The sequence below is a fragment of the Pithys albifrons genome, chromosome 12 (genome assembly GCF_047495875.1).
Source record: "Pithys albifrons albifrons isolate INPA30051 chromosome 12, PitAlb_v1, whole genome shotgun sequence".
NCBI classification, from domain to species: Eukaryota; Metazoa; Chordata; class Aves; order Passeriformes; family Thamnophilidae; genus Pithys; species Pithys albifrons.
In genome coordinates, this window is record NC_092469.1 from 18,947,846 (window position 1) to 18,998,577 (window position 50,732).

The 50,732-nt window shown below is 47.3% G+C and overlaps 1 protein-coding gene and 1 long non-coding RNA gene across 2 annotated transcripts; both read left to right on the forward strand.

Annotated features, from left to right (window-relative positions):
- Positions 1-9,619: 9,619 nt before the first annotated feature.
- Positions 9,620-13,334, forward strand: LOC139677707 (uncharacterized). Its single transcript, XR_011698908.1, has 3 exons — positions 9,620-9,723; positions 10,185-10,286; positions 13,139-13,334. It is a non-coding gene; the product is annotated as an uncharacterized lncRNA (long non-coding RNA).
- Positions 13,335-23,505: 10,171 nt separating this feature from the next.
- LOC139677396 (hepatocyte nuclear factor 4-beta-like) lies at positions 23,506-49,424 on the forward strand. The gene is made up of 10 exons (XM_071567320.1): positions 23,506-23,683; positions 29,840-30,011; positions 31,842-31,936; positions 40,996-41,102; positions 42,039-42,194; positions 42,712-42,799; positions 43,597-43,749; positions 45,471-45,707; positions 46,563-46,676; positions 47,604-49,424. The coding sequence occupies exons 1-10, from the start codon at positions 23,569-23,571 to the stop codon at positions 47,738-47,740; spliced, it is 1,374 nt and encodes a 457-aa protein (XP_071423421.1). The 5' UTR covers positions 23,506-23,568; the 3' UTR covers positions 47,741-49,424.
- The last annotated feature ends 1,308 nt before the right edge of the window (positions 49,425-50,732 follow it).

Consider the following 50,732-nt stretch of genomic DNA (forward strand, 5'->3'; position numbering starts at 1 on the left):
CTTTCATCCTTTGGTGACTTCCCAGACCACCCCAAGCAGAGGAGGTCCCTTCAGAGCAGCCTCTCGTGCAGCAGCCCAGCACCAGGGCAGGGAAATGCTGCCCCAGCTCCCATCCTTTGGTGACTTCCCAGGCCACCCCAGGCAGAGGAGGTCCCTTCAGAGCAGCCTCTCGTGCAGCAGCCCAGCACCAGGGCAGGGAAATGCTGCCCCAGCTCCCATCCTTTGGTGACTTCCCAGACCACCCCAAGCAGAGGAGGTCCCTTCAGAGCAGCCTCTTGTGCAGCAGCCCAGCACCAGGGCAGGGAAATGCTGCCCCAGCTCCCATCCTTTGGTGACTTCTCAGGCCACCCCAAGCAGAGGAGATCCCTTCAGAGCAGCCTCTCGTGCAGCAGCCCAGCACCAGGGCAGGGAAATGCTGCCCCAGCTCCCATCCTTTGGTGACTTCCCAGGCCACCCCAGGCAGAGGAGGTCCCTTCAGAGCAGCTTCTCGTGCAGCAGCCCAGCACCAGGGCAGGGAAATGCTGCCCCAGCTCCCATCCTTTGGTGACTTCCCAGGCCACTCCAGGCAGAGGAGGTCCCTTCAGAGCAGCCTCTTGTGCAGCAGCCCAGCACCAGGGCAGGGAAATGCTGCCCCAGCTCCCATCCTTTGGTGACTTCTCAGGCCACCCCAAGCAGAGGAGATCCCTTCAGAGCAGCCTCTCGTGCAGCAGCCCAGCACCAGGGCAGGGAAATGCTGCCCCAGCTCCCAGGGAAAAGGGCAGTAGCGACTCTCAGAAGGTTTCTTTGACCATGGCAGTTTGTTTTTACTGGGGATTGGGTTGCCTTCCCTCAGAGCAGTGATGTTTCTGGAACCCTCCCTGTTTCACCCGCAATAAATCACAGTTGTCTGAAGAAAATGAGCATTTTTGTCATTTTCCTTCGCTTTTCCTCCGTTGGCAAGAGAAGGAAGTGCCCCAAGAAGAGTAATTTGTTATGAACTTGCTTTTGACACTGTTGGCAAGTCCTTGGCGTGGTGGCTCCATAAATTACTGCCCAGCTCTCTCGTTCCTCACTGCAGGTTGGCAGGAGCTCTGCCATCAGGCAACACAGAGAACACAGAGCAGAAGAAGAAAGGCCCCCAGCTGGATCTCAGCTGGGGTGGCAGGGCTGGAGGGAGGAGACCCCAAGTCCTGGTAGGACTTCAAGCCATGATTTGTCCCAGCAGTTGGCAACGACCAGAGGGATGAAACTTTTCTTGCTGGTTTTGTGGCTTGCCACGAATCGCAGGGTTTGCTCCCCAGAGAGGGGCAGCAACAATGCCAAGCTGCACCCAGAGCTCTCCAGTGCCCTGTGAGGGGCTGGCACTGGGGCTGAGGCACAGCAGAGTGACCTCAGTGCCAAGGCTGACACTTCAGGCAGCTCTGAAATGGCTCTGACTCTTCTCCTCCCCTCCTTTTTTTTTTTTTTTTTTTTTTGATCAGCCTTTTCATTGAGCTTTGCTGCTCTGGGCTAAATTGCTTGGAAGGGTTTGGCTGATGGAACAGCTGGAACTGGTCATGTCCAGCATCCAGCAGGCTCTGCTGGGTTGTTGTTTTCCTTGGTTCTCCCCATGAAGTTCTGCAAAGCTTTTACAAAGAATAACTATTTCTTTTTTTTTTTTTTTTTTTTTTTTTTGCATAATGGTGAACTTGCCCAGCTGGAGCAGCTGAGCTTATGTAAGTGGGACAGGGTCAGGGAGGGCATCAGCAAAGAGCAACAGAGAGGGAGAGAATGGGGTGAAAAACATCACTTTAAGGGCAATTTCCTGGGTTATTTTTACAGTACTCATCTCTGGGGCCCTGCTCACTTCTTTGGAGTTTGAGACAGAAAAATGCTGGGAAGTGAGAGACAGAGCTCCAAATAAATAGCTGTGAGGTGGCAGAAATGGAGATGTTGCTCAGGAAAAACATCTTCAGCACTGACCATCATCAGTGTGGTGGAAATACCTTTGTTTGTGAGACAGGCTCTGATTTATCTGAAATATTCTGATTTGTTTGAAACACCCTGATTTATTTGAAACACCCTTATTTATCTGAAATATTCTGATTTATCTGAAATATTCTGATTTATTTGAAATATTCTGATTTATTTGAAATATCCTGATTTGTCTGAAATATTCTGATTTATTTGAAATATTCTGATTTATTTGAAACACCCTGATTTATTTGAAACATTCTGATTTATTTGAAATATTCTCATTTATTTGAAATATCCTGATTTATCTGAAATATTCTGATTTATTTCAAATATTCTGATTTATTTGAAACACCCTTATTTATCTGAAATATTCTGATTTATTTGAAACATTCTGATTTATTTGAAATATTCTCATTTATTTGAAATATTCTCATTTACTTGAAACACCCCTATTTATCTGAAATATTCTGATTTATTTGAAACACCCTGATTTATTTGAAACATTCTGATTTATTTGAAATATTCTGATTTATTTCAAATATTCTGATTTATTTGAAACACCCTTATTTATTTGAAATATTCTGATGTATTTGAAACATTCTGATTTATTTGAAACATTCTGATTTATTTGAAAAATTCTGATTTATTTGAAATATTCTGATGTATTTGAAACATTCTGATTTATTTGAAATATTCTCATTTATTTGAAACACCCTGATTTATTTGAAATATTCTGATTTATTTGAAAAATTCTGATTTATTTGAAATATCCTGATTTATTTGAAATATTCTGATTTATTTGAAATATTCTCATTTATTTGAAACACCCTTATTTATCTGAAATATTCTGATTTATTTGAAACACCCTTATTTATTTGAAAAATTCTGATTTATTTGAAATATCCTGATTTGTTTGAAATATTCTGATTTATTTGAAACACCCTTATTTATTTGAAATATTCTGATTTATTTGAAATATTCTGATTTATTTGAAATATTCTGATTTTTTTGAAATATTCTCATTTATTTGAAATACTCTGATTTATTTGAAACACCCTGATTTAATTGAGCTAAAAAAATTGCTGAGTGTTCCCTTCTTTCTGCTGGGTAGTTTTGTTTCAGTTTCCTCTGTTTGAGCCCAATATTATTAGATTTTTCTGAGCCTCCTGGTGTAAAGATGTTGTGCTTGGAATGTCATTTATCCACCGTTTATGAGAGAAATGTTTCTTCTGCTTTATCTGTATTAAGCTCTGAGTGCAGAGCTGACAATACACACTCAAGAAAATATAAAAAAAAAGGTAGAATTATTTTAGGTTTTACAAGGCAGGAAACAGGGGAAATTGTCTTTATTTTCAGTCTCCACCTCTCCTTAGTGGGGTTTAGGATTTCCAAGCACTTGGAGGGGGTGCAGCTCAACCAAAACCATTTCCCCAGATTAGGTGATGCTCATTCTGCTTGAAAAAAATATGAAAAGAAATCTCATCAGCTCATGAAACTGGGAATGTCAAATGAAAGTCTTGGACAAATGGAGCAGGTTTGGGGGATCTTGTCATGCTCAGAGGGCTCTTTGGCCCCCACTGCTTTTCCTCTGGATGGAGCCACAGCAGAACCACATTAGAACAGGATATTGTTCCAACACTTTCAGTACCAACAGTGCTACTTGGAGAGGAATAATCTATTCCAGATGGCTATTAAGAAATTCTGTCCTTTTTAGAAGGGATTTTTGTTTTGTTCAGTTGATTTATTCTTATAAAATTGGGATCATTTGGATTTCTGTCAGTCGGTAAACACAGAGATGTGAATCACAGAGGCTGTTTCCATTTAATTCAATTAGAGGGGCTTTCATATTGGCTTTATTTCTTTTATCTCCAGCATTGCAGCAATTTCTTCATGAAGGAGGAGGCAGAGCACAGTCACTGCACACATCCAAACTGCTGGGCTCATTCCAGGGCTTTTCCAAGACTCCAGTTACCTGCACAGGTGCAACAGCAGCCACTGAGAGAACAGAGATTTTGAGGAGCTTGGGGGAAAAAAAAATCTGTTTCTGATAAATATCACACCAACTTTTCTCCCCAGACCATGTGCAAGTCAGGCATCAAATTGCACCTGAACTGCTGGAAATGAAAGCAAAAAAAATACTATAAATTTGACAGGCTGTTGGACACAACTGAAGGGAGTTTAGATGTTGTCAGGTCAAGCTAAAGGTGTGCACAGGCTCTGAACCACCAGGTGTCTGTTCTCCTCCTTTGGCCTGGCCCTCTGATGGCACCCATGGTCTGTGTGACACTGGTGAGGACACACTGGTGAGGACACACTGAGATCTCCTCTCCAGCACTGATGTCCTTCTGGATCAAATCTTACTGCACATGAGGAACAGCAGGAAAAACAAGGCTGAGACCATCCCTGGGCAACATTCAGGAGCAACACAAGGTGAGACCATCCCTGGGCAACATTCAGGAGCAACACAAGGTGAGACCATCCCTGGGGAGGGTTCAGGAGCAACACAAGGTGAGACCATCCCTGGGCAACATTCATGAGCAACACAAGGTGAGACCATCCCTGGGCAACATTTAGGAGCAACACAAGGTGAGACAATCCCTGGGCAGTGTTGAAGGAGCAACACAAGGCTGAGACCATCCCTGGGGAGGGTTCAGGAGCAACACAAGGTGAGACCATCCCTGGGGAGGGTTCAGGAGCAACACAAGGTGAGACCATCCCTGGGCAACATTCATGAGCAACACAAGGTGAGACCATCCCTGGGCAACATTCATGAGCAACACAAGGTGAGACCATCCCTGGGTAGTGTTGAAGACCAACACAAGGCTGAGACCATTCCTGGGGAGGGTTCAGGAGCAACACAAGGCGAGACCATCCCTGGGCAATGTCCAGGAGCAATACAAGGTGAGACCATCCCTGGGGAGGGTTCAGGAGCAACACAGCAGGTAAAATATTCTCTGAGCAGCCTTGCATGGGGCAGTCTTTGAAGCTCACTCTGTCCCTCTGGTTTGGCAGGGACTCCACTCATGTTTTCATGCCTGTCCCCAGGCACAGCAGTGGGAACAAAGGCTGTGTTGATGTGCCTCAGCTTTTTATTGTCTGTCCTTCTTTCAACTTGCTGTGTCTGGGCTCTCTCCCAACTTCTTAGGCCATGGCTTAGGTCCTTTGGATCAGACATTCCCAGGCCCCCAGAGGGTCTGGGACACAGGAGACATGGGGGGGTGTCCCCAGATGGAAAGCCCTTGGTGACACCAGTGCTAAAGCTCAGCTCCCAGCCCTGCCCTCTGCCCTCCCAGCAGCACCCACCCAACTCTCCAGTCACTGGATTTTCCCTCTGAAGGCTTCACTTTGCTTTGGAGAGTTTCTCCAGCAGGCAGCAGTCAAGCCTGAAGGGCTTTGGAAGATGTTCCCTGGAGCTGAGGACTGCTGACCATGGAGCAGTGGAGGAGCTTGAGGAGCTTTGTTAGTCCTGGAGGAGCAGAGTCCTGTTTCATATTTGGTTAACAAAATATTATGCTCAGAACAACCACCTGAGCCACCTCACCCAGCCAAAGGGGCTTAGCAGGGTTCCAGAAGAGCCAGGATTGAATCCAGAGACATCAACATTAGTGAAGGAGAGCTAAATTATCTCCAGCTGGTGCTGGCTCTGCCTGAGGCACAGAAATGAAAAGGAGGGAAGATGAAGGTTGTGTTAATGAGGACCATAACAAAGCTTGGGCCTCAGGTCACATTCTGCTTCCAGGCCTATCAAGTTCAGTCAGTGGCAATTCCTCACCTCCCATCACTTGCCCACCAGCCCCTCCAGCAAAGCCACATTCCTTTGGTGGGGAGGGAGACAATCAGTCCCTCTGTTGGGATGGTGGGGACATGAGCTGCTCCTGCCTCCAGGGGTGCCTTGGTGGAGGTGACAAGCAGAGACCCCTGGAAACTTCTGTTGTTCCTGATTAGAACTGTTAATTGCACGTTAAGCACGAGCAGAACTCACTGCCAATGATTCTCCTTGACCAGAATCATCGAGGGCAAGTCCTAAATATCTGGGGGAAATGCTGGATAAACCTGGACCATCACTCTGTGCTAAATGTGGCTCAGAACAGCACCACAGGAGCAAATTAAACACCAGCATTAACACAATGTGGGTGTTCAGAAACCTTCATCATGCCTTTCTGGTCAGCTCCTATGACAGAAGGGTTTTAAATGCAACAGGGATTTCAGACATGACCTATTTAGTGCTGGGCCATACAAGCTGTGCCATGTACCATCCTGATTCCACTCTTCTTTTTGGTGAACATCTCCAGATTCTCTGGGAAACTCTTCTTGCCACATGAATCTTCATATCTGAGCAAGCACATTGGAAATATCTGTGTTTACTGTTACCAATTTACTGTCATTTCACTTAGGATTAGAGACCTTTGGTTTGGTTTTTTTTAACATTCCTGAGCCCAGAAGGTCCAGCCAGGGGGTTGCCTTGGGGGAAGAGTTGTGTGAGAGGCTTTACTTTTGAATGGTGGAATGAACACATGAAGAAAGGCAGGAAAACTTCCCGACTGTATTGAGAAGTGCAGAATGGTTTGGGTTGGAAGGGACCTTAAAGTCATGTTGTTCCATCCCACTTTCCACTATCCCAGGTTGCTCCAAGCCCTGTCCAACCTGGCATGAACTCTTCCAGGGATGGGGCAGCCACAGTTTCTCTGGGAAAGAAAGATAAAGGTATTTCTAGAAGTGTTGCACTTGTGCAGCCCTTTGGGGCCCACTGTTGAGCAGAGATGGGCATAATGAGGCATGGAAAGCAGAAATCCGGTTGGCTGGGCCCAGGGGTGAGTAATTACCTCATGGGAAAGCAGCAGGTGGATCAGCTCCTGGGCTGCATCTCCAAGAAGCAATTAAAGGCAAACATCTGTTTCTCATCAGCCAGTTCTCCTTTTCCAGGATACTCTTCCAGTTTGTCTCCCTGATGTTGCAGCCTGGAGACGAGTCATTGCTCGGATGGGGCTGTGCAAACATCCTGTGTTCCTCTGTGGAAAGGAGAGGAGGTGCCAGGAGCAACAGGGCACAACGAGGCACATCCTGAGCCATCTCCTGCCTCTCCTGCTTTATTTTCTCCTCTGCCTCCTTCCAGTCCCAAACGAAGCTGTTTCCAGGAGCTGAGACCAGTGGAGGTGCAGAAAATACACCCAGCTCTGCTCGGTGACTCATTGTATCTCTGCTGCCATCTTGAGTAAGAGGAAAGCCTGAGCATCACAGCGACCTTTTGCTGTCTGATGACTTGCTGGGAGTGGATTTAGTTCCATCAGCCCTGCCAAGCTGGTGTCTGGTGTGCAGTGTGGTGGAAAGGCTCTGTGTGCCCCGGGAAAGGTCACCATGCCCAGCACCAGCTGAGCTGAGCATCCCTGTGCTCCTCAAAACCCACAGCAAAGGAAATGAAGTGGGGTTTGTGTCTCCAGGATGGTGGTTTTGTGCTCTTGGTGGGTTTGTTGTCACCACGATAGTGTCTCTGTGCTCTTGGTGGGGTTTGTTGTCCCCAGGATGGTGTCTCTGTGCTCTTGGTGGGGTTTGTTGTCCCCAGGATGGTGTCTTCTTGCTCTGGGTGGGGTTTGTTGTCCCCAGGATGGTGTCTTCTTGCTCTGGGTGGGGTTTGTGTCCCCAGGATGGTGTCCCTATGCTTTGGATGGGTTTGTGTCACCAGGATGGTGTCTTTGTGCTCTGGGTGGGTTTGTTGTCACCAGGATGGTGTCTCTATGCCCTGGGTGGGGTTTGTTGTCCCCAGGATGGTGTCTTTATGCTCTTGGTGGGGTTTGTGTCCCCAGGATGGTGTCCTTGTGCTCTTGGTGTGGTTTGTGTCCCCAGGATGGTGTCTCTATGCCCTGGGTGGGGTTTGTTGTCCCCAGGATGGTGTCCTTGTGCTCTTGGTGTGGTTTGTGTCCCCAGGATGGTGTCTCTGTGCTCTGGTTGGGGTTTGTTGTCCCCAGGATGGTGTCTCTGTGCTCTGGGTGGGTTTGTGTCCCCAGGATGGTGTCCTTGTGCTCTTGGTGTGGTTTGTGTCCCCAGGATGGTGTCTCTATGCTCTGGTTGGGGTTTGTGTCCCCAGGATGGTGTCTTTGTGCTCTTGGTGAGGTTTGAGTCTCCAGGATGGTGTCTTGGTGGGGTTTGTTGTCCCCAGGATGGTGTCTTTGTGCTCTAGGTGGGTTTGTTGTCACCAGGATGGTGTCTCTGTGCTCTGGGTGGGTTTGTGTCCCCAGGATGGTGTCTGTATTTATTTAATATATTTAATATTCTTGATCACAATTGGCCATGCAGGGGGGACATTTAGTGTGCACGTGGCAAGTGGGGGGTGGTTTCTTCATATCTTGTTTTAAACTCATAAATACACAACTGGAATATGCATTTGGTGAAGAAAAGAATCCACTCTCTTCTAGAGTAACCAATCAAATGTTCCCTTCAATTTAAAATACAGTGAAATTGTTGCTTGCCATGAAGTGCTTAAACAAGATTAGAAACTTTGGCCTAATCTCTGTTTTATGGCTTGAAATGCAAACATTTCCAGTGCAACAAGGATTTATGAAAGCAGGTTATTGCCTGGGGAAATGTGCCTTTGGATGTGCTTCCAGCAACAACCCTGGATGAAAAATGAGTGTAATTAGTGTTGCATAATCTGCTAAGGAGAAAAGTGGGCCAGAAACAAAGTACAGAGAGAGAGGATTGCAACTGGGGGAGTATAAATTGGTTCTGGCTGGTTATTCCTGGAGGAAAATGCAAGTCTGAAATTCCTGAATGGAATCAAGCAGAGGGGCTGGGGATGTCCTGGAGAAGATGAGATGTCCTGTGGTATAAAACTGGGGAAACAGAGTCCTGGAGGGCCAGTTAATTTGCTTTATATACACCTTATATACCCATCAATGACATTCAGGCCAGGCTGGACTGGGGATGGTGTCTCAGTCTCTGGACAGTCTCTTGGTTCCTGAGATGGTGCTCAATAATTTGCATTAATTGTCACGTTCTGTGGATCAGCCCCTCTGGAAATGAACCCAGTTAAACTCTGGGCCACTCAGGGAGGTTGGATTTGGAGGAGGCTCAGGAGTGGCCTCATCACTCTACAACTGCCTGAAAGGAGGTTGTGGTGAGGTGGGGGCCAGTCTCTTCTGCTGTGCCTGCAATGAGAGGACAAGAGGAAATGGCCTTAAACTGAGACCAGGGAGATTCCTATTAGATATTAGAAAAGAAAAATCACTGTTAGGGTGGTCAGGCATTGGAATAGGTTTCCCAGGGAGGGGGTGGAGTCACCATCCCTGGAGGTATTTAGGAGGCATCTGGATCTGCTGCAGGGTGATGTGGTTTAGGGGTTACATTGGTAGTTCTGGGTTGATGGTTGGACTTGATGATCTAAAAGGTCTCTTCCAACCTTGATGATTCTATTCTATGATCTCCCACTGCAGTGATGGGATCCAGTGGGAAAATGTGCAGCTGGCACTGAGCAGATCTGCTTTTCCTCTTCCCTCTCCCTTCCCACCTCTTGTCTACTGCATTTCTCATCAGCAGGGATGTTTCTCAGAGCATTTCTGAGCAGCTTCTGGTCTGGAAACCTCCACCCCCCAAGTGCTGCTGAGCAGAAATAAAAGCAATGAAGAGCCTTTTCCCTCTGTTAATATTTATTTGATGTTTTTTATGCAGAATTCTGGCCTGGAGCAAAAGATAATTGGCAGCTTTGAACAGAGGAGGCCACAGTGACCTATTCCATGGAATAACAAACCCAAACAGAAACACAGCTTGGGTTTGAAGGCTCCTCCAGGATTTAAGGTTGGTTTCCCCACTCCTTCCCTGAAATATCAGGGGAAAAAAAACCCCAAACAAACAGGAGGGCAGAGATGAGGTTATTCCATAAGGCAGTGGAAAAATAGCTGTAGTTTGAGCACATTATCTCATATTGCACTTCAGCTCTGGCCCCCCAGATTGTCCCCATAGCACAGGGACTGCCCCTCCTCTCCCCAGAGGGAGAATTATTGGAGCTGGGAAAGACCTTCCCTTTGTCTTTCATTACTTTTTCCTCTGTTAAATCTTTATTTCACTCTTTCAAAACCTGATGGAACCTGAGGAGGAAGGACAGACCCATCCTAGATAGAAAATCCAGTAACTTCATGACAACCATATAAACAATATACATGCACGGTGTATATTATATAAAATATATACAAACATCCACATTGCTGTGAATTCCATTGGTTGTTTTTTTTTAATTTCCTTTTTTTCCTCCCTTTCAGGCTCACAGCAGGTAAAGCAGTGACTGTTCCTGTGAGACTGGTGGCATTTTTCCCATGGGATTAAATTTGCACAAGCAGAACTACCAACTAAAGAGTATCCAGGTAAGCAAGTCAAGCTTTTTAGGAAATTTTCCTTCAAGTGGGTGAGTGCAGGACCAAAGCTGGGGAGGGACAAAGAGGGAAAGCAGAAAAAATGGTGGGTTTTTTGTATCCTGCTGTTCCCTGTGTAGCAGCATCAACTGTGGCGTTGCCAGAGGCATTTCCAAGATATTGTTGGTGTTCAGAAATTGAAGTTGGACCTGAGACATGATTTTTAAATCCCCCTGATGCTCTTGGGCAAAGGCAGAGGATAATGCAGGGATTAACAGATTAAATTCTGCCCTGTGAGGGTGGGCAGGCCCTGGCACAGGTGCCCAGAGAAGCTGTGGCTGCCCCATCCCTGAAGGTGTCCAAGGCCACGTTGGACCAGGGCTTGGACCAACCTGGGCTGGTGGGAGGTGTTGGGGTTGGAACTGGATGAACTTTAAGGTCCCTTCCAACCCAAAGCATCCTGTGACTCTGTGGTTCAGATTGAGAATGGCTTTGGGCACTTGCAGGTGGTTATTTTTGAGCAGGAAGGTGCTGCAGGATGTTCCATATTTCACTCTTCATCACTGTGCTCACATTCACTGCCAGAATAAAGAGAAAAACCACCTTTCCAAAGAGGGCTGTGAAGAACAGAGACGAGTCCCTCCTTTGTTACCCCCTTCTCAAACTGCTTCCCAAAGCTCTGAGACCCCTGGATGGGCTCAGGTCTCTGGGTTTGGAAGGGTCTCAGATATCAGAGGGCTGAGATGTGAATGATGGAGGCACTTGGTTCATATCCCTGAGGTTATTCTGCTAAAATGAGTATTTCTGTTCAGCTGCCCAGCCAGATTTAGGCCAGATCCTAATCCTTTTGGAATCCATCTAATCTTCCTGAAGGAAAGGGGATCAGATTATGATCTGCAGAACCCTCCTGCTTTCAGGGCTGTTATTCCCTAAGAAAAGGGCTGTTTCCCCATGACCTCTGGTCATGGAAATTGGTCTATGGTGCAAAACTCAGGTGTGTCCCTGAGACTGTGCCATTTTCTGCACATTTGGGCTCAGCTGATTTGCTGCAAACTCTGCCCTGAGGGAATTTTGGTGCTGAGGCAACTCATGAATGAGAAAAAAAAACCCAAAAAAAACCAACAAAAAAGGAGTTTCTAATTTGCTGGTTAACTCCAATTCCATAATGACTCACTTGATGTCACGAACTCTTTCAGATATGACACAGTTCTAATTAAAGGCAGAAGTGCCAAATGCAGCCTATGGGATGGAGGGAGGAAAAATCCACTTTTCCATGCGAGAGGCAAAACCCACAGCCATGAACATCTCCCCAGTCTGGGAGCCTCAAAAATGCAGCCACAAATATTACTCATCTCAGTGGCCTGCAAGGATTTCTCAGGGCTTTGAGCTTCATGCAAACACCTCTGGAACCAGGAGGGTTGTGGGTCTGGCATTGGCAAACAGTCCCTTCTTTTCCATACCCTCTAAGAGGGCAGCAATTATGAGGAAAGAACTCTGGAAGAGGCTGGGGGGGTTCAAAGAGGGATATTATGAGGAAAATAGAGCTTGATGTTTGCAATAATTTCTCCATAAAAAGCATCTTTCCACATGTCAATGCCTCTGTTTGTTTTAATTTTATTTTTTTTTTTTGGTGGGAGAATCTTTCAGAAAGAAAAATCTGTCAGAATTTGCCCCAAATGCTTTAAAAATATCTCATCAATTTGGATGATGAAGGATGGTTTGGATTGGAAGGGACCTTAAAGATCATTTTGTTGTCCCACAGGCAGGGACACCTTCCACCATCCCAGGTTGCTCCAACCTGGCCTGGGACACTCCCAGGGATGGGGCAGCCACAGCTTCTCTGCCCAACCTGTGCCAGGGCCTGCCCACCCTCCCAGGGGAGAATTTCTCCCAAATATCTCATCCAAAGCTCCACTTGTGCAGTTGAAATCCATCATCCCTTCTCCATCCCCACATGCCCTTCCCAAGGGAGATGAGCACAGTGATCTGAGGCCCCAGGACTTGGGTGAGGCATCTTGTGGATGAACAACCACCCCTTGGTTTAGGGGCATTGTTGAATCTCTTGGTCATATCTGTGATTTCTTCTTGGCCACTGAGGCATTTTAACCCCCACTAGAAATAAGAAAAAATGGACTATTCCCCATGGATTGCAGGACTGAGAGCTTGTTAGGGCTGAGAATTCCACCTGAGTGTCCTGGAGACTCAAAGGCACAAACATGTCCCAACCAACCCCCACATTTCTCTCCCACACTCACACAGCCTTTAATGTTCCTCAGAGCTTTGGTGTGTGAGGGAACATCAGGAGAAGGGACTGAAGGGTAGTTCATGGATTAAATATTTGCAGATGACTCTCATTTGCACTGAGGTGGATATTTTTAATAATTACTTCTGGGTACAAAGCTGTAGAGAAGAGTCAAGCAGCAATTCCCAGAACTTCTGGGTTTCCTCATCTCCTGCTTTAGAACCAGCTAAACTGGGGGCTGCTCCTGTTCCTCAGCTCTCCAGACTGAACTACTGGGCTCAGTGGTCCTTGTGGGTCCTTTCCAGTTCAGGTTATTCTGTTATTCCATTATCCTCTGATTCTGTGACCTCTCCCTATTGATTTTCTCATTTTTCTTTCTGCTTTTTACTCCTTTGACGTTCTCCCGACTCACAGATATTTTCTCCAAAGCCTCCTCCATTTCAACAAAATAAACACTTCAGATAATCCATCATTGCAAGGGGAAAAAAAAAAATCAATATTTCTTTACGTTCGTGCCTCTTTCAGCTTTCCAACCCCCTGCAGAAAGGGAAGGTATTTTTTCAGAGCACTCAACACATTGGTGAAGATATTTCATTTTTTTTCTGTGTGTGTGTTTGTGTAGGAGCTTCAAGGTCAGACATTCAAATCACTGCAGCTAAAGTGGACTTGACCTGAGATATTTGAGATATTTTTTCCTCTCTGAACTTCTTGGTTGACTTAGAAGACAACACTGAAAGGAACAATTTGGAGGAACCCCTTCATTGCCCTGAAGTTTGGAGGAATTCCACATAAAGCTGTGTCCTAGTTCAGCAGGAGGGACCAGCTAACCCTGTGTGGGGGTGATCAAAGCTGTGTATTCTACCCCCTCTATCATTCCCCGAGGACAATGGACCATTAGCAGCAGCTGCCCAGGGAGCCATTATCACTTCACACCCAGCCTGAGGGGGCGGAGCTGCCAATGGGCCATCAACAGTTCAACACCCCCTGGCTCCCAGAGTTAATCACCCACTGTGTGAGTCCCCGCCCAGGGGGAGGGACTGAGTGCTCCCTGAGGGTACATAAGTGGTGGGTAAGACCTCAGGAACCTCTCGTTGGATCCAGAGGAGCAGCAGGACCTTGACAGGAGGAGATCCCCACTCTCGCCCAGACCACAGCCCTCGCCTGCACCAACAGGTTTTTCTTTTCCTTTTGCTCTGGACTCGGGGGAACCACAGGGGTCTCAGCACAAGGGCAAACAAACCCCCTTGGGTTTGTGCCCCAGGACACTGGGTTATACTGCTGGGGTTTTGTGAGTTGAAAGCAATTTCCTTTGTGTGTCAGTGTTGTTATTGTAATATTATTATTAAATTTTAGGTCTGACTTATAATCTCTCTCGTGGTGAGTTCATTTCCCCTGCTGGTTCGCCTTCAAACCAGCACAAGCTGGAAAATCTCAGGGGCCAAAACAGAAAGCAAAAGCACCCAACAAAATGCTGATTGTGTTCCTGGTGGCAACGTAGCCTTGAGCTTCTCAGTTTGCTGGAAAGCAGATGATGAGTTGTGTGATGACAGGCAAAGGTCAGCTCAGCCTTGGTGCTTCTCCAGAGCCGAGATCAAATCTGGTGGTTTATCTCATGTAATGAAAATGCAGTGTGAGGATCCAGAGCAGAAGGTCCTACAGAGAACTCACAGCCAGAAAAGGTGGGTTGAGGTGGCATTTGAATCTTCACAGGGGTAAAGCTGGAGCTGGGGTTCACCACAGAAATCTTTAAAATAAAAAAAACAAGCAAAAAACCCTCCCCAAACAAACAAACAAAAAAAAAAACAAAAAAACCCCCAGCAACAAAAACTGAACAAAAAAAACCCCAAAAAACCAACAAAACAAACAAACAAAAAAAAAAAAAACCCAAAAAACCCAACAACCAAAACTGAACCAAAAAAAACCAAAAAAAACAACAAAACAAACAAAAAACAAACAAAAAAACCTAAAAAAGAAAAACCCAAAAAACCCCAACAACCAAAACTGAACCAAAAAAACCCAAACAAACCAACAAAACAAACAAAAAAACAAACAAAAAACCCAAAAAAAGAAAAACCAAAAAAACCAACAAAACAAACAAAAAACCAAACAAAAACCCAAAAAACCCCAACAACCAAAACTGAACAAAAAAACACAAAAAAACCCCAACAAAACAAACAAAAAAACCCCCAAAAAACAAAAAAAATCCGAACACCCCAAAAAAACCCCAACAACCAAAACTGAACAAAAAAACACAAAAAAACCCCAACAAAACAAACAAAAAAACCCCCAAAAAACAAAAAAAATCCGAACACCCCAAAAAAACCCCAACAACCAAAACTGAACAAAAAAACACAAAAAAACCCCAACAAAACAAACAAAAAAAACCAAAAAAAACAAAAAAAATCCGAACACCCCAAAAAAAACCCAACAACCAAAACTGAACAAAAAAACACAAAAAAACCCCAACAAAACAAACAAAAAAACCCCCAAAAACCAAAAAAAAATCCGAACACCCCAAAAAAACCCCAACGACCAAAACTGAACAAAAAAAACACCAAAAAACCCAACAAAACAAACAAAAAAAAACCCAAAAAAACCAAAAAAAACCCCGAAAACCCCAAAAAAACACCAACGACCAAAACTGAACAAAAAAAACACCAAAAAACCCAACAAAACAAACAAAAAAAAACCCAAAAAAACCAAAAAAAACCCCGAAAACCCCAAAAAAACACCAACGACCAAAACTGAACAAAAAAAACACCAAAAAACCCAACAAAACAAACAAAAAAAAACCCAAAAAAACCAAAAAAAACCCCGAAAACCCCAAAAAAACACCAACGACCCAAACTGAACAAAAAAAAACACCAAAAAACCCAACAAAACAAACAAACAAAAACCAAACAAAAAAAAACACAAAAAACCCAAAAAAACCCAACCAAAACTGAACAAAAAAAACCACAAAAAAACCCAACAAAACAAACAAACAAAAAACCAAAAAAAACCCCAAAACAAAACAAAAAATCCCCAACCCAAATTAAAAAACACCCCCCCCAAAAAAACCCCCAAAACAACCAAGGAAAAAGGTCAAAGTTTTTAGACCCAGCACTGGGAATTTGTAAGAAATTTCTGATCTTTGTGGGTCTCTTCCAACTCAGAATATTCTTTTATTCTCTGAATTTAATTTCTAATTTCTGCGAATCTCATTTCTAATTTCTGTGAATCCGAATCTAAGTCCTGGCTGAGCTTTTTGGAGGTTACATTTCAAGGTAGATGAGCACTGATCTTTTAGAACCTCTTAAAAATGGTGCTTTATATGATAGCAAAGGACTTTTAAAATAACAAAGGCACCCCCTAAAACAGAAACATCAAACACTCGGTGCTTGCAGGGGGAGGTGTGGCCCTGGGGGGAGAGGCTGAGGGAGCTGGGGGTGCTCACCCTGGAGAAGAGGAGGCTCAGAGGTGACCTCAGCACTGTCTGGAACTGCCTGAAGGGAAGTTCTGGCCACCTGGGGATTGGTCTCCTCTCAGGCAACCAACAGCAGGACAAGAGGGCACAGTTTAAGCTTTGCCAGGGGAGGTTTAGGTTGGATATCAGGAAGAAATTCTTTACAGAGAGGGTGGTCAGGCATTGGAATGGGCTGCTCAGAGAGGGGGGATTCTCTGACCCTGGAGGTTTTTAAGGTGAAACTGGACGTGGCACTGAGTGCCATGATCTGGTGATCACAGTGGGGTTGGATTAAGGGTTGGACTTGATGATCTCAGAGGTCTCTTCCAACCCAACTGAGAAGAGCAACGAGGCTGGAGAAGGGACTGGAGCACAAGTGCTGTGGGGAGAGGCTGAGGGAGCTGAGGGTGCTCAGCCTGGAGAAGAGGAGGCTCAGAGGTTGGAGTTTTTCACCCTGTGAGGTTTTTCACTCAGATTTCCCCCTAAAAAAGGGGATTTTATTTCTAACAGAGATTTCTTTGCCAATCCAGTTGTTATTCCCAGCAGGAGCTTCTGTTTCTCAACAGATCAGGAAGTTCAGGCTGTTCAGGTTCAGAAATCAGGAGGAGCTTTTGGCGCTGCTGAAATTCTGAGCTGCAGCCAAGGACAAAAGTGAAGTGAACTCAGAAAGGAGGAGTCATCAGCCTGACCCTGGGTCATCCCAGGAATGGGAAACATCCCAGATTCCTTCCCCAAATCCAGCTCAGGTTTCCCTTGTGCTGAATAGTCGGGACATCAGTGGAAGTTCATGGATTTGCCAACCTGAAGTCTCGACTTGCAGTGGGCTCTTTGTGTGATCTGCAGAATTTATAAATTATTCATCATTCCAACCTGCTGGAAAAACTTTTCTTGGTGTTTTTGGTTTGGTTTGGTGTTGTTTTATTTATAATTATTTTTTTTTAATTTTGTTCGTTAGTTTGGGGTTTTTTTGCCTTTTTTTTATTTTAATTGTTACTTTTTAAATCAAGAATATTTTTTTTCAGCAACCGGATTTTCTTTAACTTTCTATTTACTCCAAAGGGTGATTGAACCCAATTGATCTAAAGCAGAATGAGGAAATTATACATAAATATGTCTGGATGAAGAAATTAAATATGGGTGGATGAAGAAATGATAAATAAATATGTCTGGGTGAAGAAATTATATATAAATGTGTGGATGAAGAAATGATAAATAAATATGTCTGGGTGAAGAAATTAAATATGTGTGGATGAAGAAATTATATATAAATCCATCTGGCAGCAGCAAAGCAAACTGAATTTGGAGAGAAAAGAGGTGAAACTCCTGATCTTTTGTTTTCTCCTCTCCATCCTCTTTTCTGACAGGTGATGCCCTCCCATGTCCATCATGTTGTCCACCATGTCATGGTCATCAAGGGGACTTGAGAAATGTCTTGAAACTCTTTTTATTTGAGGAATAAACCCTACACAGACACGACTTTGTGACTTTGGGTTTTGCTTTGGGGAAATGTCCTTGGCCTTCCTGTGGGCCCTGCCTGTGCTTCCTTCCTCTCCTTCCCTCCTCTCCTTCTTTTTTTCTCCTTCTTCCTCCTCTTTTTTCCTCCCTCTCCTTTCTCCATCTGCTTTTTTTTCTTCCTTTGTCTCTTTCCTGTTTTTTTTATTCTTTCCTCTCTTTCTGTTTCATTCTTCCTTTTCCTTGTTTCTCATTCCTGTATTTTTTTTCTTTTTGTTCCTTTTTCTTCTTCCTTTGCTTGTTCGTTTTCCTGTTTCCTTCACCTTCTTCTCCTCATTCCATCCCCTCCCTGCCTTGTTTCCCTTATTCCTTCCTCTCCTTCCTTCTCCAACTTCCTTCTCCTCCTTCCTTTTCCTTCTTCCTTTGTCCCTTCCTCTCCTTGTTCTTTTTACTTTTCCTTCCTTCCTTCCTTCCTTCCTTCCTTCCTTCCTTCCTTCCTTCCTTCCTTCCTTCCTTCCTTCCTTCCTTCCTTCCTTCCTTCCTTCCTTCCTTCCTTCCTTCCTTCCTTCCTTCCTTCCTTCCTTCCTTCCTTCCTTCCTTCCTTCCTTCCTTCCTTCCTTCCTTCCTTCCTTCCTTCCTTCCTTCCTTCCTTCCTTCCTTCCTTCCTTCCTTCCTTCCTTCCTTCCTTCCTTCCTTCCTTCCTTCCCTCCTTCCCTCCCTCCTTCCCTCCCTCCTTCCCTCCCTCCTTCCCTCCCTCCTTCCCTCCCTCCTTCCCTCCCTCCTTCCCTCCCTCCTTCCCTCCCTCCTTCCCTCCCTCCTTCCCTCCCTCCTTCCCTCCCTCCTTCCCTCCCTCCTTCCCTCCCTCCTTCCTTCCCTCCTTCCTTCCCTCCTTCCTTCCCTCCTTCCTTCCTTTTTGTTTTCCTTATTATCTTTCTTCCTTTTCATTTTCTTTCCCTTTTGTTTCTTCTTCATCTTCCTTCTCCTTGTTCCTTTTTGGTTTCGTTTCTTCCTCTATTTCTTCCTTTTCCTTGTTCCTTCCTCTCCTTTTCCTTCCTGCCCCAGGCCCCGAGCTGAGCAGGGAGAGCACAGAGGACAAACCCCCCTTTTGAACAGCTCTGTGGCTCAGGAAGTCACAGCCCAAGGAAATGCTCATTTTAGTAAGAAATCCCCCCAAAAATGCAAAGAGAGTTTTTGTTGCTGTGGCACAAACATCAACGTGCCCCCAGGAAAGGAGGGAACTGATTGACCAACATCTGCCCCAGATCATTGGAAGTGCCACTGGAATTACATGTTAATGATGTGATTTCACACTCAGAACAGTTTCCAATTTTACATTACCCTGAAAAAGGGAGTTGTTGCCTTCTGGCCTTAAATTATTATTTTTCTCCTCTCCAAGGAGGTGATTTTATGGCTACTGTTGCTTCTGGTACCTGAGAACCACCTGGACACTGATGGATTTATGCCCACTGGATAAAAATCCATAACCTGAACCCTGCAAGTCTGGGGAAAAAACACAATTATTGCTGCATTTCAATCAGAGAAAACCTTTAAAAGACTGGTAAGGCTTTTAAATAACAGAAGAAAACTTCTGAGCCAAAAATAGTGAATTTTAGAGGCTGAAGTTTTCCTCTTCACTTTGCATAGCAACAAGTCTTGTTGCATTAAGGTTTGGTGTCTCAGACACCTCTGCCCATGAGTTCCTTTCCTCCCAAAAGCACATCCAGAGATGGATGTGCAGCTCCTGCGACTTCCAAACCTCTTCTGCACCACTTCCCTCGCCAAAAAATGCTGTTTCTGATGCCTTGCCCTCAGTACTTTGTGTTCTCTCTTAATTAATCGAAGCCTTCTTATCTTATCTGTGCTTCAGCTTGGCCAACAGGCATTCCCCAAATTTTATTCCTGAGTTTTATTTCTAGGAATAAATGTGCTGTCTCACTGGGGCCACGTGTTGGTCAGAGCCTGCCCTCTCTGCAGCACATCTGAGAAAACACATTGATTCACTCCCAGGGCTCAAACTTTCAATGTTCCTGCTATTTTTATTAAAAATAACTCTGGTTTTTTTTTCCTTCCTTCTCCCCTTTCCCCTGTACCCTCCAGCAATCTCCAGCCTCGCTGAGTCAAACCAGGAATAAATGGAAAACACATTAAAAGGAGGATTGTGTCCATATGGAGGAGGACTGATGTTTATTTTCAAGATGGGAAGGTTGTGTTGCACCATCCAGTGTTGCCTTTGGTCATCCACAGCCCCAAGAGGCTTCTGCAGGTGAGTCCAGGGCTGAACACACAAGGGGAGGAGAGACCCCCTCAGTCCTGGAAAACCTTCCCCAACAAGTCAGTCCTGTCCCCTCAGTCCTGGAAAACCTTCCCCAGTAAGTCAGTCCTGTCCCCTCAGTCCTGGAAAACCTTCCCCAGTAAGTCAGTCCTGTCCCCTCAGTCCTGGAAAACCTTCCCCAGTAAGTCAGTCCTGTCCCCTCAGTCCTGGAAAACCTTCCCCAACAAGTCAGTCCTGTCCCCTCAGTCCTGGAAAACCTTTCCCAGCAAGTCAGTTCTGTCTCCTCAGTCCTGGAAAACCTTCCCCAGTAAGTCAGTCCTGGAAAACCTTCCCCAGTAAGTCAGTCCTGTCCCCTCAGTCCTGGAAAACCTTCCCCAGCAAGTCAGTTCTGTCTCCTCAGTCCTGGAAAACCTTCCCCAGCAAGTCAGTCCTGGAAAACCTTCTCCAGTAAGTCAGTCCTGTCTCCTCAGTCCTGGAAAACCTTCCCCAATAAGTCAGTTCTGTCCCCTCAGTCATGGAAAACCTTCCCCAATAAGTCAGTTCTGTCCCCTCAGTCCTGGAAAACCTTCCCCAACAAGTCAGTTCTGTCTCCTCAGTCCTGGAAAACCTTCCCCAGTAAGTCAGTCCTGTCCTCTCAGTCCTGGAAAACCTTCCCCAGTAAGTCAGTCCTGTCCCCTCAGTCCTGGAAAACCTTCTCCAGTAAGTCAGTCCTGTCCCCTCAGTCCTGGAAAACCTTCCCCAACAAGTCAGTCCTGTCCCCTCAGTCCTGGAAAACCTTCCCCAACAAGTCAGTCCTGTCCCCTCAGTCCTGGAAAACCTTCTCCAGCAAGTCAGTCCTGGAAAACCTTCCCCAGCAAGTGAGTCCTGTCCCCTCAGTCCTGGAAAACCTTCCCCAGTGAGTCTGTCCTGTCCCCTCAGTCCTGGAAAACCTTCCCCAGTAAGTCAGTCCTGTCCTCTCAGTCCTGGAAAACCTTCCCCAGTGAGTCTGTCCTGTCCCCTCAGTCCTGGAAAACCTTCCCTTGTAAGTCAGTCATGGTAACAATGAGGATGTGCTGTTGGAATCTGCTCCTGATCCATGAAATCTGCTCCATAAATTTTCTCATTCCCAGAATCAAAACTATCCAAGCCCATCCTCATCACCCAGATTTCCTTGGAAATCAACCTCAACCTTCTCATGCTACTGAGGGATTGAAAACATTGAGGGATCTCTCAACCAGCAGGGCAGGAGCCCAGATTTCTTCTCTCTGGGCCACAAAACCTGGTAGATACCAACACATGGTGATGATTTTACAGTGAGAAATCCATAAAAAAACCCTGGAATTGTAACAGTGTGAAAACTCAGGTGCAATGTCAGCCCAGTGCTGAGGATCAGGCAGGATTGGGCCCAGAGCTCAGTTTAAAAAGACAAAACATGCCAGATCAATGGGCATAATCAAGCCTGACATTGAGTAAGAGGCAAGGAGGACTAATCAGAAGTGAACTTAGCTGATGGTGGCATTACTGAGGGCCTGGGGCACAGTCCAAGGATGAAAACATAACTTCTTATCTAGCCAAGGAGTCATTGGTGCCCCACCAGTTACAGCACGTCCTTAAAAAAGGAAAGGAGGAAAAAGAAAATATCCGTGGCACATGCAATTATTTTATGCCCCAGAAATGATAAGAAAGCAAAGCTGAGTGTTCCTGCACCCAACCTTTTTAGAGGAAAAGCCTGTCCCAAATTAACCCATTGCAATGTCCTCTGGGAAACCCCAGGATGTGAAAAAATCTATTGTGAAATAAAAGTGAATTGGGGATTAAATCAAAATGAATAGAAATAAGAGACTTTAAAAACTCAGTTTGGGTGCATTGTTGGTGTTTGGAGCTCACTTGGCTCCAAGGGCCAGTCTTCTCCTCGGTTCAGGGAGAGTTCAGGGGCTTTGCCAACCCCCTGCTTTGGGCCAAGGCTCCTCTGCTGGCAGCTCCTCTCCCTGTTTCTCAAGACTCTTCTTTTCCCTCCAGATTCAGCAGGACTTTGACCTGGACCTCCCAGAGCAGCTCATGGAAAGGAAAGACCCTTTGACACAAAGCAACGTCACTGGAGGGGGAATTGTGGTGTCAGGGAAGATGAATCTGGGAATGATCCAATCACTCCAAGCTACATCACCTTGAAAGGCTGAGTTTGATTTCCAGTCATTTCCAGTACAGCTCAGGAGTCTTAACAAGGAAAGAACTTCTGGGTAAAATTCAGTGAATTAAAAAAAACAAAACAAACAAACCCACCGCAATTCCGCGGGGAAAAACTGGAATTGGGTTTCCATAATACGGAGTTTTCCCAGAAAAGTCAGGGATGGGTCAGAGTGAAATGCAACACCACACACACATCTGGAAAGGGCTCTGCCCAGTCCAACCCCACACATCTGGAAGGGGCTCTGCCCAGTCCAACCCCACACATCTTCTGGAAGGGGCTCTACCCAGTCCAACCCCACACATCTGGAAAAGGCTCTGCCCAGTTCAACCTCACACATCTGAATGGGCTCTGCCCAGTCCAACCCCACACATCTGGAAAAGGCTCTGCCTAGTCCAACCTCACACATCTGGAAGGGGCTCTGCCCAGTCCAACCCCGCACATCTGGAAGGGGCTCTGCCCAGTCCAACCCCACACATCTGGAAGGGGCTCTGCCCAGTCCAACCCCACACATCTTCTGGAAGGGGCTCTGCCCAGTCCAACCCCACACATCTGGAAAAGGCTCTGCCTAGTCCAACCTCACACATCTGGAAGGGGCTCTGCCCAGTCCAACCCCGCACATCTGGAAGGGGCTCTGCCCAGTCCAACCCCGCACATCTGGAAGGGGCTCTGCCCAGTCTAACCCCACATATTTGGAAAAGGCTCTGCCCAGTCCAACCCCACACATCTGGAAAAGGCTCTGCCTAGTCCAACCTCACACATCTGGAAGGGGCTCTGCCCAGTCCAACCCCACACATCTGGAAGGGGCTCTGCCCAGTCCAACCCCACACATCTTCTGGAAGGGGCTCTGCCCAGTCCAACCCCACACATCTTCTGGAAGGGGCTCTGCCCAGTCCAACCTCACACATCTTCTGGAAGGGGCTCTGCTCAGTCCAACCCTACACATCTGGAAGGGGCTCTGCCCAGTTCCTCCCACAGCCTTTTCCATTTCCATCATTTGCCATCACTTGGAACCTTCCACCTTGACAACTCAACCACAACCCAACTCCCTGGGAGCTCTGGGACACTGGGCTGCCTGGAGGTGGGAGGGAGAAGGCACAGGTGACAGGGACAGTGGGTGGTGGGTAGGAGAGGTCACCTCCTCCACCCCCCCTCTGCCCATGGGACAGGGTGGACCCACATGCACAGCTGTAATGAAGCCTCATTTTCCCCTTCCAGCAGGAACTCAAGGTGTGAGCAGCACTGTTGGCATCTCATGACAGTGGCTCAAGTTCTCAAGGCTCTTCACCCAGTGGTGACACTGACTCATGGCCTTCCCAACCCTCAGGTGACACCATTTGCCCTGTCCCCAAGGGCCGGGAGCCCAGTAAGACAAAGGGAGAGTGTGAGCACCTCTGCCCAGCCCCTCTCCAAATGTCAGTGCAGGAAGGGCCATAAACAGGCTGCAGTGACCCCAAGATGCAATCCAGGTTGTTGGAGCCTTATCAGCATGGCCTTATCAGGAGGAGGGAGCCCCGCTGCACCCCGGGAAGGGAGGGCACCGCGCGCCGCGGGGCTGGGCCTGGCGCTTCTCCCCTGGCACGGGGAGGGGACTGTGGGCAGAGCTGGGTAATGATTTGTCACCGCAGGGCTGGGGTGTCTCTCTCTGCAGAGGGAACCTTGGCCGTGATTGACAGCAGGGCTGGTTTCCGCCGCTTCCCTCGCTGTTGACAAGCAATAATGAAGCTGTGTCAGTCCATCATGGACATGGACATGCCTGACTATGTGGACTCCCTGGACTCCTCTTACACCATGCTGGAGTTCGACAACCTGCGGGTGCTCCCCAACAACGCCGGTGAGATCTCTGCTCCTTTCCTCTCCAGCAACCTCCCCTGCCTCTGGCACCAAACAAAGGTGGGACGTGTGGGTGCAAAGGGTGGAAGGGCTGATGTTTAAGCAGCTGATCTGTCAACCTCCTGTTGCATCCACGGGTATGTTGGGGGTGAAAAGCGACTCTTTGGCTTGTTGGTGCCATTTGGAGTTACTCTTTTCCGCGGTGGGCTGAGCGCCATGTCCTGGAGAGTGTGGCAAGGGTTGGTAGAGGTTTTCATGGCACTCCTTGGGTCTGTCTCTCTGAATGGCTTCTGAGAGGAGTTAGTACCAATATTTCTGCCTTAAAATGTGCATTTCACTGCCACGTACGACTTAGTTCGTTATTTAACCCTTGGGAAAACACATCAAATCAAACGGTATTTGTCTCGTGTGTCCCATTCCTGTTGTTCCTGAGGACTCAGTGTGAGGAACAATATCCAAATCCTTAATTTGCCTGATGTTTTTTTCTGGATGCCAAGACAGTCCAACAGCTTTTACGACCCAAAAGGAGTGTTTATACCCAGCGACTTCCGCTTCGCTCGCAGAACTGAAGCTCATTGCGTGGCATTTGGCTTTGGGTTACTCGGGTTTTGAGGAGCCAAGAGTGCTCTGACACAAAGCGAGTGTCATCCTGTGACATTAACAGCTCACTGTGTCAAAATAAAGGGCATTGTGGTCACATTGCATGAAACCCTCACGTCACTGAATGAGAGTCCGAGGGCAGCGAAGCCTTCGGAGAGTTTCGGTTGCGTTCCGTTTAATTTGTTAAGGAGCTTAGTGAAATTAAGAAGGGATTTTCGTGTCTGCTCATTAACTGGCTCATCAAAAGAAATCAAGAGTTTCAGGAGGGTTATTGTCCACAATAGAAAATGATTGGACTTGTTACTGAGGGACATAGAGGTTAAAAGGCCCAAAGAAATTTGAATTTAAGGTTGACTCCAATAAAGCTCTGGCTGTCCCCAACTAAATACATATTTTTTGCCAGTTCCAGATAGACTGGATCTTATTTCTTATCCTTGCAGAAAGGTTTCCATCTCCTATCCCTCTCCAGAAATGTTGTTTCACACAGATGCTTCTCTTTGTCACTCGCTGTCAGACAACAAAGAATTTTCCACTTTTTGAAGTGGTACAAATTTCCCCCAAAATCCAAAATCATTTTGCAACAGAAACACCAAAACCCGTTTGGGGCTCTCTGGTGATTCTTACAGTGGGACTGACAGGTTGAGTCTTTGCTGAACTTTATCAGGATGGGGTTTGTGTTGTTTGATTAGTGTTAATGAGTAACTGGCTCTCTCGGGAACGAGCTGTTTTGAAATTAGCTTGTTTGTCTTGGGTAAGTGTCCTCTTCCCCAGCATGTAAAAATAACTTCAAAAAAAAAGGCCTGAAAATGGCCATGCATGGAAATATATTTCCAGCCAGTTGGGTTCATTTCCCAGAGGTAACTCGAAATCCCAGTTCCCTCTGTAGCTTCAGAAATCCTTTAGAATTTGTCAGGGTCAAGAAATAAGCTCCATTTCAGGTGTGTTTATAATTAGACTGCCTTGGTTTAAGGTGTATCTTTCCCAAGACTCATCTGTATTTCCTCCCTATTGAATCTAAAGGCAGCTTTGCTCTCTGTAAACACAACCAGGAAGGGATGCAATATTTATTTTCACGGAATCAGGGTGGTTTCTTACACTCTGAACAATTCCCAAAGTGGAAATTAGGATGTTTTCAACTAAGGTGATGATTTCTTGAAACCAATTCTTGCCTTCTTTGGAACATTATTCCATCAATACTTTGGGTTCATTAGTGCTGTGGGGCTTTTCTGGGGCTGAGCTTTCTGCTGTTGGTCTGAGATTGGCCCAGAGAAGTATTTTGGATTGTCCACCTTTAAATAGCCCAGAATTTGGCAAATATTTTCAGGTTAATTCAAAATAAAGATTAGAACCCATTATGGGAATAATATATAAGAAAGTAATCTGGTTTAAATAGGAAAAACAGCAGAAGAAAAAGAACAATCAATGCTAATTTGGTCTTTTCTCTATAAAATGTGTTGCACCAGCAGAAATGTTCCCATTCTGTACAAATTTGCTGCCTTCACCTTGGCTTACAAGCCCTTCTCCCTCAGTTTTTAGGTGCTGTTACTGCCCAATTCCTCACACTCTCACCAGAGTGGTCTCATTTTCCTCAAAACATTATTGAATACTCATTCTTGAGCTGAGGGAGTGTTTTCTCCCATGGAGATGCTCCTTCTCCTGTCTCAGCACTCAACCCCCACACTGATCCTTGGCTTGGGCACTGCCCCACTGCTGACCCCACTCAGAGCATGGAAAAGCCACCAGAGATATTTGGGCAGTGCTTGGCCACCCCTCGAGCTGCAGATTTGCTTGGAAGGAGCTCTGGCTTCCTGGAGGATTTGGGACCACCAAATCAAAGCTGTGTTTTGGATCTCAAACCCTCTTGGTATTTGCTGGAAGCTGCTCTAGGAAGGGCCTGACCTGCCCATGGGTTCAGGGCAGGGATGGGAAAAGGAAGGAGATTCCCCAGACAGAGATGGGTTGGGTAAAGGAAGGAGATTTCCCAGACAGGGATGGGCAAAGGAAGGAGATTCCCCAAGCAGGGATTGGCAAAGGAAAGAGATACCCCAGACAGGGATGGAGCCAAGGAAGCAGATTCCCCAAGTAGGTATGGAGCAAAGGAAGCAGATTCCCCAAGCAGGGATTGGCAAAGGAAGCAGATTCCCCAAGCAGGGATTGGCAAAGGAAGCAGATTCCCCAGGCAGGGATGGAGCAAAGGAAGCAGATTCCCCAGGAAGGGATGGAATAAAAGAAGCAGATTCCCCAGGCAGGGATGGAGCAAAGGAAGCAGATTCCCCAGGCAGGGATGGAATAAAAGAAGCAGATTCCCAGACAGGGATGGAGCAAAGGAAGGAGATACCCCAGGCAGGGATGGAGCAAAGGAAGGAGATACCCCAGGCAGGGATGGAATAAAAGAAGCAGATTCCCCAGACAGGGATGAGTAAAGGAATCAGATTCCCCAGACAGGGATGGGTAAAGGAATCAGATTCCCCAGACAGGGATGGAATAAAAGAAGCAGGTTCCCCAGACAGGGATGGAATAAAAGAAGCAGATCCCCAGGCAGGGATGGAGCAAAGGAAGGAGATACCCCAGGCAGGGATGGAATGAAAGAAGCAGATTCCCCAGGCAGGGATCCTGCTTTCCTCACACTCCTCAGTCCAGGGCAAACCCAGCCAGTCCCCAAACACCAGGCAGGTTTGGAAGCTGCATCAAAATACTCTCCTGGTGCACAGAATTGTGCCCCGGCTCTTCTCTGAGCTAATTCTCACTTGGAACTCATTAGGTGGTGGCAGGATTTTGTAATTAAAAGTTATCATCATAATTAACACGTGCATTCTGGCTTAGGGCTTTCCTTTTCTTTATTGTTTTTCCTTTTTATTTTAAATTTCTCTTCAGCCAAGCTGAAAAGGGCACGAGGCTCATGAACTGTGGGACACCCAACTCGGAGTTTGTGTTTCATGGGGTAGAAGTGAGGGCAGAATTTGGTTGAACAATTTCCATGGGCCCTCCCACACAGAGTGCTGATGGTCCTTTCATCCAGCAATAGGTGGTTTAAGGCCAGAGTCTTCATTTCTTCCTTCTGTCAGTCAGCAAGTCCTCCTCACATAAAGGAAAAAAAGACTTTTCTGGGGAGTAAATAAATTCCAGCATCAGGAACGTTTTTCAGTTTGGACCCAGCTGAAGGTCCATTGAAGACCCAAACTGGATGACCTTGGCCTGATTCCTCTGAAGTCACCAATGAAAGCACAAAATTTACCTTTTTATCTTGATTCTTGTTGTGCAGTTGTGTAAATGGAATCCAGCACACTCAGAATGTTTGTTTATGGTCATCTGCTCCTCCAAAAAATAGATGGAGCAGCAGATGCACAAATGTCGAGCAGGACAATCATCCCCAGGGGAATGTTCTGGCACAGCTCATTTAATGTGGAGTTATTAAGTGAAATAAAATGAAGAATCATTGCAAAAAAACCCCTCAAAATCAATGTAAAAATTGCCATTAAACAGCCCTGACACAGACAATGCTCCCAAAGGTGGCACTTGCTGACAAATGTCAGAGCTGGGAGCACCTCACAGAGGTTTTGGGATCAGGCAAATCTCAGTTTCTGTCACTGTGACCTAAGAATGATTTTAATGTTGTCACTTTTGGGGTCAGGCAAATCTCAGTTTCTGTCACTGTGACCTAAGAATGATTTTAATCCTGTCCCTTTTGGGATCAGGCAAATCTCACTTTCTCTCATTATGACCTAAGAATGATTTTAATCCTGTCACTTTTGGGATGAGGCAAATCTCAATTTCTGTCATTGTGACCTAAGAATGATTTTAATCCTGTCATTTTTGGGATCAGGCAAATCTCAATTTCTCTCACTATGACCCAAGAATGATTTTAATCCTGTCACTTTTGGGATCAGGCAAATCTCAGTTTCTGTCACTGTGACCTAAGAATGATTTTAATCCTGTCATTTTTGGGATCAGGCAAATCTCACTTCCTGTCTCTATGACCTAAGAATGATTTAATGCTCTCATTCCTTCTGCTCACATTGCTCCCATTTTCCTCCACCCTCCTTATTTACTCATCCATACATCAGAAGGTGAATAAAGACCAGCAGGGATTTTTTTAGGGAATGAAAGGTGTTCTGACCTTTGCATCTTTGAAGCCTTAGCTAAAAATATCTTAGTCAACCTTAGCTAAAAAACTTTCCTTTTTCTTTAACTAAAGCTTTATTGGCTGTATTATTTTTTGGGGGGGGTTTGATTACAATTTTCATTGCCCAGCAAATATTTTCACTCTAAATTTTTGCTGTGTATCCCTATACAAAAATAGCCTTCTCTCCCTCTCTGTGGATATACACGTTGTGTGTGGATTACCCAGTGCTATTTTTATGCATTCTGTATTAGAAAACTCTCTCTGGGCTGTCCAGACCTGATGACAATTCCTCCCCTTGGAGTGATTTTCTCTCAGATTTCTCATTGCTCGACACAACATCAGCTGAGCTTTCCTCAGCCCTGCCCATCTCTTGGTGAGGATGAGTCTCATTCCAGAGATTTGCTTGTCCTGGAGACTTTTCCAAGGTCACTGTGCACGAGATGAGCTCCCCTGGAGTGCAGAACAAGCTCCCAGGGGGGTGATGGATTCCTCAAACCACCCTGCAGTGAGTGCCCTGGTCAGGGCAGACTCCACAAATATTCCTGCCCTGGGTGAGGTGTTAACCCTCCCGTGTGGCTCCCCAAGTGTCTCCTTGTTTTTCCTTCCCCAAGCTGTGCCTCAAATTAGGAGGATTAAGAGGGCAGAGAGTCTGGTGGTTAAAACCCAGGGAGAGGCTTGAAGGGGAGTTTTCAGCAGTGTGGACACACAGCCCAGGGTAGAGTTATTCCTGCCCCAAATGAGGGGGTGCAAACAGAGGCCATTCATGTGACCTAATTTTATGTCCTTAATTTAGAAGGTTGATCTTCCTGCACAACTCTGTTGCTTTCCAGAGGAAAGCAATGAGGTTCTTCAGAGGGAATTTCAGAGCAGGAACCAGACTTAGAACCAAAGTCATCCCTGTGGGAGCTGCTGTCTCTGCCTTTGAGCTGCAGAGGAGCTCTCAAGAGCAGCCTTTCCTCTCCAACACCTCTGTCAGGGGCACAGCAGTTCATCCTTCGTGCCTCTGCATCCCCTTCTCTGCTTTCCATTTATTTAGTCCATTGTCTTCAGTGGACACCAGCTTTGAACCACGTTCTCCAGGTGTCTAACTGAGGAGATGGTTACCCATCCCTTAAAAGCTGTGTCTGACATTCAGGTGAGGTTTTTCCACATCTTGCAAGAAAAGCATTAAAAAAATCATAAAAAACATAAATTCTCATGTGCAGTTTGAGTTGTGCAGCTTAAAATCTCTCTGTCCACTGCAGGAAAGTAGAACACCAGAAGCAAAGCAGCTGAGCTGCTCTCAGTCAAGGTTGGGAAGGGCATGACCATCAATTTGGAGGCTTTTCTGTGCGTGCCCCCATGTGTGGGGCTGGCTTGGTGCTGTTTAACAAAGAGACCTGGCTGTGGTTGCCACCACAGGGGGGTCTGATGGTCCCTGTTCTCTGCCCACAGAGCCCATCACAGCTGAATCAGCCAACCCCAACCTGCTCCCCAACGGTGTCAGCTCCCTGTGCTCCATCTGTGGTGACCGAGCCACGGGCAAACACTACGGAGCCTCCAGCTGTGACGGCTGCAAGGGCTTCTTCAGGAGGAGCGTCCGCAAGAACCACGTCTACTCCTGCAGGTACCTCCCCTGCTGCCCTTAACTAAGCAATTAGGGATGCTCCAAAGGGTTTGGGGTGGAGATCAGGTTGGACAAAGGGGCTCCTGGGTGGGAAATGCCAAGTTATCATGGCAGGAATGCCAGAGTAGGGCTGCGGTTTGGTTTGTGGTTGGTGGCGAGGAGTAAACTCAGTCTGGTCTCATCCTGGACCCTGAGACTTTCTGTGGCACTGAGCAATCCCCTTAGGGATTCAGCATCACTGCTTTCCTCATGGAGTGAATCCAGGAAACTCGTGGATCTGGGGTGGGACTGGTGTGTAAAACACATCAACACAGACCCTGAGTGTGGAGTGACACCACGCCCTTGTCACAGCCCAGCACGGTGGCCAAGGACCAAAGCTCCAGGGATTTCATCTCAACCAGAGTCTTTCTTGATTTTCCCAGTAAAAAACAAGAGGCAGCCAAGTGTCTGTCACCTCCAAAGCCTCCACATCCCCTCACAGCTTCTCCAGTTTTGTTTTGAAATAAAATAAATGATGTCCACTGGCTTATCAGTGATGATTTTATGATCTTTCTGAGAAACGAGTGTGGAGCAGAGATGATTCACATCCACTTTGGCACAGGTATAGGTTTGAGAGGATTTTTTACCAGGAGGAGGCTATAAATTATAAATCTGCTATCTTGGTTGACCTTTGAAAAATAGTATTTATTTTAGCACAGGAGAAAGGGAAAAAAAAAACCCCAAACCTGAACACGCTCAAATCCTTCATCTCTTATTAAAACCTGGAAGTTTTCTTTCTGTTCCAAAGCTCTTCCTCCTCCAAGGGCATTCCAAATTTTTCCAGTGAGTCATCCTATTTGTTCAAAATGTTCTTTGGTGTCCTTATCGCTCCAGGACACGCCAGCCATGGGGTGACACGGTGTCCATCCCATGGACTGTGGGATTCCTGAAGGAGGAGACCACAACTGCTACCGGTTTGTTAGAAGTTTCAGCTCTCCTGGGAGTGGAGTTGCTGCCCCTCCTTAGGAATCCAGGAATCTCTGTGATATTTGGCAGCTCAGGGAAGACCAACAGCATTGAAGCCAAGGCAATGGCCAAGCTTGTCTGCAAGTCCTTATTTGGTGAGCTGTGCTCAGCCCAGCTTGGAGCTCTGGGGTTTTACTGCAGACATGAAGCCCTTGAAAGGTCTTTGGGCCTTTGCACCTTTGGCTTTTAACCAGTCTGGGAAACTGTCTCAGCTTTTACAACCTGCTGATGGTCCAGGAGCAACCCACGTCATCTCCTCTCTGCAGCTTCCTCTTCCATCACTTCACCCAACACAGCAAGAGCTGCCAAGTCTGTGTGGGCCACCCATGGAACAGCACAGAGGTTCTGAAACCCACAGTGAAATAAGGAGGAATTAGGTGGGCACGAGCCTCTAAACAGGGCCATGGACACAAAGGGCTTGTGGTCCACAATGCAGTTTATTTTATGTGAAAAGGGACAGTTAACAAGGAACTCAGACCAACCCCAATGCCCAACACCCAAAAACTGCCTGAAAGTGGGAGATGGAGCTCCTACAGCAGCACAACTTGAGTCAGAGCTGTGCTTTCCCAGCCCAAAGCAGCCCAGTCCCTGCAGGGTGGGTGCTCTGGGGTCACTGTGTACCCAGCTGGCAGGACTGGCACTGGGGAGAAGTGGCCAAGCCAGTGCTGATTCAGTCTGTGTCTTGCAGATCTTTGGCTCTTCTCTAGGTTCATGCAGGAGACCAGGGAGGTCTGGAGCTGTATTTGGGGCTGCATTAGGGGCTGCTCATGGGGAGGGGGTGGCAGATGCCAGGCTGGTTGCTCCATGTTTCCCATCTCCTCACAGGTTCAGCCGACAGTGCGTGATAGACAAAGACAAGAGGAACCAGTGCAGGTACTGCAGGCTGAAGAAGTGCTTCAGAGCTGGCATGAAGAAAGAAGGTAGGTGCAAAGAGACCTCTCCCAACTGGCTGTTGCTGTCTCAGGCCCTGCTCCCACCTCAGAGCATGCAGTCCTGGCTGCAAAGGAGATGCTTTTGTGTAGAGAGATTTTGTGTAGAGTGACAGGGCTTTTGTTGTAGCTGAAAGCCCCATTTCCCATTCTATCTGAATTTCAGTGAGAGCCTGGTGATGTTACTCACCCATCCTGGGAGCCTGGTCTTTTGGGGCTATTTTAGGTCTGGGAAAAGGAGAGGCTTCCTCAGGGTTTGTTTGGACTCTGTTTCACAGCAGCAAGTTCCTCTCTCCATACCTTTTACTGTGAATCCTCCTCCCAGCTGTGCCAGTCTCAGGGAGGCCCTGCCATCCTCAGCCTCAGAAGTGCCATCAGTTGGCTCCCTTAGATGATGTGGTTGACTTGGCTGATGCTCATGTAGCTCCGTGCAAGGCTCAGGGCGAGGCACAGCCTGGGCATGACCCTGAGCACGAGCTGGTCCCTGGTGGCACAGGGCACACGGGCAGCACCCCTGGAGGAGATGACTCAGGTGTCCCCTGGGCGGGGACATGAGTCAGAGCCAAACCCTTCAGCTGTTCCATCCTTGTGGTGGTTGTGGCATGACCATGGAGCCACCTCTGGCACCAGTCCTGGAGGGCCAATCCAGTGTTGGCCAACACCTCTGGCTGCACTTGGGTGTACCAGGAAGGAGGTGGAGCTTTGTAGATTTGGGCACCAAGTGCCCTCTCAGCACACTGAAGGAAAGAGGGTGTTACAAGCATGAGAAAACTCCCTCTGTTGAGCTATGCCTACATTTGGCTTCCCTGGGAAAGTCTGGGACCTGCCCCAGCTTATCTGGTTTCTGCTCATCCAGTGCCTTCATCCTGGCAGAGCAGGGATGGGACTGTTTGGCTGATTCCAAGATTTCTGGGCAGTGCCTGGGCTTGTTCACAAGTCTTAGCAAAGTGAGGGCCCACCCACAAAGGGTGGTCCATCCCCGTGGTGTGGCAGTGGTTGGGTGGTGCTTTCAACACTCCTCACCCTTCTCTTGTGCTGCTTTCCAACCCACAGTTACAACATGAGGGAGGTAGGAAGGAGCTTGAGAGCTTCTTTCCATGCCACTGAGTTCACCCAAGGGGTGTAACTGTGGTCCCACCGAAACCAAGGGGAAATTTGCCACTGATTTCTGGTAATTCATAAGATTTTGCTGAAATATCTGATGAAATAATCTTTCCAATGTTCTGACCATATGTTTTCCTGGAGAGGAGTGTCTTGAAATTTGGCACAAGTCATGGAGGCAGCAAAAATTCCTGCTGGTTTAATGCAGGAGAAATGGAGTAGATACAGCAGATGGAGAAATAAATTGAGTTTAGATTAAATAAGACCAAAGCAAAGCTGATCTGGTTATTTCTAGATGGGGATGCAGCTCCGGCGTTTGGACAGGCTGAAATCTGATTATCAGCTCCATTCTTTTTGCTGCAGTGTGATTTTTATTGGGTTTTATGGCAAAAGGTATAAACCCTTGGCTCAGGTTGGTGGGAGATGACTCACTTCAAGTTCCACATCGTCACGTTCTTTGAAACCCTTTCAGGAGTGCACAGTCAGGTTGTGTCCTCAGCAGCAGCTCCTGTGGCTGGGAAGGAGGATTTTAGAGCCCCTTGAGCAAGTGCTTTGCAGAAATCAGCTTAGCTGGTCCCAGCTTTATCCCAAGCACGTGTGCAGGACTGGGAAAGAAGTTTTCTTGCACAATTGTGTGCACAGAAAGAACAGAGTTATTTGCTTTGAGGTGGTTTGAGATTAATATTAAACAGAATTGCGAAGCTTGAGGGAAGAGGAGAAGCTGTGCCTTGCATAGGGCTCTGTTGGGAGGATCCAAATATTTATCCAGAATCTTTTGGCAGTCCCAGTTTGTCCTGGGAGATGGCAGTGGTGGCACCCACGTGCTCTGTGTCCCACTCTTTCCCTGGCACAGCCCTTTGGAGCCAACCCCTGGAGCAGCAGGAAACCTTTCCAGGGTGTGCCAATAGTATTGTTTATCCACAGCAAAGGGCAAGAAGCTGGAAACGACCCTTTTCCCAGGGACAACACACCTGGGGTGGGGTCAGCAGGGCTGTGTCACCCTCACACGTGCCCCACTGACCTACTGCTCAGTGCCCATGTGGGCACTGCTGGACAAAACTCACTGATAAACTGGAATTCAGGACCCAGAATGATCTTTTTTTTTTCCCTCAGTCGTGTTGTCAGACATGATGTGACACATTTGGATTGTTCTTTTTTCTCTTTTTCTTTTGGACACAATTGTAGTGGATGAGAAGTTGCAGGGAGCTGTGTAGCCTGGCAGAAGGGAAACTTCTGCCTGAAATAAAATCCTTGTGATGGAAGTACCTGAGCCAGCTTTAAACTGTGTCAGGGCAGGTTTAGGGTGGAGATCAGGGAAAGGTTCTTCCCTCAGAGGGTGGTGGGCACTGAACAGGCTCCCCAGGGCAGTGGGCACAGCCTGAAGAGCTCAAGGAGTGTCTGGAAAACGCTCTGAGGATCAGGGTGGGATTGTTGGGGTGTCTGCAAGGCCAGGAGATGGACTTTGCTGATCCATGTGGGTGCCTCCCAATTCAGGACATCCTGTGACTGTGTGATCCTGACCTGGTTTCTCTGGGTAAGGGACAGGGTCAAGGTGACCAGTGCAGCCAGGCTGGAGGTTCATGGTGGGTTTGGGGCAGCTGGGCTGATGTTGTTGAGAAAATCACCAGTAGGATCTTTAGGTTGCCTTGTTTGTACACCCTGAATTTCATCCTACCTTGAGAAAGGACCAAGACTGCCCCATACATGAGCCCAACACCTTCAGGGCACTGAGATGGGCTCCAGGTTCCAGCAGCGCCAGCAACATCAAGACAGGGACTAAACTTGAGTCTTGTGGAAAGTCCAGTCCCCAGAGTTGTTAGAAATAAGCTCAGCCAGAAACACCCCATCCCAATCACATTTTTGGTGTCAGGAATTCACTTTAATAAGAGTTGGAATGAGGGGAGAGGGAAAGGCTTCCCTGAACCCAAACCCCTCCTGGTCTCCTGAAACTCCTCCATGACCAGGATTTCAGATTTTCCCAGCAGATTCACTCCTTTGTCTTTGTTTTGTGGTTGGGGACAGGACTGTGAGCAGGGAGGGCTGGAATTTGAGGGATTTTCTGGCTGTTCTCCCTGGTTTCCTCCCTTTGCAGGGAAGGTTCGATCTCCTTTGTCTTGCTCAATGTTACCAGACAGGTTTGTGGTCACTACAACTGAGGAGAACACCAGGTACTTAAACACACAAAGGAAACAGCAGGATACTATTTTTAGCATCTCATTGAGATCCTGGGGAACCTTGAATAAATGAGCAGGGTGTGATTCCTCAAGTGGGCCAGGCCATCTCCTCACCCAGAGCTGAGTGAAAACCTGGGAGCCTTTGGAAAGGCCAGCACTGCCCTGTCAGGAGTCACTTTGCTGATGGAATAAAAAAAGGGGGTTAATATTTAACCTCTCATCCCCTTCAAAGTAATTTATGAATGTGCATGAACTCCTCAAGCCTCATGCAGAAGTAAAAAGAATTATTGTATCACTTACTCACAACACAGTGGGAGGGTTTGAGGCTGGTTTTTTATTGATTATTGTGAAATTGGACAGGTTTATGGGACAGGTTTATTAGTGTTTTGAAGGACCTCTACTTTGTTTCACAGTTTTTGTTTGCACACCTTCTCTGCCAGCTCTCAGAAACTGGGACTGCACTTTATTGCAAAGAAGGGTGGAAAAGATAAAGGATCTTCTCCACCTTGAACAGTCATAAATCAGCCCAAAAGCTTGTGAAAGGATTACATGTGCATGTGCCAGTGGGATTTATTTGTGAATAAAACACACCACACCTACAAAATCTGAAGCAGTTTGGGGGAAAAAAAAAGATTATTTTTGGACATAAATTAATCAGGCAGCAGGAGGAGTAAATCTGTTGGTGGAGACAGAAACACTGAGCACCAATGAATGTCAGCACCTCCCTCCTCCTTCTCTCCCTTCATGCCATTTATTAATACAGTTCCAGCTCCATCAGTATTAAATGAGGATGTTTCCAGTGGAATAAGAATAGAAACTGTAATTCCCATGTAGGCAGGGCTTTAATTGCTGTGGAAAGTCACTGCTTTGCTGCTCTGCCTCTCCAGCCTGTGCCCGTGTTCATGGGGCTCCCCATGCCAGGCTCTGTGTGGCACAGCAACAAGGACCAATGTTTGGGGGCCACGGGGCTGTTGCAGTGCCATGAACATGGAATCATAGAATGGATTGGGTTGGAAAAGACCTCCAAGATCATCAAGTCCAACCCTTGGGCCAACTCCAGTCCCTTTACCAGATCATGGCACTCAGTGCCACGGCCAAGCTCAGCTGAAAAACCTCCAGGGATGGGGAATCCACCCCCTCTCTGGGCAGCCCATTCCAATCCCTGAGCACTCTCTCTGCAAAGAATTTCTTTCTGCTCTCCAACTTCAATTTCCCCTGGCAGAGCTTGAGCCCATCGTGCCCCCTTGTCCTATTGCTGAGTGCCTGGGAGAAGAGACCAACCCCCACCTGGCCAGAACTTCCCTTCAGGCAGTTCCAGACAGTGCTGAGGTCACCTCTGAGCCTCCTCTTCTCCAGGCTGAACACCCCCAGCTCCCTCAGCCTCTCCCCACAGCACTTGTGCTCCAGTCCCTTCTCCAGCCTTGTTACTCTTCTCAGTTGGGTTGGAAGAGACCTCTGAGATCATCAAGTCCAACCCTTGATCCAACCCCACTGTGATCACCAGCCCAGGGCACTCTGTGCCCTGGGCTGGTGATCACAGTAGGGTTGTATCAAGGCATGGTGGATTCTCTGTCCCTGAAGGTGTTTCAGAGGACACTCAGTGCCACATCCAGTCCCTTCACCAGCCTCGTTGCTCTTCTCTGGCCCCACTCCAGCCCCTCAATCTCTTTCCTGAACTGAGGGCCCCAGAACTGAACACAACACTCAAGGTGTGGCCTCCCCAAGGCAGAGTCCAGGGGAAGGTGTCACTGCTCTGGGCCTGCTGGCCACGTTTATTCTCCCATCCCATGTCCTGTGACAATGACAATTCCTCCAGGGAATCATCTTGCCCTCTGTTCCCTTCTACAAGGGAAATGCCCCCCTGGGGTCACACTGTGCCCTGTGGGCACTCACAGCCACTGCCACCCCCCCTGCAGGGCTGCACTGGCCCTTCCCAGGGTTTGTTGGCTTTGGGAATGTGCACAGGACAGGATTAGAGGGCACCAAAAAAAGAGGAGCAAAGCTTTTGCTGGGAACATGCTGGAAACAACAGCCTCTGGGAGTTTTGGTCCTTCCTGCAAGTTTGCTGAGTTTTCTTGAGTGCCAAGCCAAGATGACACCTGAGCCCAGCACGTCCCTCAGCACTCCCAGTGCCTCCCACCAGTGACCCATCCCTTCCCTTCCACAAACACAATAAATATAGCAATATAATTACCACACAGTAATAGATTAATTTTTGTGACAGGTAAAACATTAACTCCCTTTTGTATCTCATTCCATCACATCTCGGGGACTTTCAGAGATAACACCCAACTCACCTTGAGAAAGTCTCTCTGTACCATCCACTTACACTCGAAGATTGAGCTTATCAGAGCATGAGGGAAGCACTGAAATATGTGCCATAAAAAGATCTGGGAGCAAAAACAGGCTGAGGCTTCTTAAAGGAGTCTGGCACTGGGGGCTGGGTCTGCCTGGGGCTGTTGGACTTATGTAAAATAAGATTTGTAACTCAGCTGGAAAGGCAAAACTTGTACCTTCTCCTGAGGGGCTGGAGCAGGGCCAGAGAAGAGCAACGAGGCTGGAGAAGGGACTGGAGCACAAGTGCTGTGGGGAGAGGCTGAGGGAGCTGGGGGTGTTCAGCCTGGAGAAGAGGAGGCTCAGAGGTGACCTCAGCACTGTCTGGAACTGCCTGAAGGGAAGTTCTGGCCAGCTGGGGGTTGGTCTCTTCTCCCAGGCACTCAGCAATAGGACAAGGGGGCACGATGGGCTCAAGCTCTGCCAGGGGAAATTGAAGTTGGAGAGCAGAAAAAATTCTTTGCAGAGAGAGTGCTCAGGCATTGGAATGGGCTGCCCAGAGAGGGGGTGGATTCCCCATCCCTGGAGGTTTTGAACCTGAGCTTGGCCGTGGCACTGAGTGCCATGATCTGGTAAAGGGACTGGAGTTGGCCCAAGGGTTGGACTTGATGATCTTGGAGGTCTTTTCCAACCCAATCCATTCTCTGATTCTGTGATTCTATGATTGGAAGGGGACAAAAAAAGCCCCATCATCCCCTCCAAGAGTTATGTGGGAATCATCTGATAGAAAACCAGATGTAGAAGATTGAATGGGGATTTTCTAAGTTGATCAGCTGTGATACAGATTTGGTCAGGATTGTGTCAGTGGTGGATGCTGCTGCCCATCTTCCTGCTGTCCCAAGAAGAGCCATGAGGGGTTAATCCATTCCAAAGATTAATCATAGTTTATAATTCTTATAACCCCCTTCACCTTCAGGCTGGTGGAGGTCCCTCCCCAACATCCCCCATGCACAGAGGGTGCTGTCTAAGGTGGGTTAGTGGAGCCTCCCAAGGATTGTAATTGTCTTTTCTCTAAATTGATGACTAATTGTCTGCAGTGTCCACAGCCTGAAAAGGTGTGTTGTACCTTTTGTACCTGTCATAAATCAGGCAAGGATGGCTCTGAGGGCCCAAGTGGGTTTCGTGGCTGGAGCCCAGCAGACCCCCTGAAGCACCACCAGGTCCTGACTGACAGCAAAGCTGAACCCCAGATCTTGGAAAATAAACACCACACTCCTGCTGATAAGGGCAGATATTGATTTTTGTCACTGCTGCTTGTTTTCTGCCCTTTCACTTTGTTGGCCTTTCATCAGAGGCTGGTTGGGAAAGCAGAGCAGCAGCTGGACACGAGCTGGCAGAAAACCCACCATCCCCTCCTGCTGCAAAACGGTGCCCAGGTCCCTCCTTTGCATCAGTTCAGAGAAATGAGTCCCATGCAGAGTGATGCTCTAAAACAAGACCCAGCAGTGAGGCAAAGCCTCCAAAGAATGATGGCAAAATGGTTTTGTTGACTCTGCAAAAAAATATCATTCCTGGAAAAAAGCTTTGGAGACAAAACTGTCCTGTTTTCCATCCAAGGGGTTAAAGCACAGAGCGAGTCGTGCCTTGGCAGCTTTGCCTGAGTCATTCCCCCTAAATAAAACCAAAAGGAGTCTGGGATTGCTGGATGAAGGAGGAGGGATGTATTGCACTGTCACCACATGCTCAATCTTCCCTCTCCCTCTGCTTTAAAGACCTGGCAGTTGCTTTTCTGAGCTGTACCAAGATGTAGGAGCTGTCAGGAGAACCCCCAACCTGTGCTGAGGCTCCATCCCCCAGCCCTGTGTGCTGCTGGATGGAGGCAACAGGGCCTGGGGGAGAAGCCAGCACTGAAAACAGCTTGGGCTAAGCCTAAATTCTCCTTTTTCCCCTGCTGCTGTGTTGTGGGGTGGCTGCAGTGGAGGTGAGTCAGTCCTTGGAGCCTGTGCTGCAAAAAGGAGCTGCTGAAGTGGAGTCTGTGCCTTCTGTTCAGTGTGCAGGGCTGATGGAGCAGGGGCTGGATCTGTTTGTGCTTCGGGGAAAAGGAGGGTTTTTAAAGGGTGGAATGGGCCTCAAAAATCAGGGTTTTTTTCATTTCACTGTGGCATGGCCATACCTTTCTGTCTCTGCAAAGAGCCTGGGCTGATGCTCACTCTGCTGTGGTCCCAACTGTGAGCCCAAGGTCAGTGGTGTTGCTGGTTAGTTTGGGACACTGAGCTGATTTCCAACAGGGATTTTTGGGGGTGGCAGCAGGGCTGGGCACAAACCCTGGCTGGGCCAGGTCCCCACCTGTGCCACCATTGCTGTCGGGGTTTCAGGCTCACTGAAATCTGCAGCATGATGGGCAAGGCTGAGGGAATGGCTTGAAGGGGGAATCGGTGAATTTAATTTCCTTCTTTTTGAGCTTCTTTAATGAAGAAACTCTTCCTGCTCCCCAAGAGTGGCTGGAGATGTCTCCTGGGGCCACCACGTGTGATACCTCAGGGGCAGGAGACACTTCAAGGGTGCTTTGAGGTGGGATTAGAGGATGAGATTTCCAGGATTGCCATAAAATCAGATGCAGATTCAGGAGCATCTCCTGCTGTGCCAGGAGCTCAGGAGAGGAGTCCTCAGAGCAGACATGGCAGAAAGGCTACCAAAGGCCAGGCCTCCAGCAGTGTGGGTGCATTGCCAAGTGAAAAGGATCTACACTAAATCCCTAAATTCCCCTTGAGCTGCATCACAGAATCTTAGAATGGATTGGGTTGGAAAAGACCTCCAAGATCATCAAGTCCAACCCTTGGTCCAACTCCAGTCCCTTTACAAGATCATGGCACTCAGTGCCACGACCAAGCTCAGTTTCAAAACCTCCAGGGATGGGGAATCCACCCCCTCTCTGGGCAGCCCATTCCAATGCCTGAGCACTCTCTCTGCAAAGAATTTTTTTTCTGCTCTCCAACTTCAATTTCCCCTGGCAGAGCTTGAGCCCATCGTGCCCCCTTGTCCTATTGCTGAGTGCCTGGGAGAAGAGACCAACCCCCACCTGGCCAGAACTTCCCTTCAGAGAGTTCCAGACAGTGCTGAGGTCACCTCTGAGCCTCCTCTTCTCCAGGCTGAACACCCCCAGCTCCCTCAGCCTCTCCCCACAGCACTTGTGCTCCAGTCCCTTCACCAGACTTGCTGCTCTTCTCTGGGCCTCCTCCAGCCCCTCACACATCAAACCCAGTGGGACCAGTTAATGCCCCACAGGTGTTGCTCTGACTCCCAAATGCCCTTATCTGTCTCCTGTGCTTGGTTTTCTCCCTACCCCAGAGCCTATTTAGTCTGTTCCAGCATCCAACTAGAGCTGAAGTGTCTTACAGGCACTAAAGCCCGTGCCCTCCTGTTCAGGCAGCAGAGGGAGCAGCAACCCTGGGCTGTGGGAGAAGTTTCTCACTCTCACGACTCTGCCCCCTGTTTTTCCAGCCGTGCAGAACGAGCGCGACAGGATCAGCATCCGCAGGAGCAGCTACGAGGACAACGGCTCGCTCTCCATCCCCGTGCTCACCCAGGCTGAGGCCATGGCACAGCAGGTATGGCCCCTGGTCTTCAGCTATCCCAACCCACCCAACCACCTTCCTTCTGTCCTTGGATGGCTCTTGCACAAACCCACAGGGTTGAAAATGTGTTAAAAATACCAAATTTTTGGTGTGTTATCAAGGCAACACATCCTGCAAAGAGGAGACACAGCTTGGGGTGGGAGGTACAGAGATGAAGTTCCAAGGGCTCAGGGATGTTGCAGACCTTGGGTTTCCTATTCCCTCATCCTGAAATTGTTACTGCAGCCCTAAAAACTTATGGCATTCCCATGGAAGTTCATCCCACTTTGCTGCACACTCTGAACTGAACACAACGTTCCATTATGGTTGGTTGTCTCTTCTCTCAGAACTTCTTTATCAGGGTAACAATTTTAGGGTAGAAAAACAACATGAATAAAATCTCTGGGCTTCAGCAAACGCTGATTGCTTTTTTATTTCATGTTCCACCACGAATTTCACCCTGAGTGTCCTTTAAATTCTTATGAAAACCCCCTTTTCCCACCAAAACACATGGAGCAGATGTTGCACATCACACACAGCAATGCACCCACTTCCTTTGCAGAAAGGTTTTAACCCTCTCTCACCCACGCAGCCCTTTGGAGATCCAGAAGGTGTTTTTGTGTCCCAGGAGGAGAAAGGCTGGATGCATTTCACACATCTGGCTTCAGTGGTTGATGGGAAGCTGCCAGGAAGGGGAATATTAATCCGATTTTATCCAGAGGCAGCCTGGAGAGAGGGGAAGGAGGAGGGAGGGGAGTGAGTTGGGACCGAGCACCACCTCGTGGAGGCTGCACAGGACACGCTGCTGGGCGTGAAACCACAACGGGAAACAACTTGTCAAGGGCCCCGTGAGGATGAATCGCTGCTGGGGAGGGTGGGGAGGAAAAGCTTTGATGTGGTGCCAAGGCAGCTGCGCTGTTCCCCCTGCAGTATTTGTCGCTGAGCCCCGCGCACAGCGCGGACATCGCCATGAAGAAGGTCGCCACCATCAATGATGTGTGTGAGTCCATGAAACAGCAGCTCCTGGTGCTGGTGGAGTGGGCAAAATACATCCCGGCGTTCTGTGAGCTCCCACTGGACGACCAGGTAAAAAAAAAAAAAAAAAAAAAAAAAAAAAAGCCTTTTCCCTGCAAATTCAGCCCCTCCAACGAGAATTCTCTGCTGTGCCTTGTCTGACATGAACACACAGATCACTTTGTGCAGAGCAATAAACTAAAAGAAGAGAAAGGGGAGCAATTAAAAGTAACTTGAGTAACCCAAGGCCCCCAAATATAGTAGAGTTGGTCACTCCAGTCTGCAAAAGGACCCAGTCAAAACAGACTGATTTTCTCTGTACTGGTACCTGATAATTGAATGTAGAAGCTGCTTTTTTCCTAAGAACTCAAATTATTCAAGCTCCTCTTTGCTCTTTAGTTGAAAGCAGCTTCTTATTTAGTTTGCCATGAATACAGCACTTCTGAAAGTGAATATACATACAAATATTTTCTAGCTCTTCACAGTACTGACAGACCTAAGCAAAGCCCAAATCTGGTTTAATTAAACAGCAACAGTTCACTGTTTTCTCTCTTAAATCCAACACTGTGTGTGCTCTGTGCCCTCTCAGGTTGCCTTGCTCAGAGCCCACGCAGGGGAGCACCTGCTGCTCGGGGTGGCCAAGAGGTCCATCCCATACACCGACTTCCTCTTATTAGGTAAAGTAGTGAAATGCACTCCTGCTTTGAGAATTCACCCCTCCCAAGTCATTGCCAAGAACTCTGCCTGCCTGAAATCCCCTCTCCTGGGCACATCTGGGGTGAGATTCAGGGCTTGGGAAGTCCCTGGAGAATGGGAGCAAGGAAATTCACAGGGAAGTCCCTGGAGAATGGGAGCAAAGAAATTCACTGGAATTATTATAACTATTCCCTTCCTGCTTTGAAATTGTGGAGGAGAAACCTCCCCTGTATTTAAATGGCATCTCAAACTGTGTTTCCCTGGTTTTGTAACTGAAATTGTTAAAGACACAAGCAATGAGGTATTTGGTCCTTAAAGACTTGGCAGAAAAGTCTATTGAAAATTACAGTGCAAACAGGTATTTCCTTTTCATGTAAAAAAACACAGGTGGGATTGTTCTGGGAAAAAAAGGAAAATACTGACCTGGAATGGCACACATTAAAGAAAAGAGAGAGATATATACTTTTGAAATAAAGATGCAACACTGCTTCCAAACAGATGCTTGATGTAACAGGGGGTAAAGCAGAGCAGAAGGTGGAGCAGGTTTTGTGTGCAGTGTGGGTGCATTGATTGAGCAAATGAGATAATTAAGGACCAAAGGATGAGATCCATGGCTTGCTTCACAACTGTGGATCAGATTAGGAAGCTGCAGACTGGAAATCTGCTGCCAGTGGGCACTGGGACTATCTGGCAACACGCCTTGGGCTGACTGCTGCATGAGACCATGTCTGCAGAGCTGGAGCCAAAATCTGATGGGGGATTTCTCTTGTGTCCTCAGGGAATGATTTCATCATCCCAATGCACTGCCCTGAACTGGAAATCGCTCGTGTGGCCACCAGAATCTTGGATGAGTTGGTGAAGCCCTTGAGGGACATCCAGATCGATGACAATGAGTACGCCTGCCTGAAGGCCATCATCTTCTTTGATCCAGGTGAGCTTCCTTCTGCCTGCCAAGCGTGGCCTTGGAAAGGAGTTAGGGGTCCCTAAAAACCAGGAAAACCCCTTGGCAGCAGCTCTGCATTTCACCCTGCCCGTGCTGTAACCAGCAGTGCTCAGCAGTGCAGTTACAAGTCACCTCTCCCGGAATATTTTGTCATTTAGCAAGTCTGAACTCCAGCCAGGCTGCTGGGCAAGGCTCTGCAGGCCCTGCAGCAGTTTGGCTGCTTTGGGAAAGCCCATCAGCCTGAAAGGCAGGAGATGACTCTTAAGGACATCTCTGCCTGTAGTGAATTATGGATGAGCTCAGTGAGTCAGCAGAGCAGCAGGGGAGCATCTGTGAAGGTCCAGAAAGCACCATTAAAAACCACATCTCTGGGCTGGTCAGGGCACCCAAAATACCAGGGATCTGCTGATGGATTGTGCTGGCACAGCCAGCTCTAGCCCAGGGCAGGGCTGAGGCACAGGATGGAGAACAGGGAACACACAGAGGCAAACAGCAGCTTGGTTTGAAGCTTGGCTGTATTCTCAGCCCAAAAGCCTGTGGGGCTCTGCCTCAGGCCAGGCTGTCCCCAGGCACTGCTGTTTGCTCAGCTCACACAGAACCTCCTCTTGGGCCAGCACAGGGCCCCTCAGTGTGTATAGCTCAGACAAGAGATGGGGAACAACCCCAAGGCCAGAACAGTGTCCTTTTATTTTTGGTATCTATTAGCATGAAGAAATTAGAGCATCTGCCAGTAATTATTGGTTTTTTGCTGCGTTTGCTGGTTCAAAATGAAGATACAGGGGGTTTAGAAACACCACAAACTTGGGCTCTGCAAAGGGCCTGCTGGGAACAGACTGAGGGTGGTATTACCAAAGTGAGTTTGACAAACCACCTTCTCAGCTGATCAGTCTCTGTGCAGCTTTAGATCAATGTGACAGTGAGGAGCTGAGCTTTCTGCTGAAAGGGAGAGGTGTGAAGCTGCACAGCAGTGAGGTTCATTCATGCTGAGGAGCAGGCATGTCCTCAGAGCTGTGTGCTGACACACAATCATGTGTTAACCACTTCACCTCAGCTCTTGGCACCACCATCCCTAAAATGTGGTGCCTGTGGATTCTTTGTAGACAGCGAAGAAAATGGTGCAGTGATCCAGAAGTCTGAGTTTTAGAAACCAGCAGAGACAGGAATGCAAAGCTGTAAATCCTGGCACTTCACCTTACCCAGGGTCACAATCACTTGCTGAAGAAAAGCTGGACCAGTGGTCCATGAAAAATGGGATTGACCACAGGTCAAAGAGAGGAAAGCAAGACAAGAACTTGATGCTGGGTGTAATTACAACATACAGGCACTAAAACTGCATGGATTTCATGGTGGCAGTTGGGACTCAAAGTTTTCAAGGGCAAATTCCAGGATATTTCTTTAGAAGGATAAATCTGGTTTAACTTCTAAATCTTTCCTCTTCATTAATGGCAGCAGGGAGATACATCCAGCTGAACCAAGCTTCTGTTTTCTTAGTGTTTCCCCTCAAAGCCTCCTCAAATTACTGTTTCCCCCAGATTCCCCTTACTATTTCCCTATTCCAAATGAAGTGCTGGCAGCCCAATGTTCACCTATCACCTGATCTTGGAGACTCTCAGAGGATCACTGGCACCTCATCCTTTCCCCTCTGCAGAGTCTGACTGACAGGGCAACACCTCTCTGGTTACACATGACCTCCCTTTTCCCCCTCCCAGACTGCAGAGGGCTGAGTGAGCCCGGGAAGGTGAAGAACATGCGCTTCCAGGTGCAGGTGAACCTCGAGGACTACATCAACGACCGCCAGTACGACTCGCGCGGCCGCTTCAGCGACATCCTGCTCCTGCTGCCCCCCCTGCAGAGCATCACCTGGCAGATGATAGAGCAGGTCCAGTTCCTCAAGCTCTTTGGGGTGGCCAGGATCGACAGCTTGCTGCAGGAGATGCTGCTGGGAGGTATGAGGCGTGCTGAGGAAGGATGGCAAAGCTGGAGCATTTCAAAGCTTTTCTTTATAGGGCTTCAATTCCGGGCTTGTGTCTTCTGGAGGAAGAACAGGGGGAATGGTTTTACACTGAGTGTAGGTTTAGATTTGATATTAGGAATAAATCCTTCTCTGTGAGGGTGGGCAGGCCCTGGCACAGGGTGCCAAGAGAAGCTGTGGCTGCCCCACCCCTGAAGTGTCCAAGGCCAGGTGGGGTTGGACCCTGAGAAATCTCATCTAGTGTGTGTCATCCCAGCCATGGCAGGGGTTGAAACTGGATGATCTCTACAATCCTTTCAAACCCAAACCATTCTGTGATTCTTTGAATTCTAACTCGAACACGGGTCTCTCCCACTCCAGTCCAGTCCCAGAGGCTTTTCTCCCCAGTCTAGGTCTAAGAATCTGATGAGTTTTGTAGCAATGGGTCCACTCTGTGGTGTCTCACACCAGTGGGGCACTCCACTCTCAGGCCTCCTACCAAACTGAGGCACTTTGCAAGAAGACAGCACTTTTTTTGTTGGCAGCATGCAAAATTCTAACTCTCTGGGAAAGCCTGATAAGGGCAGACTTGGGACACACACACATACACAGAGAGAAGAACAATGTGGCTGGATATTAACTGAAACCCCAGACATCCCAGGAGGTTGTTCCTCCCCAGTGAGAGGCTGAGAGCAAAGAGAGCAGCAGAGCAGGAAGGAAGCGAAGATGAGCCATTAACCTTCACCCACAGAGGTCTTCCACATCCTCTGAATAAAGCAGATTTAGCCCAGAGCATCTGGCTTCTCAGGAACTATGCAAAGAATGATGTCTTCTCCCACTCCCACTGCAGGAACCAGCGTTGATCTCCAGTACCAGTCAGGACCTCCCAACCTCAACCTGGATCCGCTGCCAGGACACGTCCTCCAAAGCAACATGAGCTCTGTGATCCACACGGCTCCAGACCGTAGGTGTCCACCTTGGCATTATTAGTGGCAACACAATGAAGGGACTGGGCAGGAGAAACAGCTGGGAAAAAGATGTTTGTTTATGTGAACAGGAGCTCACAGCCCCCTTGGCTGACTCCTTTATGTCCTCCCAAAGAGAAAGTGGGATTCTCACATCCAGAGGGATCCTGAGATGTTACTAAATATCACCAGATGGGAAAAAAAAAAAGGAATCAAGCTTGGGGACAGTGTGTTTCTGTGCTTGTGGGCAGCACTGGAATGCCACATGGTTATTAGTGGCAGGAGCTCCCTGGGTAAAGCTGGTTGTTGTCAAACAGTATGAGCCATCTTCAGCCACCCTGGGCACTGCTGCCAGGCCAGGGCTGTTGGTTCAGGCATTTATCCACTGCAGGACCAAGAGAGAGTAGAACAGGAGTTGTAATTTAACAACCACTGCCATGTAATTACCATGTGTTGTACACGCTGTCTCCTTCTGCTGGTTACAATCACACACCTCCTGTAGTGTATTTTTGTTTCTTGGGGTGTTTTTTGTTTCTCAGTCACATAAATGTTGGCATCATGTATTTTAGGGTGGTTTTGTTTAGTTTTTAAAGCCACCTCCCAGCACAGATGAGGGAGATGCTGTTCTGTAAATGTGGCTGCAGGTTGAGCTCTCCTGTGATGAGAAGGATTGAAAAGCAACTGGGGGCATTTCCCAAGTACAGAATACTGAGAAGAGTTGGCACGTGCTTGTCAGTCCACCCTGTGCCTCCTCACAAACCAGGAAGGAAGAATATTCCAGAACATGCCTGAATTTGGGATGGATCCCTGCCCAGGGCCCCAAACTCCTGCTCCTTTGTTACAGGATGGTTTGCTGCTATCACTGGGCTCTGCTCTACTGAACAGCTCCAAGTCCACGTTAATCCTGTTTCTTTTCTCTCCTACAGCATCTCCTGAAACATCCCTGCCATCTCCTTCTACAAGCACAGGCAGTGAAGACTATAAACTGGGCCCCAGTGCAGGCCCCAGCGCCGTGGCCCAGCTCCTGCCTCAGCCAGTGATGCCCAAGCAGGAGATTTTATAGGGAGAGGTGGAGGAGAAACTGGGAGCAGTGTGGAAACCTCCCCCACAGTGAAAGGGGCCCTTTCCCTTTGCAGAGGCAAAGCACAGCAACCCCCTCTGAGTCCAGCATGGGAATCCCACCACCTTTGCACAAGGAACTGGGGCTCCTGCTCTTCTTCCCAGCAGGACCAAGACTGCAAGCTCTTTGGAGCAGGGCTTCTGGTTGGGTTTGTTGTCACCCTGCTTGGTGGGATCACGACCCTTCTTTAAAGCCTTCAGCCACTTTCTTCACCAAAACAAGTGCCTTGCACAGCTCCTGGGAATCGTTAACATCTCCAGCATGTCCTGGATTGCTATGGAAGGGTCCATTCCCATCACAAATCTAATTACACTCCCATTTCTCCTGCTGCATGTTAAGCTTTAGGAATATCTTCATAACCTTCAGCAGACCAACAGTATTTTATTTCACACAGAGGTGCCTTTTCCACATAGACCGGCCAACACTGAATGCTGGGTAGTTATTTTTTGTGATCAGGAATGCCAACATCTTGCCATTTCCCATCATTTCCAGTGTATGCAGAGCCCAGTTTTAAGTCATTTGATGGACCTTCTGCTTGGAGTTATGTTAATTTGCCCACCAAGAGCAGCAAGGATCCTGCCTCACACCGTGGCTGCTGGGCTGGGAAACCCTCAGCTCCAGAATCTCTGCTTTGTGCAACACATACAACAAAAAAAATGCCCCAAAATACCTTTTCCCAGTACACAGATAGGATGTTGCTGTAGTTTTGTGTTTCTTTGTAGTACCTGCAACTGAAACTTCAAAGCTCAAAATTAGCAAAAAAAGGAAAAAAAAAAGGAAGGAAGAGGCAGATCAGCTGGGAGACACTTTGAAAAATTGTTTCTATTTAAAACATAAGGGGCACTTCATGTAAAACTTAATGCACTTAAAGTAAACCTTCATCAGGGGTAGGTGACCATGTCAGAAATAATTCAAGAAGCCCAACAATGCCTGTAGAGCCTCAAGTGTTCCTAATGGAGTTGATTTGAATGAAGGGGACTTTAGGAGAAAGATGATGCAAAATTTCTCCCAGACTTCTGCTCATTTGTCCAATGACCTCTCTCAGCCAGCTCTGGAGGGAGCAGGAGCGGCTGTGCTGAACATCAGGGCACGAAGGGGAGCTCAGTTCTGTCCCACTGAGAAATGCCAAGGCAAAACCGAGGTGATGGTGACCTGAGGTGGCTTTTTGAAGCACTTGGAGCTCCTTGGGTGGAGGACACGTCGGAAATGCCATCTTAGCAACTGGAAGAGAAGTTGGGAGGAGCTTCTGAACTTCCATCAGAAGGGGAACACTCACTATTCCCTCCTCGGGGAGATATTTAGTGTTGCCATTCTACAGCACCAGAGGGATCTGAAACCCATCCAAGACTGGGTTGAATTTCACCAGGATGACAATGTTTTGTTTTTCTCCTGTCTCTGATGAATTTGATCTGACATTATATGCTGGTAAAGTTCCATTTGCAACAGCTCTAAGTGAAGGCAGGTTCCCCTGCAAGCATTCCTGCTGTGTGACAGATGCAACTGTCCTGAGCCCACATTGCTTCCAGTTCCTCCAGCAGGTCCATTACATTCCTTTTCAAGACATTAAATGTACATTTATACTCGTTAATGGTAAGAAAATAAATCTGTGGGGGAAATAAATTCCATATTCTCATATTTCATGTGGACAGTTTGCCTTTTGTCTTTAATTCAAAACCTTTTCCACGGTTCTCTACTGATTTCTCCAACTCCTTTGGGAATTATTTTTCACAACAAAGAACCACCTAAGGCTGCAAAGCCCAGTTTGCCCTTGAGACTGATGGGATTAATAATCTAAGACATTATAGAAGAAAATGAAGTTGTGCAGGAACCAGTGGACAGCAGATTCAGCCTCCAGGGCTCAGCTGGCCTGTGAAGGTTTGCAGCCTAAAACAGATTTACAGCAAAAATCCCTTTCTGGCTTCCCTGTCAAACCTCACTCTAAATCAAACCAATATTCTTGTGCAAACACACCTTGGAAGTGACTATTTTTTTTAGATTTATTGGAATCATGGTTTTGTTCATAAAAGAGGTTCCAAGCCATTATTTAAAAATATTTCAGTGGTTGGAAGAGATGCCACTGCTTATCAGAATGTGCATCTCAGGGAGTGAAGTCTGACCTATTTCCCTCTAAATTATCTGTTTCCTTGCCAATGATTGGTAACATTTGGCATCATTAACACAAAATTTGGGTCTTGTTTTAACTCTATTAATTCTTGTTTTAACTCTATCTATTAACTCTTGTTTTAACTCTATCTATTAACTCTTAACTCTTGTTTTAACTCTATCATCTATTAACTCTTGTTTTAACTCTATCATCTATCAACTCTTGTTTTAACTCTATCATCTATCAACTCTTGTTTTAACTCTATCATCTATCAACTCTTGTTTTAACTCTATCTATTAACTCTTGTTTTAACTCTATTACAGTATTAAGAGAAATTGCAGAAATGTTTTAGAGGTGCAAAATTCCACTTATGTTATTAAGACACTAAGCCTGTGACTGCTTTGATGCCTCTTGGCTGTTTTCCAGAGCTCCAGCTGGGTATGACAAGAGGGATGAGCACAACAGTGGCACATGAGCTACTGGGATATAGTCAGGAAATACTGAAAAAAAAATTAAGATATTCAGAACACACCAAAAAAAAAAAGTGTGAAAGAAGCAAAATAAAAATTAAGTCTCGTCAATGAAGAAGCACCAACCCACATCAAACCAAAAAATACATCACATGAACCAACCTGTAACTCTGTTCAGAATAACACTTAAAAAATATACAGAACCAGTGCTGGTGGCACTTCATTTTAGAGTTATTAACATATTCCATCAGCATTTTACAGTCCAATTTCTTTATTCCAAAACCCCTTAAGCCACTTTCCTTCCCCAGTGGCATCAAATACATTCACATTGAGCACAGCACCAACAGAAAGAAGTGAGAAC

Coding starts and splice junctions, on each gene's coding strand:
- LOC139677396 (XM_071567320.1), top strand. CDS start 23,569: ATGAAGCTGTGTCAGTCCATCATGGACATGGACATGCCTGACTATGTG. Junction 23,684..29,839: donor GGTGCTCCCCAACAACGCCG/GTGAGATCTCTG, acceptor CTCTGCCCACAG/AGCCCATCACAGCTGAATCA. Junction 46,677..47,603: donor GATCCACACGGCTCCAGACC/GTAGGTGTCCAC, acceptor TCTCTCCTACAG/CATCTCCTGAAACATCCCTG.